The sequence below is a fragment of the Alnus glutinosa genome, chromosome 6 (genome assembly GCF_958979055.1).
Source record: "Alnus glutinosa chromosome 6, dhAlnGlut1.1, whole genome shotgun sequence".
NCBI classification, from domain to species: Eukaryota; Viridiplantae; Streptophyta; class Magnoliopsida; order Fagales; family Betulaceae; genus Alnus; species Alnus glutinosa.
Genome location: NC_084891.1, coordinates 28,519,742 through 28,591,094, shown reverse-complemented (window position 1 = coordinate 28,591,094; position 71,353 = coordinate 28,519,742). Strand labels below are relative to the sequence as shown.

At 36.4% G+C, this 71,353-nt stretch overlaps 6 protein-coding genes across 11 annotated transcripts in view; 3 read left to right on the top strand and 3 right to left on the bottom strand.

Annotated features, from left to right (window-relative positions):
- Nucleotides 1-3,747, bottom strand: part of LOC133870533 (serine/threonine-protein kinase STY46-like) — an 11,385-nt gene extending 7,638 nt beyond the window's left edge. For 2 of the 4 annotated variants that reach the window (XM_062307694.1, XM_062307695.1), the window contains exons 1-5: nucleotides 3,261-3,746; nucleotides 2,921-3,035; nucleotides 2,297-2,394; nucleotides 1,780-1,896; nucleotides 983-1,037 (exon numbers count right to left, since the gene is read on the bottom strand). In XM_062307694.1, the coding sequence (XP_062163678.1) occupies nucleotides 983-1,037; nucleotides 1,780-1,896; nucleotides 2,297-2,394; nucleotides 2,921-3,035; nucleotides 3,261-3,448 (573 nt within the window). In that variant the 5' untranslated portion in view covers nucleotides 3,449-3,746. Of the gene's footprint in view, nucleotides 1-982; nucleotides 1,038-1,779; nucleotides 1,897-2,296; nucleotides 2,395-2,920; nucleotides 3,036-3,260 lie in introns of all 4 variants that reach the window. The other 2 variants (XM_062307696.1, XM_062307697.1) reach the window with 2 other exon arrangements.
- Nucleotides 3,748-17,856: 14,109 nt separating this feature from the next.
- Nucleotides 17,857-19,309, top strand: LOC133871397 (ornithine decarboxylase-like). Its single transcript, XM_062308851.1, has one exon. It carries the CDS (start codon nucleotides 17,914-17,916, stop codon nucleotides 19,156-19,158), a length of 1,245 nt encoding a protein of 414 aa, XP_062164835.1. The 5' UTR covers nucleotides 17,857-17,913; the 3' UTR covers nucleotides 19,159-19,309.
- A 9,017-nt stretch (nucleotides 19,310-28,326) lies between these two features.
- LOC133870904 (uncharacterized) lies at nucleotides 28,327-29,832 on the top strand. Its single transcript, XM_062308177.1, has 4 exons — nucleotides 28,327-28,690; nucleotides 28,777-28,862; nucleotides 28,975-29,232; nucleotides 29,444-29,832. Exons 1-4 carry the CDS (start codon nucleotides 28,576-28,578, stop codon nucleotides 29,615-29,617), a joined length of 633 nt encoding a protein of 210 aa, XP_062164161.1. The 5' UTR covers nucleotides 28,327-28,575; the 3' UTR covers nucleotides 29,618-29,832.
- A 2,112-nt stretch (nucleotides 29,833-31,944) lies between these two features.
- Nucleotides 31,945-32,709, top strand: LOC133871419 (plastocyanin-like). The gene has a single exon (XM_062308875.1). The coding sequence runs from the start codon at nucleotides 32,076-32,078 to the stop codon at nucleotides 32,574-32,576; it is 501 nt and encodes a 166-aa protein (XP_062164859.1). The 5' UTR covers nucleotides 31,945-32,075; the 3' UTR covers nucleotides 32,577-32,709.
- Nucleotides 32,710-33,227: 518 nt separating this feature from the next.
- Nucleotides 33,228-39,529, bottom strand: LOC133871417 (phospholipase D delta-like). The gene is made up of 10 exons (XM_062308871.1): nucleotides 38,261-39,529; nucleotides 38,047-38,163; nucleotides 37,500-37,694; nucleotides 36,847-37,128; nucleotides 36,682-36,750; nucleotides 36,377-36,524; nucleotides 35,776-35,924; nucleotides 34,614-34,784; nucleotides 34,133-34,333; nucleotides 33,228-33,775 (listed from the first exon to the last, which is right to left on the bottom strand). Exons 1-10 carry the CDS (start codon nucleotides 39,185-39,187, stop codon nucleotides 33,482-33,484), a joined length of 2,553 nt encoding a protein of 850 aa, XP_062164855.1. The 5' UTR covers nucleotides 39,188-39,529; the 3' UTR covers nucleotides 33,228-33,481.
- Nucleotides 39,530-46,350: 6,821 nt separating this feature from the next.
- Nucleotides 46,351-57,082, bottom strand: LOC133871418 (uncharacterized). Of its 3 annotated transcripts, none has more exons than XM_062308874.1 (14): nucleotides 56,831-57,082; nucleotides 52,238-52,349; nucleotides 50,866-50,978; nucleotides 49,761-49,883; nucleotides 49,453-49,664; nucleotides 49,270-49,345; nucleotides 48,663-48,749; nucleotides 48,444-48,524; nucleotides 48,265-48,297; nucleotides 48,051-48,104; nucleotides 47,929-47,970; nucleotides 47,548-47,626; nucleotides 47,404-47,474; nucleotides 46,351-46,823 (listed from the first exon to the last, which is right to left on the bottom strand). In XM_062308874.1, exons 1-14 carry the CDS (start codon nucleotides 56,993-56,995, stop codon nucleotides 46,734-46,736), a joined length of 1,338 nt encoding a protein of 445 aa, XP_062164858.1. In that variant the 5' UTR covers nucleotides 56,996-57,082; the 3' UTR covers nucleotides 46,351-46,733. The 3 variants fall into 3 exon arrangements, with proteins under 3 accessions (XP_062164858.1, XP_062164856.1, XP_062164857.1); XM_062308872.1 differs by lacking the exon at nucleotides 56,831-57,082 and adding an exon at nucleotides 53,426-53,737; XM_062308873.1 differs by lacking the exon at nucleotides 56,831-57,082 and adding an exon at nucleotides 53,435-53,737.
- Between the last annotated feature and the right edge of the window lie 14,271 nt (nucleotides 57,083-71,353).

Genomic DNA, 71,353 nt, shown 5'->3' with positions numbered 1-71,353 from the left:
TTATCATAACTAATAGACAGATGAGACACAAAGGCCGCAATCCAAAGGTACAAAGTATGGAAGAAAGAGTAAATAATATCCTCCAAGGATCTCTCCAAATCCTCAAAGCTCTTATTATTCATCTCCCTCCAAATAGTCCAAAAAATGCAAGTGGGCACCATTTTCCACACCGCAGCACTCCTAAGCCTTCCAACAGACCACCAACACGCAAACAAATTGATAACCCGTCTAGGCATAACCCAAGACATCCCGAAGAGGTTAAAGAGAACACTCCACAAAGCAGAAGCCGCATCACAATGAAGAAGAAGATGGTCCACATATTCTCCATCTCTCTTACACATGCAACATCTATCTATAACTATAACACGTTGTTTCTTGAGATTATCCAAAGTAAGAATTTTGCCTAAAGCTGCCAACCATGCGAAAAAAAAAAAAAAAAACTGCCCTAAAAGGGACCTGGGTCTGCCACACGCTCTTCCAAGGAAAGCGACTCCCTTCAAAACACAAAGACCAGAAGAATGACTTAACCTTGAAAATACCTCTTTTGGGAACCCACCAAAGCTTATCTTCACTACCTCTTCTCATTGTAACTGAATGCAAGAATTGTAGGAAATACGCAAAAACACCCACCTCCTAATCATGCGCCTCTCTAGTAAAGCTCATGTTCCACTGAATAGAACCGCCTAGGAGCTCCACATTAGCAGCTTCAAACACAAATCTCTCTTGTGCAATATATTTATCACCTTGTTCTCAAATTTTAATCTCATAAATGTCAAGAATATTCACACACCACATATGATACAGCACACATCTAAAGAAATAATGCTAAAATAAGAATTCGAGCTATCCTGGATATCTTTCTGATGCTGAAAACAGTGGACATTGGAAGGTATACAACACAGATGATTCCAAGAAATGGTTCAAGACATTTAAAGTTCAACATGCTCCCTATGAGAGAGAGATAGAGAGAGAGGTCAGCTACCTGACTGAAAAGCTTGGGCTTGTCGTTTGTTGAAATTGTAATTTCATGCATTGCCCTACAAATTTCGGAAAGTATTACAACGTTAATTAACTAAACCTATAAAAGCTTCCAGCAATCTATGAATTTTTTTTGTTTATGGTAAAAATATTTTGAACATCTCAACATCCACAAAGAAAGCAAGAAACATTAAGTTGAATATAGATGAGAGAAAAATCATAAGAAATTCATACATACAAAATAGAATGTATAAATAATAGGATACATATTGTAATGTCTAAGAAAGGTCCAAGGATATATAACTGTTCAAAGCAAAGTCACAAACCAGTATGAGTTAAATGTGTAGTTTTCCCCAACCAGGAGAGAATATTCTGATGAAGCCACGGATCTCAACTTCTTCTGGTAGGAGAAAACTTACGTACTAGAAAGACTTATTCCTCCTCAAACTTTACCGTCGGGATCCTGAAAATTTCAATGGTATGATTGGAAATTTTCCCAACTCTTCTCATTTACTTTTCCAGAAGAGACTTCATACCTATTGCATGGAACCAGAAATTATTCTTTTCTTGAACTATCTAGTATAATAAAACCTATAAAATCCTGCCAAACCTAATGCACCCATGTCAGTATTACAACTCATATCTATAAAGTATCCACGTCAAAATTGCTTATCAAATTTTCAACACTAATTTGAAAGACAAAAATATATGAACAGTACAATAATTGGCCACAAAATATCATGTTAAGGACAATTAGAGAAAAATCTCACAATCAGGAGAAAACCTTTTACAATTCTTTACCGGGAACAAAGACGAATATCAGTCGTGCCATTTTGCGTATCTTGAACATGCAAGTGGTTGACTTCAAGATTTGGTTCGACATCAGTTGACGAACCAAAGGCAGGTGGTGGATGAGCACTGAAAAAGTCCGAGTTAGAATACACAATGATGCAGTCTATCAAAATATTATTCATCAAAAGCTACCTACCACAATACAAAATTATGCTTAAATAGACTAGGGATTAAACCCTAACCCTAGTGACACTGAAATAATATAAAGCCCAACTAAATTAACACAACCCAAAGTCTGAAAAATAAAATAATATAAAACTGAAAAAATAAAAAATAACATAACAATAAATGTGACATAATCAAAGTGCCAAAAGTAAAATCTCCAGCTCTCAAGGCTGGTCATCCTCCGATATTAGGTCCAAACACACGTATAATCACTGGCTTGTATCCAGTGTCCCCATCACACGAGTTTTTAAAGAACTGATAATCCTCATTAAAGAAATAGAAGGAGGTCAATTAACCATACCACTTTTCGCTGGAATGATCAGAACATTGAGCATCCTCTTTTCTTTGAGAGTTCGAATGAAAAGAATAACTACAATTGCCACCAGTAGAAAAACGAACCTGCATGTGTTAAGATGCATTGGCCAATCACAAGTGATTTAAAAACAAAAAAGTTATAGAAAAATGAAATTATAATAAAATTGCGTCCAGTTTTTTGCATGGTCAAAATGTCAATCACCTCAAGAGACCTATAGAAAACCAACCATTTCCAGAAATGCGCCCAATTATAAATCAACCCGGTAGTCAAACTTCATAGTATAAATGGAAATAATGAATTATATAACAGAAGGTTAAATCATCGCTTATTCCAAAAAGCTTAAACTTATAGTAAATGGTGAATTTAATCATTCAATTAATATTCTAGCGTTGCTCTTCATGTGTGGGTCAAACTCTCTTAGACCCAAAAATTTGACTGAAATAGAGTCGGTCAAATCACCATTTATCCCAAAAGTTAAGCTTATAGCAAAAAATGGTAAATTTAATTAATATTTGAACAAAGAAAGAGGAAAATTCAGAAGAAAAATGCATAGAGCAAATAATTCTTGATGCTGCTAATGATCCAAGCACAGTTTCTCGTATAAATTACCTCCACGACTCGGACTTCAATTGCATATCTGGTGGCAGGGTCGCGTGCCATATGCAATAATCTTTTGTGCGTAAGAACGTCTTGTGCCCTCTCGGAATTCACATCCAATGCATACCTATTATTAGAAAATTAGACCCATAAACACCAGCTCTGATTGTAAGTACTCCAAAACATCAACACCGTTGATAATTGATATGGAGGTCCATTCTTGAAAGCCACAATTAAGTTCTCACACATAAAAAAAAGAAGAAGTTAATCACCAGTTGTGAAAATGGTGAATTTTGATAATTCAGCTAATGATCTAACAAAACAAAAAATAGTAAAGTCAGGGTTGGGGAACCTAGCAGGGAGGCGATTAAAATGCGCCCAAAGCTCATCCTCAAAACCAGGAAGACTGGTCTCTGCGAAGCTCAACTCTCTGAGACGATGAAGAACTTGATTGTACACATCGAGCTTCTGCCTCTGCTGCCGACTAAGAGTCGGCGCGAAATCCACGGCTCTGCTACTGCAGCTGTCTGTATCTTCCATGATCACCGCCAAAACGACGAGCCGTTCGAAACTTTGAACAGGGAAAACGAGTGGCACCGCTCAAAGGCGCGGTTCCAACGCGAAGCGAGGAGAAGGAAACGACGGAGAGAATTTAGAGAGAAAAGGCAAGAATGGCTTTTGGAAATTGGAAGTGTTTGACTTGTTCCTCGCTCGCTTTTGGCTCTCTCAGTCTCAGACCTCACTCTCTGCCTCTTCCGTTGTTTCTTGAACCGTGTGATTTGGTTGCTTAAATAAAAGAGCAATAAGCCATTAATTGGCACAATCTGGCTCCTCCAATGACATCGATTCCTGCGAAGCTCCCTCGCTTTGCTTGTATCACCACCGCCTTTTAGATTTAAAAAGGTCAATAATCACAAGTACAAATAATGCCTACTTTTCATTGAAAATGACAAATAAAGTCTAAGATATTAATGTGGATAATGTCTTCACACCAACCAATTTTACTTCTAAATTTTCTTTAACAATCAAGTCTCAACAGCTACGTGACCGGTCACTCACAAGAAGGAAGAATATATATATATACAGTCGAAAGAAATTCACTTATAATATAATCTTTCATTATTTTTGAAATAAAATATTCAAATTTTAAGAAATAATAATTTAAGGTATTCATCTTTTAATTCTTTTCAATTTTAACATTTCGTTAAAATTTTTCATTAAATCCTATCAAAATTCTCAAAATACCCATTTTTAAAAAAAAATAATAATAATTACAAGAATTTAGGTGTTGATAAGAATTTAACGGAATTTATAAAAATACTCATGCATAAATCTTTGAAAAAAGTTACAATTTTTTTTTTAAAAAAAAAAAAAACGGGTATTTTAAGAATTTTGATAGGATTTAACGAAAAATTCTAACGGATTATTGAAATTGAAAAAAATTGAAAGATGAATATCCTAAATTTATATTTTTTTAAAGTTTGGATACCTTATTTAAAAAATGATGAAAAATCAAAGGTTATAACAAGTTTTTCCTATGTAGTTTCAACCAATATAGATATAGCCGTGGATAAAGCATTTTTTATTTTTAAGGGAAAATGTAATAATTGCGTTCAAACGGGGAGGTTATAACCGCTTTAAAACCGCTAACCGCTTATAACCGCTAACCGCTTTTAAAAGCGGTTATAAATAACCGCTAACCGCTTATATATATATATATATTAAAAAAAAAAAAAAAAAAAACTGACCTGAGAGCCTAGAGGTAGAGGGGCGTCGTTTTGGGCATTGCTGAATGCCCAAAACGACGCCGTTTTGGTAATATATATAAACCATATTTTCTGAGGTTTAGGTTTCCATTTTCCATTCCCATTTCATTTTTGTTGTCGCCGACGCCGTCTCTCTCGTCTTTGCCCTCTCGTCTCTCTCGTCTCTGCCCTCTCGTCTCCACCGCCGCTCGTCTCCGCTTCCGGTCGTCTCCGCCGCCACTAAACTGTAAGTTTCTCCACCGGTTCGTGTAAAATTGGATTTCTCTCGTTTTTTTTTTTTTTTGAAGAGGTTATTGGGTGCATATTTGTGGATTGCCAATATTTTCTCTTTAGATCTGTTTTTCTCTCAGTTTTGGTAGATAGTCCTTTTTCCTTTTGTAGTGAATATATTCGTAGATTTAATTTAATGATTAAAAAAAAAAAAAAACTGTATATAGATATATTAGAGGTTATTGTATTCTGATTTGGGTATTTCTTGGATATATTCTTGGATTTTGATTTGGAGGAGTCTACTTCTTTTATTGTGGGTGGAATTAAGGCTAAGCAAGAGCTTTCTCTTCCGTGGATGATAAGGCTTTGAGTTTTGCAAACACTCCAAGTCATCTGTTTGAGTTTCTGTCCTAATTCACAGATTCAAACATGTGCCACGACAACTCCGGAGCTTTTAGTATCCAATGTGATCTGCATGTCCTTTCGTTGTAAATAGTGACTGTAAATCCCAAGATTTATAAATTTTATAGTGGAAATAATATACTAATTTTGTTGTTTTTCTGTATTTTTGTGTACTATTATTGTTGGGTTTGGCTGAACTAGAGTTGAAATTTGAGCGATCTTATATTTCCAGTCATTACTCGAGCTCGCAATTTCACATTTCAATTTCTTTCTTTTAAAATGATATATAGTTTATTTTTATAAAAAAGATACATAGGTATTTTTGAAAGTGATATAGAGAAGTCAAATGAGTTGGCTTTTATTGGTGTTAAGGAGATTTTTTTTCTTTTTAAAGTGATATGCTCGAGTTTTTGATGAGAAATTGGAGATGGACAAACACCAATCTAGATTCTGTAATTCTATGTTAATACACTGCTGAATGTAATTAAAATAAAATAAAAGGCCCAAAAAGTATTAAAATTTTTTCTTGAAAAATCTGTACAAAAAATGGCCCAAAAAATATGTACAAAAAAAAGGCCCAAAAAATCTGTACAAAAAATAGCCCAAAACAGGTGTAAACCTGGCCCAAAACAGGTGTAAAAATAGCCCAAAACCGGTCTAAACCCGGCCCAAAACCGGAATTCGAAAGCGGTTTCAAACCGCCGGTTATAACCGCCTCCGCCAAGGCGGTTAGCGGTTTTAGCCAATAACCGCTTGTACACCCCTAAGTAGCAGGCAGCGACTGAGCCAGAGGACGACGACGAGCAAGGCTGGGGGGGCGCATGTCGACTAGAGGGTGATGGAACAGCGCAGATCTAGCTTCAAAGATTGATACAAACTGAGGCACGGCCAAATCTCTCCGTTAGCGACACGAGCGGCGGGCTCTCCTCTTCCGAAACTTCTTTGGAGTGTTTTCCTACCAAGAACAAAGAAAACTAAAAGAAACTAGAAAACTACACAAACTTCCATAGTTCAAACGGACTAGGAAGACTAAAATCACCAACGGAACAAGTCCAGGGGACTCAAAACTCCACAGTACTAGTGACTAGGAGACTCTAGCTTCTACTGGAACAACCCAGGGAGGAACCAAAACCTCTTTTAGCCCTAAAAGGGCTAAGGGAAGAAGCAACAACCGGGAGGAAGGAGGTTTGGAACCTCCCTCCCCCGGCCAACGACACCACTGTTAGGGAGAGAAGGTTATGGAGAAAAGGAGAAGCATTTTGGGAGTTGTTTCTTATTTTATTTTTGATTGATTTGATATAAGTGTGATAATTATTTTCTGAGTGTTTTAAAGAGTATTTTGTGTGTGCAGTTTATGTATTGTTGTTTGAAAAAACTAAACAAAAGAATAAAAACAAAAAGTTTAACAAACGGAACATAACTCTATGCTCTAACTTGTCTTTACATATTACAATTACTCGCTAGTAAATAGATTTTTTAACTGCATAGATCATTACATGTGTACATTGAATTCTGAGAAATACTATTTTGTATTTTGTTTTATATATATATATATATTCATCTAACGTGACATGTTTAATCACCCCTTAAAATAATATTTTTTTTTTAAAAAAAAACTAAAAAATTATGTTTAACTATAAAAACAACATAAAAACAATGTAAAATAATAATACATTGACTAACAATGATCATATATTTTCAAATTAGGAGAGCCATAAATAACATCCAACAATAAATTTAAATTACCGACAAAAGTTTAATCATAAATATTATCATTCAAATTCAACTACAAATATTGTGAAGTTTTGGCCAACGTACTACAGCCATCAAAGTTCAATCATATATGTTATTACAATCAAGTTAATTCGTATCTTACTACGTATCAATGATCCACAAATTCTAAGCTCCATGATTTTTCAAAAAGTTGTCCAACCAAAACTTTTTAAGCTTAGCATTTTTTGCCAAAAATGCTCTTGCAACATTCTCATCTCTCATCAAGTGGTCAAATGCAAATGCAAGCATAAACTCGTCATATCCTTCCACCTTCATTACTTCTTCATAAAGAGTATCTGCATCGACTCCCTTATTGAGAGATTTAAGTACTAATGCAATCTCTTTCAACTGTTCAGATATCAAACTATAAGTATCTTCACTGTCAGTACGGCTCCTTTTCCTGTGTGACCTTTGGGCTGAAGCATAATCGAAAGAAACATCTATATCAGCAAAAGAATACTATCCATATAAATCCATCTTTCATACTCTCAATTAACATGAGGTTCCTTACATAATAATCTCCTAGATCTAATATCTTCTAAGATTATAGCCCCAAGAGCAAGGATAGATGTGACTGCAACCACAATTGTTGGAAGAATTTTTTCTTCCATCTACAAACAACACATAAATGGAGCCAATCCTAAGTGAGATAAGGAATAAGAAAGCAAAAGTTAACATCAGATTTCGCGAACCAAACATAAACTGTGTTAGATTCCATCCAAATAAAGGGTACAAAAATCCCCTTCTATTGGCAGAGAATGTAAAGATTATTACATGAAAGAATACACTCAAGATATTAAGTCATTAGGGCCAAAATTTGTTGTTTTGAAGGCCTTACCTTCCAAAATATAGGGCACAAGTCCAGTTCCCATCATTATGTAACAAATATCCGTTTCCTTTATCTCACGAAAAGAGGACATTACATACATCCAAAGGGTCAGTGACAAATTTTACTGATGGGCTTCCTAAACTAGCAAAGGGGAAAAAATCGAACACCATCGTATAAACTTTTTAGTTCACAAACTCAAGCTTCAGAAAATTTAACAAAAGGGAATTTTACACCAAACTTCAGGGAATAAAATGCAATAATTAAATCTGCAAAACTAGCACTAAGGAAGCAGTACAATCAAGTGAAACTTTCCAACATTCGGTGCCCTTCAAGAAAAATCTAAATAAACTGCCAATGCTAATACTAACCCACCCAAATCTTTTAACAAAGAACTTTCCCTAGCATCCAACATTACATAGTCTCAAATTTCTGCACAATACCACAGAACTTTCCCTAGCATCCAATATTACACGGTCTCTGTAATAACCCCGACCCCCTTTCGAGGGTAGAATAGTCTTTACCACCTATGAGAATTTTTATTTCTTTATATTAATTCATATTTCTTGATATTAAATAACCACTCCTATATTTTATTAAAACACCTACTTTTAAATTTAATAAATTTATATCAATTTAAGTTCCACTTTTATATTTTATATTTATATTAAAATATGAGGATCAGATTTTATATTAAAAATATTAGATATCTGATTTATTATTATTAAAATACTTATTTTAGTATATATAAAACTCTATCCGCCAAAGAATGAAACCTTATTCTTATAAATAAATATTTGAGCCATCGCTCTCTTCTCCCGTCTCAGAAGAGTTTTCAAGCCTCCTCTCCCTTGCACAATTTTCGGCTCTGTGGACAAGGTACCATCTTACCTCCTATTTCTTCTCCTTAGTTCTCTTTTTCTGGTGAAACCGTAGCATTCATTTGTTGATATAACCATTGTTTATTGTATTTTGTCTTGTTGTATATCATGTCAGCATAACAATCAAGAAAAAGGATTGCTATTTTTTCTTTTAGACTCCTTCCTCTCAAAACGTGTGCCTCATGTTCAATATATATATATATATTTTCTTCTCTTTTCTAACCATGAGATGCAGCATCAATTGTCCTTTTTCTCTCTCCTTTGTCTTTCTCCAAATACCAACGTCACATGCCTTATTGTATTGTCTTCATTTTCTTTTGTTTTTTTTTTTCCCCTATTCTTTCCTTTTTCTAATACCACCGAGAGGTATATAGATATATATATATGTATATATTTTTTTTTTCTTCTCTTTGTCTTGGCCGAACTCAATTCAGAATTGATGGATTATGAAATCCTCTCACTTTTCAATTCAGCCAGGCTATTTTGGGGAAATCATAAATTGTTGTTTATTTTCTTTTGTTTCTTTTCTTTTTACTTTGATGTATAGATTTGGGTTTGCCCTAAATTCTTCCACAAAAAGATATATAGTCCTAAAAATTCTATTTTTGGTACAAAGTAGTTTAATGTAAACATTCAAACCTTCTTGTAAATTCCTAAAAAATCATGGATCATTTTTATAAATTACTTTATTTAAGGGTACAGTTTGTGATATCGGAATTTATTAAACTCTATAATTATAAAATAAAAAATTTCTGATGACAATTACCTTTATGGAGTCGTATTTCTAATGTCAATAAAAGAAAACGTGTTAGTACTTATTTAATGATTTAATTATTATTCGAATAATTAATGCTGTTAAACATACCTAGAGAATCCATTCTCAGTAGGTTAGCAAGACAAATCCTAGTGGTGTTAGTGTGTAGTTTAGTGACTAGCACGAGGTATTGATTTATTTAAACCTGTACCAGGTGACTAGTTAGCAGTCGAGATAGTCCAACGACTTATTGCAATCAGAGAGGTAAGGGATCCTCTACCCATTTTCAAATTGTTTTATGTCATATTATTTTATCCTTTTTTTTTTAAAACATATTTGCAATTAAATGTTCTTGTTCTATATTTCAAATTATATTGATGCATGAATGACTGTTTTAAAAATAGTTTTGAGATGAAAATTGTCGGTATAAATGTTAATCTTGAAATCACTGTTTTAAAAGAAGCTTTGGTTATAAATGATTTTCTAGTTATTCGTAAATTGTGTAGTTGGTTCCCGAGACGGGAAGTTATAGCTTTTTGAAATTAATGAGAAAATGAGAGTAAAAACCCTCCCACACATTGCCTCAAGAGTTATCAAAGGAATAAGAATAATTTGTGAGAATGAGATTTTTATAAATGAGGCACATGTGTGGAAGAGACTATTATTTTGGCCCCAGAGATATTCACAGAGATTTACAGAGTTTAAGCTTGGTAACGTTGCTTGGATGGAAGCGCAACCGCTCAAGGACTTTGAGAAAGCGGATCCATCCCTATGTCATGCTAAGTGCACTTCAATTAATTAGCTGACGGGGCAGGGCCTGTGGCCACAGTTTACCTGCCTGAGGTCGCAGTAGACCGCGCAACCCTAGTACACAGGGCGTAATAGTGTACATGGGCCCTACATATGAGAAATTTATTTATCAACCAATAATTTTATATGTTAAGTAAAATGCCGAATTTTTATTTGTATTATAGAAATTTAGATTTCAAGTGTATTTTAATAATTGTTTTAAAGAAAATGAAGTTAACTCAACCGTTTTATGGTTGAGGGTTACCTTACTGAGCATTTCTCGCTCACCCCTTATTTTGTTTTGTTTTCAGGATATGATCAGAGAGACCTAGGCGGCCAGGATGGGATCTAGGCTAGCAGTAGGATATTATTTTTCTGTTACCTTAATAAGTGCACTTGCACAATAAATCCAGTTCCTTTGCATTTCAATTATTGTATTAAACATTATTACTCTTTTTAAAATAATCGTTTCCGCATTTATTGAAGCTCTGAGTTTTAAAATTAATTTCTAGTAATTTACTTAATTCAACATATTAGCTAGGTTACCTAGTAGACCTTATGAATCTTTGCGGTTTGGTGTTTGAAAATGGACGAACCTAACCCTTAGCGGTTTGGGAGCGTTACAGTCTCAAACTGTGAATTACCGTATTCAGAGGCTGAAGTCATAGATAGAGATGAGGCAACTTGTTAAGAGACATTTTGACAAACACTTTGAGTGCATATATTTATGCAGACTCAAAAGCAGAGCCAAACCAACCAAGAAGTTAATTTTGATAGGAAATATGCAGCAGAAGAGAGCTGAGTGCCTTATATTTTAAAATTTCAAGGTGCATAGTATTAAACAAAATTCTGCATCAATTAAAAAAGGAAATGAAGTTGGGAACACCCAAATCAGGCGACAGCAGAAAAACAACTAAGCAGGCAGGCTCTTGCTCTCATGTAATCCCTAAAGCATTTTCATAAAAAACTGCAAAGTCCCACAATAGACACAGAGAGGTCATTTTCTTCTCATAGAACATCCTATTAATCGGCCACAGAAACAAGACGAAATCCACCGATGAATAGATAGGAAGGATCTATTTTTGCAAGTATGGATCTCAAAAATAGATGCTTCGTACCTGTTTTTTGGACGATCCAACAAATCCAACAGAGAGAGAGAGAGAGAGAGAGAGAGAGAGAGAGAGAGAGAGAGAGGAGCTGTGAAGGTGTACTGGTCTGTGTGAAGGAGAAGACAAGAGAGTCTGTGGATTTACTAAGTTTTTTTTTTTTTTTTTTTTTGTCGAATAGAAATTATTTTTAGGTCGGTTATTATTTTCGTTTTCACCAAATATATATTTTTTAAAGAAATATTTTACGCAGAAAAGAATATTAAAATCATAAAATATAAGAAAAATAAGCATAGTGGTAAATATGGTAGATTTAAAAAAAGTGAGAAAATTACTTATTTGATTATTAAGGCTTGCAATTGTACTAAAAAAACTGAGTCATGGGAGATGCATGTCCTGCTCCCCATCAAAATCGCTGCATCCAAAGGAGAAACGTGTACAAAATGTGCTTCCTAGGAAAGAATAAGATATAATTAGGAAGCTTGCAAAATCAAAGAATTTTACATACATGAACATGTAGTGGTAGCAAAAATCTGCAAGAATTAAACCATTCACAATTTTGGAGAGGACTTTGAGATAATAATAAAAAAAAATCTAACCTAACTTAAAGGTCATAAACTTACCAAATTCAAAATTACCTTGTTTTAGTGAATTTAATTAAATATATGTTATATATTATATATAAAGGGAAGGCGGATGCAGATGCAGTTATTGATCATATCCTTACCCTAAAACTGCTATCTGTATTTTGTATTCGTATACGGGAATAGTAATTTTTACTAACCGTATCCGTATCCACACATGTGAATAGTAAATACAAGCCGTTATTATCTTCTCGCATTTTCATTCCTAATACAGAGAGCCCAATGGATGATCGGGATCCTTATTATCGATGGTCTCATGGCCTTCAGTTTTTCCTCCCTTTTTTGCAAGATTATCAAAGGAGGGCAGCATTTTGGCCAGATGTGCATCTTGGCATACTTAAATCTGGGACGGATGCTGGGAAATCAATACAATATCCTAAAACATATTTCATTACACGTTATCCATTCCATATCACAATTAGGGCTGAGCATGGGGCGGGGGGGGGGGGGGGGCGGGGATGGGGATTTTTTGAACCCGCCCCGCAGAGGTGCGGGTTCCCCAAAGTGAACCCGCACCCCGCACAAAATCCCCTCCACCCGCACGGGGCGGGTGTAGGTGGGGCGGGGATCCCCGCGGGTTTTGACCCATTGACCCATTAACTATCTTTCATTCCGATTACAAGCAAGAAATGACTATAAAGACATATCTTCTTAATTATAGCATTAATAATAACACATCAACATATGGATCTGGGGCTTCAAGTAGTGGGATCAATTGTGTGAATCCAACTTTCAATTTCAAAGAGATATACTGATGAATCACCACCACCAAAAGAAAAAGAACCAAAGAAAGAAAGAAACAAGAAGAAGAAGAAAAAGCCAGAGTGCTCTACCCGAAATGCCGTACCTTTTGGAAGAAATGACCAGGTAGATAACTTGTCCTCTATACCAGCAATTATAGGATCCATGTATTGTGCTCAGCAGAAATATCAGTTAATTGATATGGAAAAGTAAGGAATCGTGTATAAGTCCTAAAACGCAACAGAAAAGAACTAAAGAAAGCACAAAGATGTAGACTCACAACCAAAAACTAAAGTCAATAGCAAGGTCTTAGACTGCATTTTGCCCTAAAGTGATTCCGTCAAGTTCTAGCAGTGGGCAGTAAGGGCCAAGGGGGGGGCTGCGGCGCAAGGTCGGGAGTAAGGAGTTAGAGAAGAGAGGTTAGAAGTTAGGGACTTAGGGTTAGGTTAGAAGTGTGTTTTTGTTTCTGCCGCTTTCTTCCTTTTTCTTTTTTTTTTTTTTTAAATATGCGGGGCGGGGGCGGGGCGGGGCGGGGACCCGAGAAAATTCAAGGGTCCCCCCCGCAACCCGCCCCGCACCGCGCGGGGGGGGGCCAAAAACAACCCCAAAACCCGCCCCATGGGTGTGGATTTTGGGCTCTGCGGGGAGGGTTGGGGCGGTTTCTGCGGGGCGGGGCGGGTTTCTGCGGGTTTTGCTCAGTCCTAATCACAATTGTCTTAATACATTACTTTACAACACAAATATCCCAATTTCTTAAACTCATTGAATTCATACCCACATTCTCATTAATATCACATGCCTCAAAGAGACCATTGATTTCCTTTGTAAATGAAATTTTGCAACTTATTGAAACACTTTCTCAACTCCTCATGATCTATTGCACCATTTGAATCCTCGTATGCAACCAAAAGAAACACACACATCTAAGTAGCTATTGTTAGAGACAATCAAATCATACAATCTCATATATTCTCATACCATATCCATTCACAATTATATAGAGAATATATTATCTAACAACTATATCACTAAAAAAAAAAAAATTCATGTGTATCATGTGATCACGCATGCATGATTAGAACACTAAACACATTATTCTTAGCAGTCATAAGGGAAAAAAAAAAATGAAGTAGATGTTTTTGTGTATGTTTTCCAAAATAACCAATTAAGCATCGATCTTTTGGATGATAGGATCCAAGGCTTACCAAATTACATGCAACCCTAAAATAGATTTGAGGAATGCTAGGCTTACAAAATATTTTACAATTTTTTTTTTTTGGCAAGCCTAGCATTCCACAATAAATTTTAAGTTCAAAACAATAGAAGATAAATATATAAATTTCTGTAAAAATAAAAAATAAATAAATCCACAGTAAAAGTGTAAAACTCAGCTAAATCCCTCACCCTAAAAGAGTTATTTTATTAGCTGCATCAATCAGCCTTTTAACTTAATTATCTATACAAACAACAGTTCTTGGAAAGACATTGATGCATAAGTGCATGGCCTTTTTTATTTTATTTTATACAATATAGTAACATTTAATTTTATGGTAATGAATTTTGTGTTGCAATATATGTTCAACAAACAACAATCATTTATTTACAATGCATTGAATGCAATTAAAAAAAATAAAAAAATGAGGAAATACAGTACAAAAGGCTCCTACAATGCTACAATTAAAATGGGAAAAATACGTAACCAATACCATATCTAACACCACAGTCTCGTATTGAGAAGAGATAAATAGTCCACATACAGTAAGTGGTTTATAAGAGATAATCATAAGTGCTAAGTTCTACATTGCCTAATTAATTAGTAGGTAAAATTGGACTTTATAAGGAATTATAAAAAAGTTCCAAATTGATTAGTCATTTCAAGGTAATAATACAGATGTGACTAACGCTTTTTACTAAGTTATTTTACACTATATATAGCTTATACAACCAATATGGTATAGGCTTGAAGTAGGGGTGTGGGTCTGTAACAATAATGAAGAACCGAAGCGTAACCAGGTACGTAACAGACCAAACGGTTAAAAAGCTTGTTTGGAGACACCATAAACAATTAATAATGGTTTCAAACAGTAAAGATGAATAAGGAGGATTATAATTAACAGTTTTAACTCCCCAGACACACTATTAACGAAAAAGAACTAAGAAAATTAAAAGAAAAACAAAAAAAAAAAATCAACATAAAACCTTCCTGGACACTTTTCTTCTATCCCTTTATAAGATTTTCTTATATTTCAATATTATATTCCCAAATATTGTTTGAATTTATTTTTACAGGCAGATCGATTCAATAAATAAATAACAATAATAAAAATAAAAATAAATCTTCCCAAAATATGCTATTCCCAACATTTTACACTTCCGCTGGCTACTGCCTCATGGAGCTAAAAAGATGCCCAACCAAAAATGCCATCATCCACCTCAAATGTATTCCGGCCTTATTCCAATCTCAACAACTAAAGAAGACCAGTAAGAATTAATCTTCTTGGGGCCACAAAATGGATCTTCCCATTCAGCAAAGCTCCAACTCGATCAATTCAAATTCTCTCTCTCTCTCTCACTTTTCTTCATAATTTTTATAAATATATATATATTTTATTGTTATGCATGTTTAAAGTAAAAAAAACATTGTTTGAAACTCTTTCAGAAATCATATTATAAACGCATGCAACCTGACTTTAAAACGTGAGAATTTAATGTTTAATTCTACTAACTTTTACGACCTGACTTAAGAACTTAAGGATTTAATATGTTTGATTCTACTATCTTATAGTAATATGAATTTACTCTTGCTTCAAAATAAAGTTTTTAGCAAAGCATACTTGTTAAATTACCAATTATATATTCTGATAGTTTAAGATTATAAGAAATTATTGACTTAATCATTTATCATTTAGTTAAAATTTTAACGCTCACTTTTAATGAAATAATATTTTTATTGAAATGTAGATTCAATATATGTAACATTTTAATTGAAATAAAAGGTAAATGAGATAAAGTTCGAACTCAAGATTTTTGCTCTAATACCTTATTTTAAAAGTTAAAGCTAATAAAAAAATTGATTTAATTATTTAATTAATATTATATTAATACCGTTAGTATGCATGTATCAATATAAACATGCATAACTTTTCTCAAAAAAAAAAAAAAAAAACATGCATAACTATTAGCAAACTAACATGGTTTTCTTGAAAAGGGAACTTAAAGGGAAGTCGTATGTAACAAGTATGCATTCTTTTCAAACTGGCAGACATTGACCAATTATGTTTGAGAATTAATGAACAAATTCTAGAATGGAGGCCAGCTTTACTAACGTTCCATATATTCAATAAAGACGATTAATATCTACATGCATGGACGAAATTTTCTTTTACTATATGTATAAATGGTAATGTTATGTATCATATTTTAAATGATCCTTTGATGTCACAGTCCTAATGACAACTATTTAATCAATTATTGTTAAGAAAATTCACAACTCGGTAAGATTGTCATGTCGATATTATAGGATAATTAGGTGGAGTCTTCATTTATGCTTTGTCCCCCACATAAAAAAAATCCTAAATCACTCTTTCTAGACAAGGTGATCAAAAATAAGAGGAAAAAGTAATCTTAAAAATCACACGTGTCACTCATTAAATTAATAATATCACATCAACATAATAATATAATGATAAGATAAAAATATAATTTTTAGCATTATTTCTGTCTATCTTAAACGAATAAAAGAAAAGATAAAGGGGCACTAGAACGTACCATTTTCCACATCTTTCGTCTACGTTCAATTCTTTAAAGATCCAATATGTGACTTTGCCTCCTGATCAAAAAGCTTCCAAACGGTCCAATGAATTATTCAAAGCCACGATTGACATGAGACATGACGACATCAAAAGATTAAAAAAAATACAAAAAAAAGAAAAAGAAAGAAAGTTTGTCTAGGCGATTGAAAAGAATAAAACCTTAAACCATTTGGGTTCAGAATGGTATAGGTATCTCACGCATCCTCCACGGCGAATTTGGATACTCTCCATGGAATATGACTCATATGAGATAAAGAATCAAGAGGTGTTTTTTTTCTTCTTCCTTTTTGCACGTAGGCTCAGCGGCTCGTCCCCATTCGCCGCTCACGCGTAGTTTCCGCGCTTAGAATCAATTCGAACATACGCTTCAACTTGGAATTTGGATCCTCTACATTTCAACTTGGGCCACCAGAGTTTTTCACTCTTTCTAATCTCACATTCCACGTTATTAAACTCTCTCATATGAACAGGACATGCTTTTATTATACGCTATTAATGTCATATATATATATATATATATATATATATATATATATATATATATATATATATATATATATATATATCACATTTTTATTTTATTATAATTTTATTTTTTATTAATACGAAAATGTCAATTATTATTATTATTATTTTTTTTTTTATCAACAATCCTTAATTAAAAAGAAAATTAAATATTGATTGATATTGCTACATCATCAACAAATATTACACTGCTACAATGTGATTTATAATATGGAAAATGTTAGATTTACAACACCAACATAACAAAAGCACAACACCTCCTCACATGAGGGTGAAACTCAGTGTGTAGGACTCACCCTCATGTGAAGGGGTGTTGTGCACTTGTTATGATGGTGTAATGCAGGAATCAAATCCCTTATAACATTATTCTTATCCGACTAATACTATACTCACTACACAATTAGTTTACGATTCTTTTACCAGTGTTAGCATGTGATTAAAGTAAATAAATGTCTACTCTTGAGAGTCTCAATAAATTACAAATAAAAGAATTATACGTCAAATGCAGGTCTAACATTTTTCTATTTATCCTACTCTCTAATACAAAGCTTAATTACTGATAAATTAAATCCCACTAATAAACTAACTTTGTGCAGATTCTATTGGGCTCAAAAGGCGACTCAATTATAGAGCTCCTTTCCCCTTTTGTCCACCAAATGGCCAGTGGTGGAGGACCCTTCTTCTCTACCTATATATTCCCTCCAAGTCTAAGATACATTCTCTCAAACTCCCAAACCCAAATCTTTTCCTTTTTCTTCTTTTACCGTATTTAAGCCATGGGTTCCAGCCCAAAGAACCTCCAGGCTATAATGGGTGCGCCTGGGGTGCGGGGTAAGAGGGTCACGACCCTATCAAAAGCTGGCTTGATCGACTTCATGCAGTCCATCGTTTTCAGCAAGCAAGATTCCAGAGAACCCTTTTACTTGCTTGATTTAGGTGCGGTCGCAGGTCTCGTGGACAGGTGGACCCGGGCCCTCCCAATGGTCCGGCCCTACTACGCCGTCAAGTGCAACCCCAACCCGGCTTTCCTCGGCACCATGGCGGCGCTCGGTTCGGGTTTTGACTGCGCAAGTCGGGCAGAAATTGAGTCCGTTCTTGCTCTCGGTGTTTCTCCAGATCGGATCATCTTCGCGAACCCTTGTAAAGCCGAGTCTCACATCAGGTACGGGGCAACCGTTGGCGTGAACCTGACGACTTTTGATTCGAGTGACGAGATCGAAAAGATCCGGAAGTGGCACCCGAAATGTGCTTTGCTGATTCGGATCAAAGCTCCGGATGACGGTGGAGCGCGCTGCCCGTTGGGTCCCAAGTACGGCGCCCTTCCCGAAGAAGTCGCGCCGCTCCTCCAAGCCGCTCAGTCCGCGGGGCTCGCCGTCGCCGGCGTCTCCTTCCATATCGGAAGTGGGGCCACGAATTCGCGCGCGTACCAACGAGCCATAGCAGCGGCTAAAACGGCCTTCGAGACGGCGACTCGGCTTGGCATGCCTCGAATGCGCGTGCTGAACATCGGGGGTGGATTCATGGCTGACCCGCAGTTCAACGAAGCGGCTTCAGCCGTGAAAGCCGCTCTAAAATCGTATTTCGGCAACGAACCGGGACTAACCGTCATGGGCGAGCCGGGCCGGTTCTTCGCCGAGTCGGCTTTCACGCTAGCCACGAACATTATCGGGAAGCGTGTACGGGGCGAGCTTAGGGAGTACTGGATCAACGACGGGATATACGGGTCCATGAACTGCATTCTGTACGACCATGCAACCGTCACATGCACGCCTCTCGCGTGCACATCCAACCGTGCGAACCCCACGTGCAAGGGCGCCAGGACATACAGATCAACGGTTTTTGGGCCCACGTGCGATGCGCTTGATACGGTTTTAACGGGACACCAGCTACCGGAACTGCAGGTCAATGACTGGCTGGTGTTCCCCAGTATGGGTGCGTACACGGCGGCTGCCGGGTCCAACTTCAATGGGTTTAGTACGTCCGCCATTTTGACTCACCTCGTGTACTCGAATCCAAGCTAGCAGCTTTCTTTTCTCGTGATTAGAAAAATAGTTGTCTTAATTTTATGTAGTATTAATATTAATAAATGGAAAGAAATCTAGCTAACTTTTTAATATGTCCTTCTCAACACAAATTTTGTGAGAATTATATTTACTACTTGTTTTTAATGAGAATAGCTTATAAAAAAAAAAATCAAATTATATATTTTGTTTGAAAACGAGTAATTCTAGACCTACATTTGATCTACAATTCTTTTACAATTTATCAATACGTGTCAGTATGTCATTAGAGTCAATGGCTTTTGAAGTAAAAGATTATATATAGTACACTAAACATAACATATTTGAAGTAAAAATATTTAAATTAAAACAGAGAAAATAGACTTAGATATCAGTCATGCAAATCCTATGACATGCGGAAGAGAGTTCAAGCTCAATAGACTTATTTTTGTATAAACATCATGGGGCGGACGAAGGTAAGAAATATATATTTTTTATAGGATGAGCTCCAAAAATTAATTATTTTCCCCAAAAAGAAAGTTTTTTATTTTATAGTTTTGTACTTCCATATCAAAATTTATGATTTCACCCCAAGCTACACCTATTCGTTCCTTACATCAAATTGAAATATTTAATAAAAAATAAACAATAAGATTCTTGTGTGATAATCTTGTTAATAATTAAGCTTTGTGCATTGATGTCTACGATGAATTCATTGACTTGATCTGAAATCGGAAATATAATATAGAAACTCTTAAGGAGCTTCCATTGTAAGTTGTAACCTTTCCTTAGTATTGGGTGTCATTGTTTTCAGATTCTCCATGCATAATTATTAGATCCTGTAACATGGAAAGCCAGACATTCCATCCCCTCGAGGACCAACCACAAAGACCACAACTTTCCAAGACGACCAATCACAAATAGCATATGAAATTGAATATTCATTCTCTTTTGTTTTTCTTTTGGGGAAAAGTTGGGGTGGTTTGACTTGTTTTTTTATTTTTTTTTTCTATTTTTTAAGTTATCCTCCGATAGTATATGCGATGCACGCACTTCTAACAATTGTGTCCTGTTACATTATAAATGAAAGAGTAATGTCAGGGCTATAAAAACTTTTACAAAGAGAACTTCATAAATTGACGTAGCATTATACTTAAAGATTAAAATACCATTTTAGCAAAATACCCTTCCAGTCATGAACGGATCACTCTAGTATTTTAGTAGCGTCGTCGTCTCGGACAGAATGACCGAATCCTGAACGTATGTCCGGGATCCGGCCCACCCTCGGCTAGAACGGCCGAATCCCGCTTGTCTGTCCAAGATCTGGACTACCCCCGGCCAGAACGGCTGGATCCCTGCCGTCTGTCTGGGATCCAGTCCATCCTCGGCCAGAACGACCGGATCTCGGCTGGCTGGCCGAGATCTGGCCCTTCCCCTAAAAGATTTTGAACTTCAATTATTTTCATTGATGTATAGAAGGGTATAAATAGAGGACTAGATTACATGTAATCCTATCTAAAGTTTGAATTACAAACCTATCTAAAGTTTGAATTACAAAAACAGAATTCTAATCTATCTAAATTCAAATTCAAAAATACAGAATCTTATCTCTAGATGTTATCCATTAGTTAGAGATTATTTGAATGAGTCTTCAACTGAAGCTGGACGTGATAATGAATCTGGACATGATGACTCTGCACGTGTATTAGATGAGCTGGCAAAGATATCGTTTACAGCCCCCCGCAAGCTGATGGGGACGGAACAAACCATAAACTTGTTACGGAGAAATTGAAATCGGGCTGAACTCAGACCCTTAGTGAAGATGTTTGCAATTTGATCGTGTGTGCTAATGTATTTGATGGAGATATCGCCATTGAGCACCTTCTCACGAATGAAGTGGTAGTCGACTTCGATGTGCTTCGTCCTAGCATGATAAACGGGGTTAGAAGCAAGTGCAAGAGCCCCAATATTATCACACCAAAGGCGTGGAGTAGCAAATAATGGAATACCAAGATCTTTAAATAATATTCGCAACCAAAAGAGATCAGTGGTGGCAATGGCCATGGCACGATATTTAGCCTCTGTGCTAGAACGTGCAACCACAGATTGTTTCTTGGCAGTCCAAGAAATGAGAGATGATCCCAAAGCTATGCCAATTCCCATTGTGGAGCGACAAATATCCGGATTACCCGCCCAGTCAGAGTCATAGAAAGATTGAAGTGTCAAGGGTCCTTTGGTGTACCATAAGCCGTGGTCAATAGTGCCTTTGAGATAACGTAGAACACGTTTTGCAGCTGTCCAATGGAGAGTAGATGGGTGATGCATGTGTTGACAGTGTTGACATAGCTGGTTGACAGAAAATGCAATATTTGGACGTGTTAAAGTACAATATTGTAAAGCCCCCACTGTTTGGCGATAGGTAGTAATGTTTGTTGGAGACAAAGGATCACCATCAGCAGTGGACATTTTGGAACCAGCAAGGCATGGAGAGGAATATGGCTTTGCACCCAACATATTGGACTTGGATAGAAGATCGGAAATATATTTTGATTGCCTTAGATGTAAGCCTTGAGAAGAACGGACAGCTTGTATTCCCAAAAAGTAATGCAAGTTGCCGAGATCCTTAAGTTTAAAAACCTATTGAAGCTGAGTAATAATAGAGGCAATATGGGATGTAGATGTGCCAATGAATAATATATCATCTACATAAATCAATAAGTAGAGATGCACATTTCCGCAATGAAGTATAAATAAGGAGCTATCAACCGAATAAGATACAAATTCAAGCTCCAATAATGTCTGAGAAAGGCGTGTAAACCAAGCTCGCGGTGCTTGTCTTAGGCCATACAAAGATTTGTGCAACCTGCAAACATGAGAGGGAAATTGAGGATCAATGAATCCTCTAGGTTGTTCCATAAAAACACTTCTTCAAGCAAGTGACCGTGGAGAAAAGCATTCGAGACGTCTAGTTGACGAATATTCCAATTAAATTGCACAGCAAGGGCCAAGAGAACCCGGACTGTGTAAGGCTTCACCACGGGACTGAAAGTTTCTGTAAAGTCCACCCCACTTTCTTGATCAAAGCCCTTAGCAACCAACCTTGCTTTATAACGATCAATAGAGCCATCCTGCTTCTCTTTGATCTTGTAAACCCATTTATTCCGGATGATATTGTGGTTTGAAGGTCGAGGACATAAGGACCAAGTTTGATTTGCAATAAGAGCATCGAATTCATCACCCATTGCAGCTCTCCATTCATGGGATTTGGTTGCCTCAGAGTAGCAAGTAGGTTCTGGCGGAAGAGAAACACTGGAAAGGGCACACAAAGGATGCTTGGTGGAGTAGAATGAAGTGTAATTAGGAAATGAACGAGTTTGCAAATGACCTGTCTTAGATCGGGTGAGCATGGAATGAGTGGAAATAGGAGCTAAAGAAGTGTTGGGAGGTGGGGAAATAATTGGATCAGAGGATTCAACATGTTGGGAAGAATCTTGAGGAGAAGAAACCTAGAGAGCAGGAGACATGTCATGTAAGGAAGTATCACTCGATAGAGGTGAAGATGAGGCGTGTAGTGCTGGAGGTGTATCGGTGTTAACAGGCTGAATCTGGACTGAAGATGAAGATGGAATGTTAGAAAAAATAGGAAAAGAAACAGAAGATACCGAACCTGGAGTGGTAGGAGAGAGGACACCCTTTTTCAGCAGGAAATCTGGATTCGTTAAATACTACATGCCTTGACACATAAACCTTGCGAGAGACCGGATCTAGACAGCGATACCCACGGTGATTATTGCTATAACCCAAGAAAATACATTGCTTACTCCTAAATATTAACTTATGAGTGGAGTATGGACGTAAAAGAGGAAAACAGGAACACCCAAAGGAACGAAACAGGGAGTAATCTGGACTTTTGTTAAAGAGTTTAAAGTAGGGAGAGACATTGTCAATTATTGGAGAAGGAAGACGATTTATGATAAAAACTGATGTAGCAAAAGCATCAACCCAAAATATGGAGGAGAGATGAGATTGTGCAAGTAATGATAATCCCATTTCCATAATATGACGATGTTTACGCTCAGCCACACCATTTTGTTGTGGTGTGTGAGGACAAGAAATGCGGTGAATTATGCCATGAGTGACCAAAAAATTTTTAAATTGAGTTGACATATATTCCCCACCACCATCACATTGAAATTGTTTAATAGAACATGAGAATTGATTTTCCACAAGGATTTTAAATTGCAGAAAAACAGAGAAAACATCGGATTTATGATGAATGGGATACAATCAGGTGAACCTTGAAAAGTCATCAATAAATAAAACATAATAGGAACAACCTCCTAAAGACTTTGTAGAACATGACCAAACATCCGAATGGATGAGATCTAAAGGACACATAGAGACTCGAGGAGAAGATTGAAATGGAAGTCGCTTGCTTTTGCCGAGTTGACAAGGTTCGCAAACACCATTCAATTGTTTGATGCCACTGACCAGAAGAGAAAACTGCTGGAGAACTTGAGACACAATTGGCTGAGAAGCATGACCAAGGCGGGAATGCCACACAGTGGCAGACGTCTTGACACCTAAGAGAGCAGTCGAGGCATGCTGCTTATTGACGGAAAACGATTTCAACTGAATTGGGTAGAGACCTCCTTCACTCTGGCCTTCTAGGAGGGTGAGACTCGTGCGGTTGTCCTTAACAAAATAATGAGAACCATTGAAAATAAAGAAGCAAGCATTATCTTGACAAAATTGATTAATTGAGAGTAGGTTAGCATAAGCTTGAGGACAATGTAAGACTTTAGAGAGATGAAAAGAAGATTGAGGAGTGTGAAAAACCATAGAACCAGTGTTTTGAATGCTCAAACCTGTACCATTTCCCACTGCTACATCTTCAGAACCCAAATACGGCTGTTGTGAGGAGAGCTGCTCCAGGTTTGCAGTAATGTGCTGATTTGCAGCACTGTCAGCATACCACGGGTCATTTGTAGTATCTGAATTGGAGGTGGCAACCATGGCAGACAGCTGGGCAGGAGGATGACGACCTTGAAAGGCATGATCCATCCTATGAAAACAATCCAATGCTTGATGATACAATTTCCCACAGATTTGGCATGGTGGTTTGTCCGATGTTGGAGGAGATGAAGCTGTTGGGCGAAACTTGGGTGAAGAAGTGGCAGATTTGGGACCATTCCACCGTTTTCTAGGAGGTTTGGACCTACGGTGTTGAAGAGGAACAGTCGACTTGGAGGAGAACATGGCAAAATGGTGAGAATCAGCAGTGTTAGCAGCATTTGGCTTTCCAACAGGAGCTTGTAAGAGAGCAATTCATCGTGAAATTCGATGAAGCTAAGTGACTTGTAACGAGAAGCCACCGAAAGAGAAGTAACAACTGGTTGAAGGAGGGATGAAGTCCACCAACCACATAACCGATAAGTGCATCATCAGTAACCGGTTGTCCAACAGCTTCAAGTTGAGCAGAAAATTGCTTGGCTGTTGCAAGATAATCAGTGCAAGACTTGGAACCTTGATGAAGACTCTGAAGTTGGCGCTGAAGATGAGAAATCCGAGTCTTAGAATGAGAGGCAAACCGGCTGGAGAGGGAATCCCAGACTTCCTTAGCACTAGTGACACCAAAGGTGGCAGACAACACTTTTTCAGAGAGAGTTGCATTAATCCAAGAAAGAACAAATTGATCTTTCTTAGTCCAAAGACGAAAATTTGGACTGAGGGTAGCAGTACTTGTCCCTTGATCATCCAGAACGTACTTGGGAGGGCACGGCTCAGAACCATCCATGAAACCCATCAAGTCGTTTGTCTTCAAAATATGAATCATTTGGTTGGACCATGTGATGTAGTTGGGTCCTTCCAATTTGAAGGTCATAAGTTGGCCAATATTAGGCAGAATGAATGAAGAAGGAGAGTCGGCAGAGCTGGATGCCATGGATAAATGAGATAGTAAATGAGCGGAAGAAAACAGTGTGAAAAAGATCGAAAAGAAAAAAGCGTGAGCAATTATGGCTCTGATACCATAAAAGATTTTGAACTTAAATTATTTTCATTGATGTATAGAAGGGTATAAATAGAGGACTAGATTACATGTAATCCTATCTAAAGTTTAAATTACAAAAACAGAATTCTAATCTATCTAAATTCAAATTCAAAAATACAGAATCCTATCTCTAGATGTTATCCATTAGTTAGAGATTATTTGAATGAGTCTTCAACTGAAGCTGGACGTGATAATGAATCTGGACATGATGACTCTGCACGTGTATTAGATGAGCTGGCAGAGATATCGTTTACATCCCCGACCAGAAGCGTGGTTGGGGTCGTGGTCCAATTTGAGATTATCTGGGGTGCTGGGTTTCCGATGGGTCGGGGTGTTGGGTTTTCGGTAGTCGGGGTCGGAATCGGAGTCGTGGTGGCCAGCGTGTTGAGTTTCCGGCGGTGTGATGGTTTTTCGAGGAAGTGAGTTCAACAGGAGATGAAAAGGGTATTTTTGTCTATGTACAAAAAAATTGTTTTACTTATTTTAATACTAACATGATGAGAGGCTCCATGTCAATTTGTAAAGTTCTTTTTGTAAAAGTTTTTGTACCCCTAACATTTCTCTAAATAAAATCATTTCGTCTAGAGAAATGTTAGGGGTACTTAAACTTTTACAAAGAGAGTTTTACTAATTGGCGTGACATGTTATACAAATACAAAAATACCCTTCATCAGTCCTGAGAAAAATGGGCCAGATCCTCTTCCCATCGCCGGATCCAGTTCTCGCCGGCGACCCCGTTCTCTAACCAAAACAGTCGGATCTCGGCTGTTCCCCGGACAGAATGGCCGGATCCTGGCCGGCTAGCGGGGATGGCCGAGATCTGGCCCTTCCTGACCAGACTGGCCGGATTCCGGCCTATTTGGCCGGGGATTAGGTCGTTGAGGTGAGTGGTCCGAAATTTCCGGTGGTATGCTGTGTTTCAGGCGTGGTATATTCACTGATAGATGGAATGGGCATTTTTGTCTTTATGTATTAAAATATTTTTTAACTTATTTTACTATTAAACTGATGTGGAGTCACTTATGAAGTTTCACATCAATTAGTAAAACTCAATTGGTAAAAATTTAAGTACACCTGACATTTTTCTTTCGTCTATAGTAACAAATGAAATAATTGGTTATCTTAAATGAGAAGAGTACGAAACTATTTGTAATATTTTATTTATTTTTAATTTAACAAATTAAGAAGAGGGAATAACTTCTGTTAGGTCGTGGCAGAAAGGAAGGGTATTTTGCCAACTAATAAGAAATCGACAAGTCAGCTAAAACTCAAAAAATGAAATGCTGCTGCCCAAGAAAATGAAATGCTGCTGCCCAACCGGAAGAAATGCCGCTGCCCAACCGGAAGAGCACCATCACCGCCCCAGATCCGCAGCCCCAGGCCGGAAAGCCGCCGCCAGCGGGCCGCGCGGCCACTCCACAGAGGCCGGGAGTGGCCGCGCGGCCTCCCACGGGCTCTGGGGGTGGCCGCGCGGCTACCCCTGGTCCATGGGACGGTCGCGCGGCCATCCCCGGGGTCTGGGGGTGGCCTTCGGGCCAACCCTAGATCCATCTAGGGCTGGCCCGATGGCCACCCCAGGCTCTGCGCTGCCACCCCTGGCCACTGGGGGGTGGCCGCGCGGCTCCCCACGGTCCATGGGGCGGCCGCGCGGCCACCCCCGAGGTCTGGGGTTGGCCCGAACCTGGGGGTGGCCTTCGGGCCACCCCTTCTGTCGGGCGTCACTCACCGTCGGGTTTGGCCTGGCTGTGACGGCATCTTCCGACCCGGACAGTGGCGGTTTCCGACCTGGACGGTGTGGTCCGGCACGGGCGTTGGTGGCGTTTTCCGACTTGGGCGTTGCCGAAAGCGTCCAGACCCACGTCGGAGGAGTTGGGGTTGGCCTGGCTGTGGCGGCGTGTTCCGACCCGGGCGGTGGCAGCGTGGTCCAGTACGGGCGTTGGCGGCGTGGTCTGGCCTGGGCGGTGCCGGCAGCGTTCGGCCTAGGCGGTGCCGGCGGTGTCCGGCCTGGCTGTGGTGGTGCGGGTTTGGGCAGGGGCGTTCTCAGCGTGGTCCAGATTTGGTGTTTCAACAACACTTTAGTTTTTTGAGTTTTTTTGTTTTGAGATGATGTGTCAATATATTATTGGTGGGCAAAAAACCCTTGGTTTTTGCCATAACCTGATAGAAGGGGCTCTCTTAAGAAGAATCATTTAATAGTTGATATTTAGTTTTATTGCATCTAAATATATATATATATAACGACGTGATGAATAGGTTACTACATTCTCTCGATTTTTAAATCTTAAAATTAACTCAATTTGTCTTGTTATTTTCAAATGGATTATTATGTATGTTTCCCATCTAATTTAAGTAACACCCATCAATGCCATGTCTAACATTTTTGAGACGTCAAATTAAAATAATAATTTCATATAACTTATAATTATAATTAAAATATATATATATATATATATTTTAAAAAATATATGTGATTGCCTGGGGTACTGCCACCCCACCACTGTTGGGGGTGGCCGCTCCAACCATGCACCCCCGAACGATGCAAGTGCTCCCTCTCCACTTTTGGGCTTTTTTTTTTTTAAAAAAAAAAAAAAAAGAGTTGATTTTTTTTTTCTTTTAAGTATTTATTTTTAATAAAATAAAAAATTATTATTTTTATTTAATGCGGCAAAAAATGCTAACATAAATGATGGTGATCGACATTATTAAATTGGACGAAAAATATATAAATGACTCAATTAAAAATTGCAAAATTAAAAATTTAAGGATTGATTTATAATGGCGTGTTTGAGAAATGATATTTTGCCGCTCAAAGGCATAATTATTGATTTTTTTAAAAAAAATAAAAAATAAAAAACACAAAACCAGACCCCAACTCATTTACATAATTTTGTAATTTTTTGTTTAATAAATAATAATAAAAAAATTGTGTGTCATGAAATAGTAACATATCATATCTTAGATTAGAAAATTTTTTTCAACCTAATCTCTAAAAATGTTGCCATTTTATAGGAAATTAATACCCTTATTTTATATCTATACTCTCACTTATCCTGATTCGGATTGTAGTCTCTAAATTCAGCTCACCGGGTTGTTCGAAAGCGCTGGAAATGTTGAAATGATCAGGTGGAGAATTGCTACAAAAAAAAATTTATTTTGCATTTTCTGAAAATGGTGGAGGTGAAAAATGGCTAATATCAGTAATATGATGGCTTTAATTAGAAGTTGATACAAATATCACGTCCGGATAAGTGTGTAATTTAACAAAACCTAGAAAAGTCGTTGGTTTTACCGGATGTGAATGATCAACAGCTCTTAGCACCCCTTCGTAAAAAAATCCCCGAACCTCACAAAGCTGTCAATACTCGGCCGAGTCTGCCGTGATCGCCATGGAAACCCTAGGCGCCTCTGCGACCATCCTCTCCTCCTCCTCTCCACCGTCGATCTTCTCCCCAAGGAGATCCGACGCTCCAAGACTCGTCCGCTTCCCCATGTCTTCCAAGAGTAAGCTCTTCCTAAACCCTTTCTCATAGTACATCTAATTTATTCTTCTCTCAATTTTCTGACCGAAACGGTTTGTTTGGATCCAGAGGAAGCTAACGATTCCGATCTCCAATCCGAACCCAAAGACTCCAGCAGCATAGTGCCCCTCTTCAACAATCGCACTATGTCCAAGGTAATTGCTTTATATCCATCGTTTTTTTTTTTTTTTTTTTTTAAAAAAAAAAAAAACATTGATGGTGGGGGATTGGTAAATAAGGGTTTTGTTTTTGGGAAATGAATAATAGGATGAGGCGATGGGATTGGTTTTGAGCGCGGCGTCCGTTGGGGGTTGGACGACCGGGTCGGGTATGGAGGGTCCGTCGGTTCCCGCCGGAGCGGAGGACGGATCGAGTACGGAGAAGATCTCGACCTTCCCGTGGTCCCTCTTCACCAAGTCGCCACGTAGGCGTATGCGCGTCGCCTTCACCTGCAACATTTGTGGCCAGAGAACCACTCGCGCTATCAATCCCCATGCCTACACTGACGGCACTGTGTTTGTGCAGGTAATTCAATTCTCTTTCTAAACCTGTTTGGTTGCTGAGAAAGTCGAGAAAAAGAAAAAAAAAGCTTTTCGTACATATAACAGTTAGTTTTGATATCTCTTCAAGGTTGAATTGGGCTCAGTTGAATGGCTATTTTTCTTTACCTTACCTTTTTTTTTTTGGTTTAAATTATTAGTTGTTTGATTGAAATAAATTTAAAACTTGTTGGCAGTGTTGTGGGTGTAATGTATTTCATAAGCTGGTGGATAATTTGAACCTGTTTCACGAGATGAAGTGTTATGTGAACCCAAGCTTCAATTATCGAGATCCGAAATGGGATGATGTTGGCTTCAAGTACCTTGATATAGATGATGAAGATGATAGAAATGATGTCTTCCAGATATAATGAGGTGATAATGATCCTACGGAGTGGTGTACATTCCTTTCCTTGTTCTTGGCAACTTTCTTTCTGCCACATTTGTAAATGTTTAGTTTTCCTATTGATAACTGTAATTAGTAAGTGCACGTTGGATTCATCAATTGAAATTGATAGAATGTAAAGCATGTAAACAATGTTTGTTAATTTGCATAATTACTCTTAATGTTAATTATTCACTCCAATATGTAGTTTTTGAAGCCGCTGGAAACAGGGTTATCTCTAGATAGCTTTGGAGATTTTGAATTTTGATATGCAGACATAAATTTGTTTGAAAATATGCTATTTTTTTGGTTTTTTTTTTGTCTAATCTTGAAGCTGCAGTTCATTTACTTGTAATTAGAGTGGTGGTTTTGCGTTTGTTGGGCATAGGCTGGGTGTGGAATTTAAATAACCATTTAATAAACAATACAACCTACAAATTAGGAATTTAATTTGAAGAATGACACCATATAAGTCTAAGAATGGTAAGTGCTTTGGGACATATTCCTTCTTGGGAAGCATTCTTCAAGTGTGAAACTATCCAACTAAAAAAGGGGTGTTACGCTAGTCTGACTGGATATTCATACAATGGTTGTTTCTTTGGAAGCATATTTGGTCTGGCTATCTGTATGTGCAGCTTGTAGTTAATCTATCAATTTTCTGCAAATTCATATATTATAGGGTGGAAAGCTATAGATTGATCAGTTATAGTTGATGTCCTGCATGTTTGACTGGAGAAAAAGACTTGAGATGCTGTTCTGATTGATCCTGTATTGTCCATTCTGCTTAATTTTGATTGGAGAGTACAAGAAGAGAAATTTTCTTGATTGAGGAAAAGTAAGGTCCTTTGTGAAAGTTTTTTTCATAGCTATTTGCAGCAATATGGGATCCGAGGATTGCTTGTTGTAGCTTGGTTGAGTGACAAACTAGGAGAGTGATTAATCTGTTTCATGATGGATGTTTAGAAAAATGAATAGGGGCGCATGGTAGATGTGGATTAGTACTTATTAGGCATCTTGGAAGAACTGGAAGTAGATTTTTTGTGGCTTCATCTTGTATATTGTTCAACTAATTGAAAATTGAATCAATTGGGGGGGATTGCAATTTTGTACACATCCTTATTTTGCAGCAATTGCTACAATGGTAATTTGCATATAATTAGAGCTTTCAAAGAATGTTACTAGCAATTGAGAATATCTCTCAATAGTGTTTGCACATGAGGGTGAGATTTACAGGTAAAATTCGCATTCCTGTAGAAGAGAGGGCATTATATTCCCATATTATTTGGTTTTGGGATCGTTTGCTTTTGTGGTCATCTGCTCTTGATAGGCGTTGTTAGCGACAGAAGATGCAGCGATAACACCAGTTTTGTCTTGTAAATAGATTCTTTTTAGCCAAAAAAATCTGCGGCGGGAATGCACATATTAGCCAAAAAATCTGAATGGGAATGCTGCATCTAGATGGGGGCAGAAACATTTGCTACACATATTTTCAAAGCAGTGTAACAAAATTTAGACTTTTCTATCATTCAAATTATGGTACAACTCTTCTTAGACGGGGTTTGCGATTATTTATTGACACAGCTGCATTAGCCAATAGCTAGCTTGAACACATCGTAATTTATTTGTTTCTTTCATGAAAATTGGTTGGCGAAGATTCGGTTTAGCGGCCAAAAAAAAAAAAAAAAATTGTTGGATTAGAGAAGGAATTCTGTCACGGGTACCACAGCTTTTATTTCAAGTCCTTATAAATTGGTATGGCTACTAAAATATGAATTGTTACGTGATAGGTTAGATGGCATTTGGTACTCGCCACGTTTACAAGCTGACATGATAATTTATGTGGCACTTTCCACGTTAGTTATTAAAATGTAAATTGCTACAGTAGTTAGTGCAACACTTATTTTTGTAAGTTTATAAAGAAATGTAATAAAAATTGTAATACTTTAAACATTTTTCTTATCGAAATGGTTTGTTTAGAAGTAGGCCTTAGGCCGAAAATTTTGTGAGGTGAAAGAAGAAAAACAATAACCATGGCTGATTTATCACCTCACATTGAGGGAAATATCCGTGTCAAAGGTGTTCCCAAGTAGACACAATTATACAAATGTAAAGTCTTCCCCAGGATCACAAGGTCAAAGAGACGTAAATAATGGTTGTTCATTTTCCACCTCACATCAGAAAATCTAAGCCGCGTCATTGGATAGCATCCAAGCCAGCCAATAACGACAATCCTCGGTGGATAACGCTTTCCTCCACCCATACATTATCTCATCACATATTCCTCCACAAATTCACACCACACAGACTCAAAACCTCACTTCCTCTCGACTCATCACCCTATAAAGAAACCAGCCCTCCTCTCTTCTTCTGTTGATCCTTTCCAACTCGCAACAAAAACAAGACCAGAAAGAGAGAGAGAGAGAGAGAGATAACAATTCTTATCCATGGCTACTGTCACCTCTGCAGCTGTTGCCATCCCATCATTCACCGGCCTGAAGGCAGCCGGGGCAGCCAAAGTTAGCGCCACTGCTAAGGTTTCAGCCTCTCCAGTCCCAAGGCTTAGCATTAAGGCTTCACTCAAGGATGTGGGTGTTGCTGTTGCGGCCACTGCCGCAAGCGCAATCCTTGCAAGCAATGCCATGGCCATAGAGGTCTTGCTTGGTGGCAGCGACGGGTCATTGGCTTTCGTTCCCAACAGCTTCAGCGTGAGCGCCGGAGAAAAGATAGTGTTCAAGAACAACGCCGGGTTCCCCCACAACATTGTGTTCGACGAGGACGAAGTTCCCGGCGGAGTAGACGTGACGAAGATTTCCATGAGTGAGGAGGACCTCCTCAATGCCCCAGGAGAGACATACGCGGTGACCTTGACTGCAAAAGGAAGCTACACGTTCTACTGTTCCCCTCACCAGGGAGCTGGCATGGTGGGAAAAGTGACCGTTAATTAAGTTAGTTTGTTTGAAAACTCTGTGAGGATCATCTCATATTTCTCTCTTTTACTTTTTTGGAAGGTTGTAGAGCTTAATAATCTATGTTGGGAAGTCACGTAATATAATGTGTGTTTTGAACCTTGTTTTTTCATTTCTTTGATTTGAAATTGTAGATTTGTGGTGCTTATCTAATTTGAGCATTTGCCTGCGTTTGATTTGATATTTGACAACTTAGAATGCAAGTAGATGAAATTATAATATATTTGCCCGGGATCGGGATCCCTACAATTGGAGATCTCCAACAATTGCCTCACTCTGCTATCAATCGGGCATGCAATTGTTAGAGGCCTCCCGATGAAGCCCACCTATCCGAGCAAGAAACCTCTCTGGATTGCAAGATAAGGGCAGGAGAATTGTAGGGAATCCCCATCCATTTGCCCTGTACCGAAGTAGATATGGTATGAATGATAATAAAGATTGTCACTTTGGATTCTAACCAAAATGATTATTTGACTGAAGCAAATATTGTGGATGGCTCCACCTGGGTTTCAACTTCAAGATGCAAGACTCAGAACTTGCGCATAAATTCTAACAAGATACAGATAAATTTGCACAATTCCACTTGATTAAGTTCTGAAAAATTGCTTCATCTGGATTTCTATAACAAAATTCAATAATCTAAGAATCTTTATTACCAAAAAATGATTAACCATATCAGAATAACGAATTGAATGGTACACCAGATTACACATTATACCTTGTACAGTGTTGGTAACTGATTACAAGCTAGCCTAAAGGCCCCTAAACTCAGTTGGAGAAGGCTCCTGTAATCTGTCACTCAAGTACCTCTTTGAACCATTTTTACCCCTCTTTTATGTCAAAATCAAAGCACATTAAATTATGAACACGAAAATTGGTGAACCCTATGTAGTTAGAGCATCAGGAAGGGTGGTGCGGTATCCGAGCACCTTACCGCCAACATCTGGGAAAGTCTCTTGTCCAGGCAAGGGGCCTACCTTTCCATTGGCATCTACCTGAACAGGGTATTTAAGGAGGTGGCCCTGCAATGGTGTAAACTCCTCCGCCGTGTACTTCCTCCAGTTATCTTCAGCAACCTTGTTCACACTATTCACGCAAACGAAATTTTCAGGCTCCTTGAAGCAGTCATCTAACATCCCCAAATGTTCTGTCCACAGAGACATTCTATACCCACATACCTGGAGATGTATCGATCAATTCGGTCAGTTTAGCAATCATGAACTATTTTTTTGTCCAAATCAAAGGCAACCAATGACAAACATTTTCTATGAGAGCGAGTTCTATTCATACTATGAGCATACCATTATATTATGCCCAATATTTTTGGCAATTATATTGTGCCAATGTTATATTGGTCAGTTAGACTGAGTCTTATTTTCCCTAGACTAGCAAATGTATGCATTGAAATGTTGAATGCTCAATTAAACTGACGCATTACATTTTTTGGGTGAAGTCTGGGACATCCACCAAAACTTGCTATTCTTGCAACAGAAAATACAATAAGATACATCCAAGCACTGAAAGAATATACAAACCTGGCCACGCGGATGGCCTTTCTTCTTGCCCCAGGTGTGATGGGGCTGATATGCACCCATGGCTATCTCAGTGTCTCTTGAACCAGCCAAAGATCGTTGATTAATGTTGGCAGACCCTAATATCACATACTCGTCATCTACAATCATTCCCTTGGCGTGTACATAAACCATGAACCGTTGAAACTTTTGTGAAGCAGAAACCTGGAAGTTGGTCATGCGAAAACTCAATTTCACAATTTTTTTGCGTAGTATAGAAAAATATTACCTCCAAGCTCTCTCTCTCTCTCTCTCTCTCTCTCTCTCTCTCTCTCTCTATAGAAAAATATTTTCTTTGTGTGTGTACAAAGAAAAAGTGCACTTTGGATAAGTTGGTGGGTTCAGTAGAACACCTTCGCAAAATTTAGGTTCTAATAATATTTATAGTTATAAATTGATGGTTTTTATTAAAACAATGGAAAATAACTTTCAAGAGTATGATTACCGCATCTCCGTTCTTGGAAGATTGATTAGGTGAACCTGATCCTTCCTTCGGCAGTGCTTCCCTATTACCAAGACAGTAAAAATTTAGGTAATCTTGGGGATGTGAACTCTCAAGATGCATGGATTTCAACTCTTGTGCTATGATTTCATACATCATTTGCATTGTCTGCCCCTGAGAAAAGCGAAAGACCAAGATTACTTATAAAATATGGCATTTAATCATATCAATTAAAATTAATCTTACAAGTAAAATGAGTCACATTTTCTCCCATATAAATAAATAGTTGTGACCACCATACTGTTGTGTGTCTGGTTTTGTGATCGGGTTACTGGTCTATGGGTGGGCAAATCAGCAGGATTGAACCTCCTGGATTTACCTATGGTGAAGGGTGATGGATGGATACGAGGTATTCGAGGTACCTCTGCCTCCTAATTCAACTACAAGAGTTGAGAATTCTGCAGTAAATTGATCGTGTCTTTATTATGAATCAAGACCTCTATATATAGAGATTACAAAGCAGAATAGAAGTTGTGGAATTACATCAAATCCCTTATTCCTAGGAATTCTTTCTATAAAGGAATTCCCTTATTTATCAATACCCTATTCTAGTGGAAATCAGTGTTCCTTATTCCTAGGAAATACTTTCCTTACAAGATGATTTCTTTCCTACCGAAAGTCCTGCTGGAAGAGCACCGACTTTTCCATTCTTAGTCTTCTTTGCCTCAGCCGCCACTTATATCATCTCCCTGAACCCTAGCGAGGTCCTTAGCTATGTGTTCGTTTGCTTCCTGCCCACGCTTCCTACGCCTCACATAGGTCCTTAACACATACCCACTTGATTTAACATATTGGACAAACATGACAAGTTAGATATGCATGAAGAGAAGAGGTAATTATACAAGTGCTTTTCGAAAGCACATCTAGAAATCATGAAGAGATACCATCCTGGACATGATTTGACCATGTTCTTACCCAGGCATATGATCCTGTAATTAAACAAGACTAAATATGATGTATGTTAACCAATAAAAAACAAGGCGGCCCAAGTTCCTTATTGGCATCTCCTTTACCAACCTTTTAATGTTTGTAAATTGCACAATCATTTCTAATAGTTGTTATTAACTTCTTTGTAATTTATTAGTTAAAATATTGCATGCATTACCTGCCAAAAGAGAATTTCTTGCACAGAGGCAGATGAGGGGGCACCCTCGGGCCACATTGGTATGACAATATACACTGCAAATCTCTCCTTTGCTCTTATCTTACTAGCAATTTTTAACGCCAGCTCCATTGGAATTAGATTATCGGCACCTGATCCAACCAAAAAGGGAGACTACTTTGAGGAAATGTTTGATGAATAAGATATAATGGAAACCAGCAGAATGTTCATGACGAGAATTCTTGGGCAAAAGTGATGTAAATAATCACAACAGCTTAAATTTAGCAAGGACAATGTCAGCCAAAATGTTTCTGTAATTCAGGAAGCAGTTATTGCATGTACAATGTGTAAATGGAATACAATTTATGCAATGCAGAATATATAAATTCTGTTATGTAAGCATTGTTATGAAATGCAATGCTAATTCCAAGTACAAAATACAATACAAAACAGTTGTATCTAGTTCCAAGTACAAAATGATATGCTAATTTGAACTTAACAAATACACACAAGAAGTGTTTCCAGCAGAGAAAGTTGACTTTGGGCAATGTAAATTTGTATGACGACGTGTTCAATGTACTAGTTTTGGAGATGGGTCTATAACCTGCTTCTTTGTAAGATGGCCACGCATACGACGATCCAAGAAAATATTGATTCTCAATATATATAAAATGTTGGGCCGATCTGATCGCCTGGATGTATGCTGTTTGAATGCTCATGTCTATAACCAAATTTTTTGCACAAACAAGATTCTGCAACAAAAGCAAACACCCGAGAACTGCTCAATCATAAATACAAAAATATGAAATTCAATTAAGCATGCCACTATAATCATTTTACACTAAAAGCAATGTATCTAGAGTCAATATATTTTGTGAACTTAAGTTTTAACCAAGAAAAATAGTAAACCTTAGCTTCAGCTTCATGAACAGTTTTTGGAAATCCTTTCAAAGACCCTGAATCAATTGAGCGGAAAACCTGTCAAATTCAGAATAAACAGCTAAGACTAAGTAGAACTGAATGAGTGTCATCAAATTATATAAGCTTCACTTTAGGAAGTGCAGACTAGGTAACCTGAACATGCCAATTTTCAGGATCATCTTCGTTGGAAACCCATAATGCAGGGTCACCATTTGGAATTGCTGGGGAAGGACTGAGTATCCACGAGATGCGTTCTATCTTTATCAACGCGTCATCATGCCAATGAGATACCCTTTTGAACTGCAGCCCCAACTCCGACCATTTTGTGGCTTTTCTCCAACGCTGCTCAAAATTAGTGAGCACATCATATGCAGCCGGACCTTCAATTTTGCAATGTAAATCGTGCCATGGTTGCCTTGGACCTTTAGTTCCTGCCTATTATTTAAAAAGAAAGGAAGAAGAAAGATCATTCAATATGCAAGTTACCAAGAACAATTATGCAGCTCCAAGACGTGAAACCACAACTATAAGGTGGCATTTTCTATATCTGTACATACGTAATAAGTTACTCATCAATGGTACAACCAAGTCTAACAGGTGTATGTCAGTAACCAGTACAAGTCAGGAATGATGCAGATATACAGATTTCCAAAAAGTTTGTCTTTATAATTACCGAGAATAAATTCTATGACAATTACCAAAGAGATCCTAAGATGATCAATTCACCAATAATGTAATAGGAAGAACACACAAATTATCCTGTTATTTTTAAAACAAAAAAAGTTTCCAGGGATATAAATACTCACGGGAATTGTTGGATTATGATAATCATCCTTATATACGGTGTCAAGATCACGAAACAGTCGATGCTCTGGTGTATCATAGCGGCCGTCACAAAGGTCAAGACCACCTATAAAAGCAGTTATCTTCCTATTATTTCCGGACGCTTGCGTGTCCACAATCACACATTTCTGATGATGTGTAAAAAGGGTTCCAACAACCTGAAAGGCGGACGCCACAAGATAATAGTTAGCAATTTGTTCAATCATCAAGCTAAAAATTAAAAATCAGGCTTCATTCTGTTCCAACTACCAAGACATGATTTTCATCATTTTTTGAATTTACTTCTAATTTGCAACAAACTGATATAATAAAACAACAAAGACAATGTATTCTTTTGTCCTCATAATTGGCTAAATTTGCAGATATAGACAGAAAATTAAGATGTTTTCCATAAATGATTGTCGATGTTTGCTATTACAATTAGGCAGTTTTTTAAGATTAAAACATTACACAATAACAAAGTAATCATATATAATTGAAACAATTACTAAACCATGGTATAAAGCATGCCTGCTGTTTGAAAATGCTAAGCTTACTGCTGGCATATCGAGGTGAAAGCACACATGAAACGGAAGAGTGCTTGAAAAACTTCCGGGTTTCTTCGTCATGAGTTTGCATCACTCCGGCCTGCATACAAATGTTAAAAGTATTGATTAAATTTACTATATTTTTTTATTTGCTTAAGCTTTTAGATAATTAACGAAAATAAGCGGTTCATACGTACAGTGTTGATAAAGAATTTGCTGTGGGAAGTCTTATCGTCCCAAACCAAGAGCAAAACCCGCACGCCTTCCTGAGACTTGTATTTGAGCAAATCCCCCAAACTCAAATCCCCGCCTCTGGGCAACGGCCTCGTCGGCTCTCTCACCAGCTTCACCTTGTGGAAAATGGACCATCCCACTATGTACACCAAGTGGTGGGCCTCCAAAATCGCGTCGCATATGTCCTCCCAACACGTGCCGTGCTCGAACGCTTTCCCACCCTCCAACGCTATCTCCGGCAGGATCGACTCCGGCACGTGCGCGTCCTGATACAGCTTCACCGACCCCCCTCGCCGAACAGGAAAGTAACAGTTTCGGACTCCTAAATGGTCCGGATCGTCCGCAATGCCGTACTGGTACAAAGGATTCTCCTCGCATTTCGTGAACGTCATCTCCATTCGGACGGCGGCGTCGGGCTTCGGCGGTTTTCCCAACGGGCCGTTTATCGGGAACCAGTCGTTGATCGTCTCGCCGGAAGCAATTCGGTGAGCGGAGACCGAGGCGATTCCAATCAGATCGGCGCCGAAAACGTCGTTGTCCTTCACGGAGAACTCCACGTGGGTGACCGGGTGGGCCAGGGGGATCTTGAAGTGCTCGTTCCAGACCGGGCTCTGAGAGTTGGAAATGACGCGCGTCCGCGCCACAGTGGCTCCGGCGAGGCAGACTGTGACGTAAGGATCGCTGGTAATGATCTTCCCGTGCCTCTGGTGCTGCTGCTGCTGCTGCTTCCTCTTGTCAGAGAACGGTGCGCGGCAGGAGCTGAATGCGACGAAGCATCGGCGGAAGCGCTCCGAGACCAAATCCATGTTCGGCAAGCAACGCGCCTCGATGATTTTCAGATCGAGGTCGCCGTGAAGGTACACCGGCGCGTCTGATTGATCGTCTGCCATGGAAGCTGGCTGAGAGAGAGACTCTAAAGGGCGCCTGATATTGCCACCCAATAGGTAAATGACGGTTGGCGATCACCGGAGGAACCGGTTACATGCAGAACATGATGCTTTCATCTTCTTTTTTCTTCGGTTTCTCCGACGAAGCCAACGGTGAAACCGAAGGCGGCGAGGTGCGAGATAACTGAGGATAGAGAATGAGACGTGGGGAACGGCCAATGGGAAGTGATTCACTGTGATTGTTGTGGCATACTAAACAAAAATTGAAACACGTGGATCGCAGTTAAACTACTCCGGAAAGCGCACTTTACGTAAAAGGGGCTTGTGGGGGATCTCCTGAATCCTGATCCCCCAAAATAAAGGTAGTTGTACTTGTACCTCTACCTCTACCCACCATTACTTTATTGAAGAAATCACTCGCTCATATATATATATATATATAAACTCCTAAAATTTGCAGAAAATTCAAAAAATAATTTCTTAACCATCATATGATCTACTAATTAAAGTAGATCGGTATTGCCCATATAATGAAAGCAGCCAACTGCTTATTGATCTTTGGTCTAACCAACCTTCTATTTTGAGCAAAAAATTATCATAAACCTGTAAAAAGCATGGAAAATATTATTTAGGACTGCCTCAACGTAGATGGTTGAGTTGATTGTGTTGCTTTCTAGTGTAACATTTGAACAGAAATGTAAAATCAAAATATTAGGGCTTAAAAAATATTAAAACAAACTCAAAATACTAAAAATTGACCTAAATTATTTTTAAAATAGGTCATAATAGAGACTCAAACAATGTTCAAAATACTACAAATAGACCCAATACATACCTAACATGTGAATAGCGAATAATAACAGTAATAATTGCGCGGATGCGATTAGTTAAAAACATTGTATGAATGCGTGGATATCTAAAAATGATATCATTATTTTACTGATGCGGTTGCAGATTTTACAAACAACCGTATCCAGTTGCATGTACACTCATTTACTAAAAACAAGCAAATCTTATATAATAATTAAGGAATTTGAGTTAAAAAGTACGTAATAATCTACTCATATGGTAACGTACTAACGTTAATAGGATCAAAAAGTTACAAACATTTTAGCCAATCATTTAATTTGGAAATAATGGTTAATATATAAAGAACAATAGTGCTACATATCATATTTTTTATTTCACAACTATTTCTTAATGTTAATGGGTCAGTCACAATCAACTCTTATTTTTAAATTTTAACAAATATTAATCTAAAAATTAGTTAGAACTGACACACTAGCATAATGAGATAATTGTATGATAAAAATATAGTTCATTCGATAAAGAGAAATGATAAGCATTTAAATGATAGTATTTAGCCCCCTTCAACCCAATGATACGCTAATTTGGAGATGTACAAACAAAGGCATTTTCTCTGTTAAGAATGCTTATTGCATGGAAAAGGACCTGCAATTACTTCAGAAGTAAGAGAGCTCTTGTCCACAAGGGGGCTCATCTATTTGAAAGGTTATTTAATTTGGAGCCTTAAGGTGCCAAATGTTACCAAAATGTTTCTTTGGAAAATATGCAATAATTATGAGAGTTGTGGGGGATAATTTGTTTCATATTTTATGGAGTTGCCCTTCTGCAAGGGATGATGGGGAGTAGGTCCTCGAAAGATACAGAAAGGTTGCGATAGATGGAGTAGCTTCACATGTACTTGTTCTTGAAGAAATGAAGGGGTGCTGTGATTTGGAAGATTTTGAGCTCCTGACAGTAATAGCATGACACATTTGGCTACGAAGGAACTCGTTTGTCCATGGAGGAGTTTTTTCCCACCCTCACCAACTGCTGAGGGAGGCCATGTTAGACGCGCGGGTCAATGCTTTTGGGGTTGGTGGATCGTGAGGCCTAGCTCATCAGTGAATCAGACAACTAGCTAGTTGGCTAGTTTGAAGGCACCCCCAGCAGGAGTTATCAAAATCAACTGCGATGCTGCAGTTGATCATAAGAAGGGGCGTATTGGCTTTGGTATTATTGTTGGGGATAGTGAAGACTTTGTGTAGGCAGCTCGCAACACCGCGTGGGAAATTATCGTGGATCCTAATACGGTGGAGGCAGGAGCTGCTTTACATGTTGTGTTATTAATTTATTAAGGAAGAGGGGTTTTTTTATATCATTTTGGAGGGCGATACTTTCCAAATAGTCAACAGCTTAATTAATCCGAATTTTTCTTTATGTAGTTGATTTGGACACCTTTTAGATGGCATCAAAACAGAATTGCAATCTTTTTGGTCCTCTAGTGTAGTCCATATGAAACGAGAGGGAAATTCAGCAACACATGTTTTAACCAAAGCAGTTGTAACTCATGTCATAAATTTTATTTGGTCGGAAGAAATTTCACCAAACATTTATGATATTGTTTGTAAGGAAATGGTTGTCCCTAGTTTTTAACCTTTCATTTTTTTTTCTTAAGATTATTAATTAGAATTGTGTTTTTGTTATAAATAAATAAATAAATAATAACAATAATAATAATTGCTTTTGTTTTTTTGCTAGATAACAAGAAAACAAACTTAAAAAACATTATCAGACGAAGCCGTAGCTTCTAGCATTACCCTATAAAGAAATGAATCTCGTAGAATATTTTAAAATTTCTAAGAAATCTTTCATGTCAAAATCAACGATAGAGAAAGCATATATTATATATATGATAGAGTCAAAGACTCAAAATCCTAAAATGCGTTCCACGGAGGCAAACTTTATGGCGGGCATTTGGGAGAACATGCGGGGTCAATGGGGTAATGAGGCGGACAACGGAAGATGGAGGTGATCGCTTACCGCAAAGGGCCAGTTGTGAATCACGTGATGGTGGCGTTCTGTACGTTCATAATTATTAAATCCAAAGCAATGGCCTCGTTTAATAACCTCCGTTCCCTCCCCTCTCTTCCGTGGGAATTGTTTTGTTGAGTGAAAAGTTAAAAATAATTGATGTGATATAAAGTATAAAGAATTTATATGAAAAAGTGAAAAAAAAAAAAAAAAAAAAAAAATTGTAATGTAGTGAATTTTTTTATTTACATAATAATAAAAAATTATTGATGTGATATAAAAATTAAAAAATGTTAAGAATATTTTGAAGTTGATATTTTTTGGGAGAGGTGAAAATAGGGGGAGGGGAGAGGGTTATTAAACGGGGCTACTTTCTCCTTGTTGACCTTTTGGTTAGAGTACTCACATCGGATTAGCCATTTTCTCCATTTGGCTAGAATATCTTAACTTTTGCTTAAAATTCACCTCCATCAGCTTATGTAAAGGAAAGCTAAAATGGCGTTGGTTAAGATCTGTGAACAGTCCAACGCCACATGAGGCATTGCACTGTACACAAATCTACTTATATTTTATTGTTTTTTTTTTTTTTTTTTTTTTTTTTTTTTTTACTTTCTTCCGTTCTCTCTCTCTCTCTCTCTCTCTCTAATATTCTTTCTTCTTCTTCTTCTCTGCCCGCGTTCGTCTCTGGATTTTCTTCTCCTGCGGAGGTTGGACTTGGCCTTGTCGTACATGTGAGCGGCAGCTTCGGGATTCCAATGGGGGAGACGCCTCCCCTCCTTCTGCTCAATTGACGACACGATATGCCACACCGCGCGCCACGACGACACGATGGGCCACGAACATCAAGTTCCACTCCTCCACGTTCAATTCCACCGCCGAGGTCGAGCCCATCACCAGCTTCTTCATGTACTTCACCATCTCCCTAGTACTGCTCGGCTTACTCCACTAGCTTCCTTGATCCCTGGTCAGTGAGGAAGCCATTGGAGGCTTTGGAGTGAACACACACAGAGCGAGAGTGAAAGAGAGAGAGAGACAAAGAAAGAGAGAGCAGCGGAAAGGTCAAAGACTCAAAAGGAGAGTCCGGAAATTTCTGTGCAGAACACGTGGGTGAGTGGAGTTCGGAAATTTCTAGAGGTGTAGAACTCGTGGGGCAGAGTGGAGAGAGGTTTTTAACAAAGAAAATAATAATAATAATAATAATAAATAAAAAGAATAAAATTGATTATTTTAATAATATATATATAAATTTAAATAATCGGATGGATGATAGCTTTAAAGGTGATTATCTAAAGATTCTAAACTAGTAAAAAATAGGTTTTGATTATGTAAAATAGATTGAAGTTTATATCATCCGATGGGATGCTCTTAAACACCTTTTGGGTTAAAAAGAGTGGTGTTTGGTTTACCTTCATTTTGCACCTTTTTAAAGAATGGTCCACGGTTTGGTAAATATATTTATGGAGTATTTTATTTTTTTAATAGTAATAAAATGTGATTGATGTAATTTAAAGTATGGAAAAGTTTGTAATTTTTTATATTAGAAAGTGAAAAAATTTTGTTTTATAGTAGTTTTTTTTTTTTTTTTTTGAATAGTAATAAAAAATTATTTATGTGATATAAAAAGTAAAAAAAAAAAATTGATATGTTTTGAATTTGACTTTTTTTTTTTTTTTTTTTAAAGAAAAGTGAAAAAAAGGGGAGAAAAATAAAGTTGTTTGTCAAACGATGAAAACGGTGTTTGGGTCGAGATCTTCAATGCAGGATTCCGAGCAATTGCATATTCCTGTAATTAGACAACAATTATGAGACGTTTTTGATAAAATTCTCCTACTCTAATTGGAATTCATCTGTCTAAATAGGTCCAATACCCGCTCAAGCAATACAATCCCTCGGAAGCCTCTCAGGATTGCAAGGAATTGCACTAATCCAGACAAAAAGATTATAAGGACCCATACATCGAGCTGCAGATCTTGTTTAACCATTGGTAAGCAATATAATAGTTAGCATTGTAAAAAAATTAATATCTCTAAAAATCTAAAAAATATCCTAAACCACTTCCATAATATATTTGTTTGAACCAGTCGACCTTTTTTTTTTTTTTTTTTTTTTACTATTTATTTTCGCCACGTAGCTCCAACTTGTGTCACAAACTTTCCCTCACCAAAAGGAGCAAAGTCAACTCTTCCCATGGTTGTCGAAAAACCAAGCACTACTAATAAAGTAAAATAAGATGGCGTAACCGCGTGGGCCACTTATGAATGCTTGCAGGGCATTTCTTCAGCAAAATAAGATGTTCACCTAACTCTACTTACCATAAAAAAAGAAGAAGAAGAGATTTTCACCTTTCCAAGAAGATTTACAAGCAGTTATATTAGTTCTTCAACAACTTAGTATATTCTATTATATATAATATTATCGACTCCATCTTAACTGATTCATCATGGTCAACTCAAAAAGTCAATAGAAATACAAATTTTTGTGCTCACTCTGTGGCGTATTGGGCCGTAACCAAATTCAACTTTAGCAGCATTCCCATCTATCCTCCTCCTATCCCCTCTATCTCAATTGTCGGCAGTAAAGATCCTCCGTAGGCTTGTTTAGATCTAGATTTAGCTTCATAGTTTAATTAGTTTATATATGTTTTATTTTAGCTTTAGCTTTCGTGTAATTTCATATGTATTTATTAAAAAAATAATAATAATAAAAGAAAAGAAAAATAAAAAGATAACGAAGCGAGAGACTAAACTTAGGTAATGTTAAAAATACTCTAGGAAATCTTCTATATTTTTTTTTTTCTCAACAATCTAGATTAATTCAAAGCTTTTCACGAGAAAGAGACAGTAAAATTAAATTTGAATCATTAAAAAAAACTATAGAATCTCTTCTAATTTGCCTAAACCAAATTCATATTCCAGCCGCTAATTCACCTAATGAGAGCCTAGTCCTCTTGGGAACAAAATTGGCCTGTCCTTCATGGATTGAAATGGGAACCCTTTTGCTTTTTCCTTTTTGACTGGAAGCTTCCAAAAGAACATTGCAGTCAAGGAAAGAGCGCTAATAAAGGTACTACAACTTTTATTAAAAGTTTCTAATAAATTGATTTGACGACTCGCATATCACTGAGCATCCTCATTAGCCTCTTCAAAATTTCACTAAACTTTAGTGAAAAAATCAACCTTTTTGAGTTTAATTATCACTTTTAAAAAGTCTCTTACATTAAACTCTTTAAATATTTCTCTATTTTAATTAAATATTATTTTTTTATTGGTTTTGGATCAACTACTTTAACTGTCTTGGACATCAAAATTGCACCGACAACCAACCAACTCCCTTCATCCAACGTCCAACATGTATTCTTCAACAACCACCCATCTCCCTGTAAAGGGGATCTATAGATCACCAGCCCAGAACCCAAATTTACGGCACATAAATTCAACGAAAAGGTAGAGGAGGGTTGAATAAGCTTCGAAGTGGCTTAGAAAGATCTCAAAGGCTCTCTTTTCAATTGGGTTTTCGAAATTCCGTCTGTGAGAGTTCTCAAAAGTCGCCAATTCAAGTACTCAACCATTGTTTTTTCTGGAATGGGTTGATTTGGGTCTTGCCTTTTGGATCCGTGTTCAGAAATTTGGGAAAGTTTGTACACTTCGTGGTGGAAATCTTGGTATACTGTTTTTATTTTTTTATTCATTTGAGTTTTTGTTGCTGCAAGTTTCAATGGTAGCTCTTCCCAATGAGCTATTCATCAGTTGTGCATTTTCTGCTCATTACAGGCAACAGAAGAAACTGGTACAGAGGAACCCAAGTGGAGTTGTGCCGATCTGGGTCTAGATTAATTCCTGGTTATACAGCACCTAAGTGAAGTTCTGGAAGAAGATCCTAGGAGTGCCGTTAATGGACTCTCGCAGTGCTGTATAGCAGAGAGAGCGAGACAGAGGAGGAGAGACAGACGAAGGAAAAGTGAGATGGGCGGGAAGTAAAAATGAAATAATATTTTAACGAATAGCGTGAGAAAATCTGGGGTTAAATTTGGTGAGAGATTCTGACAAAAATTAGTTTAGAGAAATTTTAGTGAGCTCAATGCATAAGGTTTTTTGAGAAGTTTCTCCAATATTTAGTGAAAAATTCAAACTAAAGAGGCCAATGAGGATGCTCTTATCATGTCAACTAATACACAACTAAATTTACTTATCAAATTTTGTTGCTTAATTAATTTTCTTCACTCATATAACACACATGTGGACTGACACAAGGTAAAAAAGTAACCCACAAGGTATAGAGCTCTTACCTATATAGCATATGCGAAAGTCACGGACCAATTGCAAAAACACACAAAGACATGGCAATATACAGATGGGGGCAGAAAATTTTCACTACCATATAGCTGTAGGTTTAGCCATGCAATGCATTGCTCGATGTTTGTTGGAACTAGGAAGTGTCAAAAACATGTTGCACGTCCTGATGTCCTAAAAATAATATTAACAGACAAGGGCTTTGAAGTTTTTACCATTGATGTGCTTTTCAAAAATAGGCTCCGGCGTGCTGTTTCTCACCTCCCAATGCGAACTGCAAGCAAATGGCTTGGAATAATTCACAGCTGCTCATAATTGCCAGGGCAAGATGACTGTTGCAACTTGAAAGTTCTATATTTGTCCCCAAAATGTGTATATACAAACGAAAGGTCTTAGAAAATTAGGGGAATGCTTCCAGTTGGGAACGCTCACAACGTTGAAAATTAGGCCACCGCATGGTTGCAATTGCTGCCTCTGTGACTTGATATCGGAGGAGCCGCCCTTATCGTCAAACTTTGAATAAAGGCTATCATCTATACATAAAAGAATTCTCTTAGAATTTAGAAATCAAGTCCGCAAGCAAAATAAGCACAAAATTTGAAACAATAAGTATACAGATCACGTATAGAAATATTTAAATAAATAAGCAAAATAAAAAGGTAAGGAGCTTAAAATTGACGATTTTTTAGTTCATTTATATGGAAATGAAATCGGATTTCGTATAGCAGTTTGGAGTTAAATCCGGGGTGCTTTCATGCCCTTCTACTAATATTTTGATTCATCTGAATCATAGTCCATCTACCACCTTAAGCATCATTTTATGATTCATTTTCTTTTGTCCCATAAAAAAGAGTTAAGGCAGTTTGGACTGATAAGTGGTCACATCTAACCAACATATTGCAGTCTACACATTCACGCATAGATTCGTTCATTAGACCACCACATATAGCGGCGATATGGCAATCCATGTATGGGTGTAAAATCATAAATCTCAATTGATTAGACTAGCAAATGCAAAAAGAATGAACTGCTAGTCTTTGCTGTCAAAGACAACAAAGCACTCTGATAAGTAAACCCTAATATGCATCTTCATCATAATGTAAAATCTCTTACCGAGGCAAATCCGATGCACATAATACTGAATCCAGGGAAATTCAAGGGTGCCCGATCAGAGAGGAATAAAGCTGTAAGAACAATTTAATCTTGTCAGTTTTAATAATCGTTTGGGTATAAAGACTAAATTAAATTTCCAATCACCTGTTAGAGGAGAGAAAGCTAAGGGAGAAACAACATTGGCAAAGGAACATATGCCCGAAATGCACCCTTGAGCCATTCCCTAAAACAGAAGGGAACAAAAAGAAAAGAAAAGAAAAAGATTAGTCAGATGTAAAAAGCAGAATCAGTGCCAAAAAGAATTCATCTGCTGTAAACAAGATACTAATTAGAGTGCATACAGAGTGCAGAATTTTATTTTCAACTTTTTTTTTCTTCTAGTCAAATTTTTTATTGAGATCAAAATAGGTGTTAACATCTTGACGTCAGCATACAGTCAAACTGATGCCAATCAACCAAAATATTGGATTGCCCAGAAAAAAAGAAAAAAGAAAAAAAATGGGAGTAACTCTTCAATAAACTTACCTGTTCGCAGGACCCAACTTGTTTAGAAACGATGCTCCTCATCTGCAAATTTTAAGATAGTTTATTTAACAGACCATATCCAAGTAAATGTTATAGATTGGAAATAGAAAATGAAGACTCACACATGGATGTGAGAAAACAAACAATATGGAGAACATAGCAGCGACATAGGGGACCTATCAGCATTCAAAATGTCAGTCATACTACAACACAACCAAAGTCAGCTAAAGCATGTACCACATATAGTTTTAAAAAAATTAATTAATCTTCGAACAGATGATAGAACGCGTAAAAAGGAAGAAACTTGTATTGGCCACTGAAGTTGCAAAGAAGTACCCAGAAGGACCACGCAATGCTGTAAAGAAACATCTGCATTCAAGGCCATACATTGTTAAATGAGAACTTGATATGCATGCTATGTGTGAGTAGGAGACAATCAACTAACGACAGAAGTACTTATTGCTCAAGTCATTTTGGCATGTAAGGGAATTATGACAGAGACGCAAGGTGCTTACATGTGCACATCCAAAAAAGAGCCCTACTGAAAGCAGCTTCTCCTCTCCAAAAGCAGGAACCAATTTAGGCATGATAAGCAGCTGCATAATTGCTTTGATTTTTAGATTATTTTCATTTTGGCCATGCTTCAACTTTTCGATGGGAATAAAAGGAATTAAGGCTATGTTGGAAACAAAAGGAATGCAAATGACAATTAAACAAACCAATCTCTGACACACCTGTGATATTGTCCCTGCAATCCCAGAAATGACCATTAAGTCAGCAAACTGATCCTTGTTAAAGTGAAACCTGGCCTTTAAGTAATACTGCAAAAGAAATAATATCTTTAAGCTTGCAAATTTCAAGCAATAAGCTCAACAAACTAGTAACTTATACATACTGAAAGCACTGCAAAATGAAATGCAAACAAAATGACAGAACTTGAATTGGCTATTTCTAATACAATAAACTACCAAAAGTCCACTAGTTTAGAGCCACTATAACCTGCATAACTATACGAAAGTGTTGTGTCACAAATTATTCCAAAAACTTAAATTAATAAAAAAAATAGTGAATTTAATCATTTAATTAAACTTTGTCACTCCCCCTCACATATGGGCTTCAACTTTCTCTCTACAAGTGGGGCCAAGATGTGAAATATTTACTAAAATGGGGAGCAAAATTATGGAGTTAGGTTTTATGTCTAAGGTTTTGCTTCGATACCATGTTAAATCATCAGTTATCCAAAAACTTAAGTCGATAAAAAATGTTAAATTTAATAATTTAATTAATACTCTATTAAAATGAAATGTGCTTGTAATTCACAGAACTAGAGAAGTAAAGTACCATCATAGATGCATGAAGGCCAACATCTGCAAGATTGCTGAAAAACGCAACAATTGCAGCTTGGGAAAATGTTGAGCTGCAAATTAACTAAATATAATTACTTCAAAAGGCAACAGTGTATTAGGTAATTTATTTTCTAGGCATAATACTGTCTTTCTTTCCAAAAAATTAAAATTCGCGTACCTAGCCTTCAGCAAGCAGACCATATCCTCCAAAGAAGGCATTCTTTTGAATAGCTGCGTACTGTTACCATTCCTAGTTGATTCTCCATCTGGTTTAGTGATATACAGTTTCTCCTCTGAGATTATTGGAACGGAAAGACCGTCCTTTACAATCGAATCAGGGAGGAAAACCCTCGTGTACACCGCTGCAACGACCGCCACCGACGCCGCAACCTAACGACAAGTCGTCTAATATATTTTTAAGGACCTTTCGTATAAATTACACGATCTATTTTTTAAGTTATTCATTCATAGAGAAAGAAAGAGAACCTGGAAAGTAGAGGACGTGGAGAGAAAACGAGTGGATAGGGTTCCGCAGACGAATGCAGAGGATCCGATCCCCGACAGAACTCCGAACGCCGATGCTCGTTGCCACTCCGGAACATTATCTGCCTGCAAACAAAATTCAAAACGACTTCGTATTTGATATTTGAAGCTACACAAGACAATGTGGAGGGAAAATGAAAGCAACCGTTAAATTAGGCAACAAAAAATATAGGCAGGGACGGGCCAGAACGGGCCTTTTTATATTTGTTGGGCCTTTAAAAGATGTATATGGGTCTATCATAATCAAAATTGAGCTTCGGATCCAAATAAGAGCAAGTGATTGGCGTGGGGTTGTATACATACACATGTCAAATATTGTAAAAAAATTATAGTTGAGTTGTAATATGTAGCAGTATTCAAATTTCAAATTGTAAAATATGATAATTATTAAAGCAAGTAAATATCATATTGGTAATTTTTATTTTTATTTTAAATAAGTACAATGGAAAAAAGAAAGAAAAAAACAAAACTAGGAAACTTCATAGGAGGAGGGAGAATCTTTTCCAATACAGGAAGGAAAAGAACTAGATAAAAGGGAAATGATTGGAATGCAACCAGAATAAATTATGGTTGCGGTCCAATTTTTAACATGATGAGCACAAAAGTTTGCACTTCAGTTAACTTTACTAGATGTCCAGCTAGTAATTAGAGGGAGTATGAAATGGATAACAGAAATAATGGAAGCAATTCGAGTAGCTAAAAGAGCTGCAAGAGCCTCGCCATAAAGGGGAGAACAAGGAGAACTGATTAGAGAGATAAACTCTAAAATCCCTGCAGACTGCAACTTTAGCAGAAAAATTCTCTCTAATTTTAGTTTCATAATTGATCTTAAAATAAGAAGACGAAGGAAATTGCCATACTTCAGATCGAAGAAATGGCCAGTTTTTGATAATGCATATTGGTAAAATTGATAGATCCATATCAAGATATATAATCTCCATTTCATCATATCCCAATATTTTGCCAACCAAAAAGAAAGTGATTATGAGTCGAAGTTGAAGTACTTGTGGGGCTGATTGAGAAACAATTGAGATCGAGAAATATTTACCACATAAGCGAGGGCGAGGCAGTGAACGCTTCCTTCACAAACCATTGCAGTGAGTGTCTTGAGGACGTAGTATAGATAGAAGAAATTCCTCTCCCTGCTGTACGCCAATACGCCTGTAACCAAATTCTATCATTTTAATTCAAATATTCTCCCAGATTTGGATTAAAGTAAGATTCAGCATTAATGGTCGTCGTTTTAGTTGCAGACCCGGCCCCGAAGTCATTTGTGGAATAAATTAAGAGTAATGCTAAAAAATTATTTATATATTTCATTATTATCCTATTATGATGAATTGCCAGTGTCACTCAATTTAAACTGTCTCGTCTATATAATACCTACTACGTTTACTATATATATTTATTATTTTTTCAAGAAAAAGAATTATACTTTAAATGGGTCCGCCGTCAGCTGTATTGCTTTAGAAATAACAAGTTAGCATCTGTCTGACTGCAACCTTATTGCTCCCGTTAATTGGATAATCCAACTGGAAAATACCAAAATATAAAGATAGGACTATAAACTTTATTCTTCTATTCCTTTTTTTCAAAGAGTAAAGTGCTTCTTCTTCTTTTTTCTTTTGACTTCATCGTCTTATAAAAGCTTAAAATGTTCGAATTTAGTTTTAGCAGATTTTACATCTCAAATGGTGGTGTCCTGGCCGGCCTTAGTATAATTTTGAAATTAATGTGTCAATAATTATAGTAATTTATCCTTTCGAGAATGATTGGCTATTGGCCTGGGGACTACTCGATCAGTACTTATACCAATCGATTACAAAGGAAATCAAATAGAACCTCTTATATATGCTTTTTCGAATTTTGTGTTTTAGACCTAAGTTTTTAATTTGGCCAATTTAATACGTGAGTTAACAAAAACTTTAAATCTAAAAAACATCTAGGCATTTTTCGATCTCTCAAATAAATAACCTAATACCCTGAAAAGACTATTATATCATTATCTATAGTTAAAAACTTAAAACAATAGTCTTTTACACTATTTTTATTATTTATTTAAGGAAAAAAGAAATGGTTACATGTTTTAGATTTAAAATATATTTGTAAATTCAGATATTAAATAGGCTAAATTGAAAAGTCAAGTCTAAAGCGTGAAATTTAAAAAAGCACAAAAGATCGAGTTTTAGAATATTTTCCCTAAAATTCAGCAGCTTACCTCACTTTACTTTCGACTTAATTAATATAGACTTACAAATTAAAAAAAGAGAATTTTTTTTTTTTTTTTTTTTTGGGGGTGGGGGGGTCTCCCCAGCCTCCCCTCGTTTTTTTCCGCGTCGTTGTGATTGGGTTTCAGGCAGCAAAACAAATCCCAGTCCATTTATGGGAGGACAAGATAAAAGTAGGTAATGCATACATACCCAGGGGAATAATGGTGAGAGTCATTGGGACTGCAAGCAAAGCTTTCCGACCATACTTGTCAGAGAGATTTCCAACCATAGGCATCGTCACCAGTGTTCCGAGCCCTATGATCTGCATAAATCACACGTGTTTGCTTTCGTTATAAACAAGTGTTGATCCTCCATTAATGCTTGTTGGTAAGGTTTCCTACTCTAGGACAAGCACAAGGAACCCTATAAGAGTGGCATGCTACTTAATTGCATACGAAATAACTATTATTCATGCACAACCCTAATCACCACAAACAATTAAATAAGTCAGAATCGACAATGATAGAATTTTTTTTTTTTTTTTAAAAGGTAAAGAGAATGCATACATACATGATACATTATACTACTAGCTCGGCCAATAAACTTGTGTTGTGGGCGAAAAAGAATTAGGATCGATCCTACTAGCTAGTAGAGTGTAGAGTGTTCGAATTTTATTTAGCTACAAAAGAAGGGGAGAAAGGGTTGTAGGATTCAAATTTTTAGCAATTTGATGCTTGAATTGTAATAAATGTGAGAAGGTTTATATGGAGCCTATTTATCCGAGCAGAGACGAGCTGTCTGAGAACTGTTCAGATAGATAGATCCATAAGAACTCTTTTACATTTTTTTGAATTATAAGCAATTCAAACAACAAAATTATTGAAAATCTCTATCTCAAATTATGGAACTTATTTGTTCCAAACAACATAAGGTTTGGAGCCCATTTATTTGAAATAAGTGAACCCACAACTTAACTTATTTCCGTCGATGCAATTCAAACACCTCAATTGTAAAATCCCAATTTTTGGTTTTTAGGATTTTAGGCATAGAAGGCCAATGACATCCTGTGATTTGTTGGATATGGGGGGAAAAAAAAATCAGACGAATAGCAAGTGAGATGATAAAGATAATCCGGGTTTAGTGGAAAGAGAAGTATGCGCACGAAACGCATTTTCAGTTCGTGGGTCCTCGAATACGGCATTCCCCGCTGAACTGATAGGAAATATCTCTACATGAGAGAGAGAGAGAGAGAGGGAGAGAGAGAGATTATCATAAGGAATGCCTTCTTCTTTTTGTTTTTGTTTATTGGTTTTTTCAATTTCTTTTTCCTTGCGACAGAGGACAATATTGATAAAGAAAGATGCAATACTGGAAAAACTGGAGCAAGAAAGGGTATACAGAAAATACCGCCTGTTGAAATCCGGTGAGATAAATGGCTAGTGAGCACTTGTCTTTTCCGGGACAAATCGCCGACATGGTAACATCAGTGATAGCTGGGATCACCATGAACATGGAGAAGTTATAGAGAAACACTGTCACGAAGAGGTAGTGGTTCAACCCTGACAGCTCTTCCATGATCCCTCTCCCTCTCCCTCTCCCTCGAAACTTTTGAACAAAAATCAAAAGAAATTTGAAAGGACAACCGAGTGATGGCCACTGGCCAGCCACCCTCTGAAGGCTGAAGCTACGAGTGACATTAAAGAAAGTGTTGAGACTTAATTAAGTGCGTCCTTTACTATATATAACTTACCGAAAAACGGCAGACATTACATATATAACCCTAGAAAAGGTGTTGAGTTTAAAACTTTAATTTGGACTATACGTGTCATCTAAGTTTGCTTGTGTACGCATGTTTCAGTTTAATTGGTTACCGTAAAATTGATCGAGTGACATCATGAGATTGATACTGTGGCAGAAGCAATTGAAATATTAAAAAATGAGTTGCATATTTGCGTACGCATATTTTATACAATTTATATAGGGTGTGTACAAATATTATTTTTCATTAAAAAATAAAGAACAGAGAAATTGGAAGAAAGGAGAATGATAAATTTTTTTTTTTTTTTTTTAAAAAAATGAAACATGTAATTGGTAAGTGACCAGTGCTCAACTGTAGCAGCACAACAATTTTTATCTAAAATAGTTAGTCGGATGTGGGTGATTTTTGACCCAAATTTACATTTTAACTAGCTAAAATAATTACCTTTGTCTAACTGTGTGTGAATGTTCTGACTGGCTTGGTTTTAAAACTTGTGGCTTAAAAAAATATCAAATTAAGCGTTTGATAATATTTGTTATTTGAAAAAATAGTATTTTAAACTATTTTTAAAATTGTGCATTTTAAAACTGCACCCATTCTTGGTTGCGTGAAAATATGAATTTTTTCAAGCTTTTAAGCTGCAACTTTTTATTTTTTTTTTAAACCCACTGCCAAATAAAATATTTTCTACAATCTTTTTTAAAAAATACACCAAACTCGCTTAGGGAATAAGCTTTGATCCCCCTTTGATCAGCCAAAACCAAGAATTCGACCAAATTCCGTACGGTAGGGTCCAATTAGCGAATTCTTTAGCAAGTGGCCAATGTATCCTAGGCATTACCCAAAGCTAAAAGCACCTTTTTCAGTGTTTCTGTGCGTTTTTCACAATAGATGATACTCAGATCCGTGTGAATCTAACAATGAAGCTCTCCCTGGCCTCATCACTGCCGGCAAAATTCTTCTATCCATGGAAAATAAAATTAAATTGGGTTTCGGTGATCAGCCTCTACTCTAGAGTTAAAACTCAATTATGTAAAGATAGTAAGAGAAAATAAAATAAAAATAAAAAACCAATTATTATTATAAATTTTTTTTCTTCTACTTCATTTGTTTTTCTATTTTCTGTGCTTGTGAGAAGCCGACCAAAAGAGATGAGCAAAATAAAAATGGTTTGGGTGCATTTTTGTTAGGGTGGCCAAACAACCTAAAGGGGTGGATTGGCCACTCCACCACCTGCTCCTAATTCTCATCATGAGTTTAGAGGTGACTGCAACCAGCCCTGTGTGGTCGCAGCCTGCCATCTTTGGGTGGCCAGGAGAATTGCACCCCAAAGACCCAAACCACTTTTCAATTTTTTTTCATGCCAGCGGTATACATTGCATCGAATCTAAATATGTGGTTCAAAACTTGCTTCGATGGGTGAATTTCATCGTAACCCTTTCTCAATTGTCTGTTTGAATTGCCGCTCAATTGTGTGTTCGAATTGAGACATGTTACATGCACATCACTTGTATATCTTTTGTACATCATTTTTTTTAAATTTACCATTAGATTTATAGAACCCACATGTAAATTCTTGTGGGTTCTATAAATTTAATGGTTGATTCAAAAAAGCGATGTACAAAAAATGTACAAGTGATATGTAAAAGTCATTTCTCGTTCGAATTTGCCAAAAGTTTTCGGGAGATGACTTGTCTTCTAAACTATTAAGTAAATAAATAATAATTGATTAGCACCTAAATATATAACTTTTCACCACCTTACCTAAATGATAAGGTGATCCCTCACTTTAATTTATTTTTAAAAAATAAAAAAATTAAGAAAATAGTGAGAGACTATTTTATCGCATAGACAAAGTGGTAAAAAATTGTATATTCTAATAAATAGACCTCGATTTAATCCATAGGGGTGGGAACCGTACGTGGGCGCCACAGTGGTCAGTGGGCCAAAGTTGTAGATGCCGTTTTCTTATCGTGACCAGGTCGGTAACGGTCGACAAAAGACAACTTGGATTTTTGTGAAAAAAAAGGATGGACGTACATTACACAAACCGCAGTTTACATTTCACCACAAAAAAAGGTAGTAAATTAAAGTTAAACAGAGACTGTGGGTCAGCCGCGCGAGTTGGAAGTTTGTGTAAATGCTTAGAAACGAAGGAGCCGAGAAGGAAACCTCGTGAAGCTGAAGAGAAGTTTCGTTAAATGAGAGAGAGAGAGAGAGAGAGAGAGAGAGAAATGAAGTTGATTGATTTGATGATGATTAGGATTAGATTTTATACATTTAGTTGTGTTTATGTTATTGCATAATAAATATATTCTTACATTATTCAAAATTTTAAACAACGAAATACTAAGTACAAATGCAACAAAATAAAACATTTGTCATAAAAATAGATTTGCGAAGCCTATTTCTAGTGACAAAAGTTCAGAAATTTGATCAAGGAAAATGATTAAGATTATATTTTATATATTAAATAGTATTTATGTTGCCACATAATGAATATATTTTTACATCACAATGTACAGAATTAACAAATGCAACAAAAAAAAAATATTTACTCTAAAATGGATTCGAGACGTCAAGAACCCTATTTCTAGTAATGCATGAAGTTTAGAAATTTGATTAAGGGAAATCAAAATTTATTTTGAGACTTTTTTAAAATAACTTGAATTTAAAGGTTTTGAAGTGGAGTCACTACTAAGACAATCTCAAAAATATCCTTTAATTTTTTTTTTTTTCAAATTTTTGTTAAAAAATATTCCAACCCAGTTTAAATTAAGGAAAACTTTATCCATTGATTAATGAACTCACAAAACACAATATTGTCTAGGGCCTCTTACTTTCAATGGAAGAAATTAAAACAGAATAGAATTAAGCAACCTATCGTAATAAAATTGCCAGAGAACATGTATAATAATGTAAAGAAGCATGCATTTGGCTACTGATCTGGTATATATATATCTAGAATAAGTTAACAAGGTAGTGGGAATGAAAAGGCTAGTAAATAGTAATTAAATAAATGAAGCTTGGGTAAAAGAACTTACCGCTTGCTGAAATCCAGTCAGGTAAATGGCGAGTGAGCATTCATCTCTTCCGGGACAAAGTGCGGACATTGTTACGTCGGTGATGGCTGGAATCACCATGAATGTAGAGAAGTTATGTAGAAAGATTGTCATGAAGAGGTGGCTCAACCCTGAGAACTTTTCCATCTCTCTCTCTCTCTCTCGGCTAAAGCTAAAGAGCCAAGCTTCGGAATATAGCAAGAAGAAACACTCAAAGCAGGAAAGGAGGTGGATTTAAAAAGAAACAGTGCAGTTCGTATTAATTGCATGTCAATTGCGCTAATGTAGGGGTGCTCGCAGTACGGTGACACTGTGACAGTACAAGTTGATTTAGGAAATGAATGACCAACAACAACCCAGACGATCTTGTAATGAGGCGGTCGGCCTCTGGCCCACCGAAAGTCGATTCGGTAATTTCTCCGCAATATACAGGTTCGTGATATCGGGGACTGTCACTCTAGCCGCAAAAGTGAAGAAAGCACGAAGGTCAAGGTCCAAGGATGCGTAGCTTGTAGTTCATGCAAGGATAAAGCCTCAAAGTTACATTTTGGGCCCATTTTAACGCGTGTAGGACTTAATTACGCTTTAAGGCGTGCAAGCTTGATCTACGCCGACTTGGGTAGGTTATTTGAAAGGGCTACTTTACCCGGCCCAATAATTTGAAACTGGGTTCGGCCCGTAGATATAGAACATTGTTGGGCACATCGAGTAATTGGGCTACACCCTTTGATTTTTTATTTTTTATTTTATTTTTTTTAATTTTAATGTAAATTTTTTACTCCAACCCAATTTATTATGTTTGGTGTCATTTTTTTACACATTTTTTGTCCATCTCTTTTATAAATCCGTCATTAGATATGACAGAAATGGCTAATGAATAGGTGACATTGACAATCTCAAAAATTTTGACGGGATAAATTATAAATTTTTAAACATTAGAGCCAAAATCGAAAAAAAGGTGTAACTTGGAAGGTTAAATGTATTTTTCCCAAGGTTTTATAAGCTGTGTTTTATAGAAAATATTTTAAGGACTACATAATAGTCCAACTAATGATGGTTTCATGAAAATAATTATTTTTTTAAAAAATGAGGTAATTTTTTTATACAAACTCATATCTTCTCATTATCCCCCAAATGTAACATAGCTTTTAAAATTATCATTGAATCAAAATTTAATTTATTATATACTATTAAATGCTTTAAAGGTGTTTCACATGTTAAAATGTTCTAAAAATGAGTACGTATGACTTATGACCATCTATGAAAGAGGAGTTCCAAACAAAGAAAATGTCCATTTAATGAAAGTTTTTGTAACATTCTAGACCGTTAGAGCTAGATTTGTCTATTTACTTATTTAGAGACGCAAAGATTCATAAGGTCTGCCAGATAATTTAACTAACATGCTGAATTATTAAAGTAAAAGAAAATAGTTTTAAGGGTTAGATACCTTTTTGGAACCTGTGGTTTGAAAATTTTGTTTTTTGGTACCTGATTAGTTTTATTTTTCTTCATAGATGGTACCTAGGTTTTGAAAAAAGACGAAACTGGTACTTCCATTTATTTTTTCGTCCAATATTTAAAGGTCTGCCACATGTTAACCAATGAGGGTTGACACGTGGTACAATATAAAAAAAAATAATAATAAAACTTTAAAAATAAAAACATTAAAAACCTTTAAAAAAATTAAAAGAAGAAAAAGAAAAATGAGTGGCTGAGATGACTTTAGTAAGAGGCCATAATGTTAAGGCTCTTAATAAGAGAGAACTTAATTTGCATTCGCATATTCCTTTTGTATGTTATGACTTTAGTAAACGCCTTAAGGCATGTATAGAAAACTGTTATGAATATCCAAATTATGTTATGAAAATTTAAACGTACTTGATTTTATGCTTCCGTAAAAGATTTTATCATGTCATGCTTCATAGTAGTGTACGGGTGAAAATGCGGCGGTGGTTGCGGTTGCTAGCAAATTCGGCAAACATAAACATAAACATAAAATATATATGAAATTCAAAACATAAATCAAGTCTAAATGTAACACATTCAAAATTGGAGTGGATGTTGGTGGCAACGGATATATGGCACACCATGAATCCAAATATATATTGTATATATATAAATTAAATGACATAAAAAGAAGAGAGAGGGAGGGAGGGAGGGAGGGAGAGAGGGAACTACATAAGAGATCTAGCTAGAATTGGTGCTCAAGGTTACCAGCTAACGAATGCATTTCACTACGCATCCTTCAAGGCATCTTTTGTAGCATTTAGAATCGATGGTCATGACACTATGAGAAACAAATTCTAGGCATTCTACGCCGCAATCTTCAACGCAGTTTGCGTAGCATATAATATGTAGCTTCGCAAACATTGATGAAGAATCTGGAAGAGCTGAAGGGATGAGGTGCTGATCAGGGAGAACATTGGCTTCCACTGCAGCTCGCACAAACATTGTTAACACTATCATCATCACCACAACTCTTGTCATTGTTGTCAAACCATTTCCAACCATATCTTTGAACTTCCCCTCGATTGAAAGTTGAATACCAAACCAGACTTTGAATCTGATCATACTTACATAGTGTCAAGCTAGATTGATTCATTAATTACTATAAATCAATAGCTATTTAGGAGTCAGTAGGAGTATCCGAAAGATCACAATTTATGATTCGAAAAGACGGATATAAAAGTCGTATTAGATTACTAAAATGCAACCAACACACTATAAATATTAAAAAAACAAGATATATATATATATATCGTCTATGTTTTGCTTGGAAGTAGTAGAAAGGTTGTATGATCCGCACCTAATTAACAAGTACAATAAAATATTTTTTTAAAAGTAATAAAATATTTATTCTTCTTAATTTCAAAGCGTTTAAGAAGATTCAACATATAAAATATATATAATATATAAGGGTATGCGAATTGAATGCGGTTAATAACCACATTTACATACTCTAAAATCATTATTTTTATTTGCATACACGAATAATAATTTTTGCTAACCGCAAGTCTGTTGGAAGTGAAATGGTGGGTGATTTCTGAGATTTTATTGTATTTTTCTTAGGTGATGTGATGTGCTTTTGCGCAAATCACTTTTTGATGGTTGGGGTTTCGGATTTTGAAGAGATGGAAGAGATAAAATCAATTGTACTGTTTTTGTTTTCTCTGAGGAACGTAAAATTTACTGTATATCTAGATTTTTCTCGCATGGTTGTTAGTGGTCGGTTGTGGATGAACAGTTCCCCCAATTTCCATTAATTTTAAACTTGAAAAGATTAATGATTTTTAGCTTAATTGGTAACTCCTGTAAGAATCGAATAGACATTATTCTTGGCCGGAACAGCTAGCTCCTCCTTCTATGATAATTTTAGATTTGTAGCAGCTATATTCAAAGACAACATTAGTTTAGATATACGAGACACTTAATGATCTTTTTGGGTATTGAATTTTTTAAAAGAGTAATGATTCACTACCACTTAAATATACAACTTTTCACCACCTTGTCTATGTGGCAATGTGATCCCCCACTTTAATTTATTTTTAAAAAATAAAAAAACTAAAAAAGTAGTGGGGGACCACCTTGCCACATAGGCAAGGTGGTAAAAAGTTGTATATTTAGGTGGTATTGAATCATTATTCTTTTTAAAATTAGAATTCAATTCTTATTTAATGTGCGAATTTCGAAGTTTAACAATATGAGATAAAATTTATTTTTTTTAAAAAAAATATGATTTGTTTTTTAAAAAAGTAGAGAAGAATCAGAATTCAACTCTATTCCCAAACAGACCATTAAACTAATAAATTATATTAACGTATGATTAATACATGAAAGATTTAGGAGAAGCATCCAAATTGAATTGGAAGAATTTCATATAACCCAAATCTATAAAGATAGTAACCAGTAAGAATATGTGAGAATAATATGTTTATTTTAATAATATTAAAGTACGTGCTTCTTATATGTTTAAAACTTGCATAAAAATTTTATATATCGGGTGAGAAGAAATTTTTTCAGCCCAACTTTTGAAAAAATAAACTCAAGCTGAAAAATAAATACGTATCAACCTTTGATAACCTCGTAAGAGTACTATGTTTCTAGCTTTCGGTAATTAACTATAAGATACTAGCGAGAAAAATCCGATAAGGTTAATCTAACTGATAAAAAAAAAAGAAAAAAAAAAGAAGAAGATAAGGTTAATCTAATCGCCTCAGTATTTTAGATTAAAGTAGCTATGTAAGAGTAAAGGTCTTTTTAGGTTTGTGATTTTAAATTGTACGATTTGAAAAAGTGATTTTTAAAAACCCAGTTAAGCGTTTGACAAAATCGCAGTTTGACCTTTAAAATCGCATAATAACCTTTTAAAATAGTGCGTTTCTAAAAAAGCACTACATTGCCTGCGATTTGAAAAAGCAGTTTTTTGAATTTTTCAATCGCAATTTTTTAAAAACGCAATTCCCAAACGTTTCATTTTCTACGATTTGGTTTAAAATTGCATTTTTTGCCTATGAAATTGCAATCTCAAACGTACCCTAAATGAAAGATTACAACATAAAAGTTATATGAAAGATCACAATGGTTGGAAAAGACGGATATAAAAGTCATATTAAAACTTAAATGTTAGAGGTATCAAATCTTTTACTAAGAGATGGGTACCAAGATGATGTTGAACTTATTCATTAGTACCCGCAGCTTTTCTTTTTATTAATTGTTTGACCATCTCCAATGAATAAACTCAACATCATCTTAATACCTATCTCTTTGAAAAAAAAATTGATACTCTAGCATTTCTCAACTAGAAATATTAAAAAAGGAGATACAAATCGTCAATGTTTTGCTTGGGAGTAGTAGAAATTTTATATGATCCACACCTAATTGAAAGAACAGTAAACTGATTCTACTGAATTTTGATGAGATGTCCAATCCCAGCCTACAAATATGATATCTACGAATTAAGATGAACATTACTATTGGATAGTTATTGGGGTACCTAAATAATCCCTTTAGGTAGTGGGTCTCAGGCATGAGATAAAGCTAGTAAGGCCCATATGATGGGTGACACTAAAAGCAATTTAGGCGCAACAACTCGGTACACAATGAATCTAAGAAGAATTAGGATCCTCTCCAATTAAGAAGAATTGGAGAGGAACCGATCATTTATACATAAGAGCATTTTTGTATTTTCACATCTATAAGAAGATGCGCCTTCTTAGCAATTCTTTGAGAATTAATTTGATTCCTTAACATGAAATTCACATAAAGCTCTCCATATGATGGGTGACACTAAAAGCAACCCAGGCACAACAACTTGGTACACTACGAGTCTAAGGAGCGCCTTCTTGCCAATTCTTTGAGAATTAGTTTGCTTCCTTAACATGAGATTCACAGAATTTGGTATAAGAGCATTCACAGTAAGCTCTCTAAAAGTAATGTTTAGCCAAATTTTGGCTAAAATTCATAAAAACCCTCCTTCATTAGAGCACTTGTAGTGAGCTCGTCAAAATTTCAGCAAATTTTGACTAAAAATACCACTTTTGTTATTTTAGCTACTTAGTTTTTAAGAGCTCTAAATATCAAACTCACCAAATATTCTCTACTTCAAAATAAATATTATTTTTTATTACCTTTTCAACTAACCTGCCTTTTCCGGATTGTTCCAGAATTCAAACCTCCCTATTCTTTCTCTTCTCTTCTCTCACGCACACTTCTATTATTTTCTTCTTTCTCTAATCCGATTCCTCTTCCTTCTTCGCTCTCCACACCGAGAGACAGTGCGATAGTGAACGAGAGAGAGAGATTGAGATCAAGGGAGAGACCACACCGGGAGAGATCAGACCCGAGAGATCGGGAGATAGAACCGGAGAAGATCCGACCGTCCAGAGGTGCCGATTTCCGGTGGGTTCCATGGATTGTCACCGGAGGAGCATGAGGCACGACGATCGGTGGCCTGTGGAATGATTTCCGGCGAAATCGCTCTGCAACCCGTGACCAATCGGAGCACATTTGTTAGGAGACCTGAGACTTAAGAGACCCAGCCTGATCGTGGAGGACCCGTAGCAATCTGACGAACCCAGAGACCCACGTCCATGGGTCGTCGGCCAAAACCCATCTCCGGTGGACGTGAGGTGATTTTCCGGTGAAAATCGTGGCAATTTCAGTGGGTTTCCGATGGGTGTTTTCCGGTAAGTTGAGAGATAACTTTTGGTGAATTTTTCTGTGATTAAACAGAAAATTCTTGATGTAATTTCTTGTGTTTTTTTATATGGATTATTATTGATTAATTTGGGCTATTATTGATTAATGGGTTTTAATGAACCATGTGTATTTTTGGTGTTGATCTCCCCTGTGATTTCTGGTTGTGTCTCCCCTGTGATTTCCGGTTGTGTTTTCCCTGTGATGATATTTTTGGTGTTGTCTTCTGCTCATCAACAACCTTCCCCGCGAAAATGAAATAAACAAATGCGAAAAAACAACAGACGATCGACTTTGCCCTCGTTTGATGAGACGAGCGTTTCTGACAATCGTCTATTTTACTGTAGAGGAGACGAGCTCGTTGGAGACAAGATTTTGAGTAAAATCGTCTGATTTTGGTGAATTCGTCTATTTGACGACTTCGTTAGGAATGCTCTTAGTTCTCTATTCTAATGTTTGTCAAATTTGCACTTTATATTTGGAGAAACAATCTTCATCTCTATCTCATTTTCCCACATTTTTATATTAATTCCCCCCTTCCTCATCACACCCTCATTCCTCACCAACTTAAATATACCAAATCAATAAAAGAAATTATATTTTTTTTAAAGTAGATAAATTATTTAGAGAGTTTGATTAGTGGTACTCTTGAAAAGTGGCTAGTTAAAATAGTAAAAATAGATTTTTTTAGCTAAAATTTGGCTAAACTATAAGAAGCTCACTGGGAAGCGGCTTTTCAGTTGGCTAACTTTTGATTAAACTTTTATCTCATGTAGTGAGCAATGATTCACGAGTGTTCACAAAAATGACCGACAAAGATTGGGTTGGAATAATTTTTTCTAACTGAATATATAAAATTGTTGTGTCTCTTAATAAGTGAATTAGCTCATTTTTTTTAATAGTATATGAGAAACACGTATTTTTTTTTTTTTTCATAGCATTAAAGCATGTGTTATCACATAGTTCTTTTTTCTAAGAAACCAAAAGGTCTTATTATTTAGAAGATGATATACAATCTCATATCCAAGGGAGCTAGAAACCATGATCAGTCCGACTCTTTATACAACAATATAATTGAATAGGTGTTGATGCAGATTTTGGTCCGGTGACGTGGCATCATCAGAGCAGTCCCTTCGTCCATACGTTGACCTGCAAGACAGCAAAGACCCGCTGGGAGTTGGCAGGCGAAGCCTCCTCCGATAATCAAATCAGTCAAGTGTCTATAGAAAAGAAGAGAGGGAGAGCCCAAGAGGATAATAGATCCTGGGGTAAAATAGTTCAGATACTCCCTTTTATGACCCTGTATGCTATATGCCCATTTTGTCCCTGCCAAGCACGGGGCTCCATGTAGACATTTGATATCCTCTCTGACTTGATTTGACTGGTCTAATAAATATATATTCAGATACTCCCTTTTATGACCCTGTATGCTATATGCCCATTTTGTCCCTGCCAAGCACGGGGCTCCATGTAGACATTTGATATCCTCTCTGACTTGATTTGACTGGTCTAATAAATATATATTGAAGGCTGAAGCATCTGGCCAAGGCTCAAGGTCCGAGGACCAATCCGGAGTCCAGAATCCGAGATCCAACTCGAGGGGCTAATCTGGCCCCACTTTAAATAGGGGATAAATATCTCCCCAACAATAGGTTTGGACATTGCACAATGCTTGTTGACATATGCTTTGACATACTTGGCATGCCTTTTCAATATTCTTGTTTTCCTGATTGGTAGGATCGAATTAAACAACATAAAATACGTAAGAATATACAAATCTAAGGTTTGAGGTGCCTACATAATTTATAAGAAACATCATTCAACATAGTTTATAGTTTTTGGTGATACGGTGACCACACATGTCAAACTTCTGATGTCGGACACCTGCAAGAAGGCCAAGGGTTAGAGTGACACACTGATGATGACGGCATAATCACATCTGATGCTAAAGTTAGTAATAGTGAATTTGAGAAGATCGAATGAACAAAGTGTAAGTAAGAGAGTGGGGCAAAAGAATATACCTATACGTAAGTACTAACGAAACACATTGAGGTAGATTATCATTCATGAAAATGTTTTTAACAAAGATCTGTTGCTAGATACATTTCTACCTATAATCAATTTATGTAAGAAAAGCCGTGCAAGCTGTTAATCAACCAGTACTGAAGAGACGTTGATTCCAACTAAGGAAACACCAGATGCAATATCCTACTGTGAAGAGGCGTTGACACCAACTAAGGAAACTATCAGTGAGGCAAGAAAATCGTGCCATGCATATCCTAGAGCTGTGAAGAGCCGTTGCTGCCAACCAAAAAGGAAGCCATCCACGATTGCAAGGAAATCGTGGACAATCAGCTAAGGAAACAGAGACAGCCTTGCAAAGGAAATCTTGGACAACAAAAAGGAAACTACTAACCTGTAGACATGTGGGTGGACAATTGGCATCCTACTGGAGTTCTAATTGAGCAATATGGATTCCGGGCTGTTTATGATGCTCAAAGTAGGTTGGAAGGTAAACTCTCAAAACTTTCAACTGTTCTGATCAATGGTGATTGGTGCTGGCGCCCGGCCTGCTCGTCAAATGCCCTTGTGGAAATCCAGACTCCAGAGTAGGCTCCCGGAGATCCAAATAGGTAACTGTGATAAGCCTGTTTGGTCTGCATCCAGAAAAGGCAATTATGTGAGTTCTAATACTTGGGATGCTAGCTCTCAGAAGAAGGAAAACAGAGGTTGATTGGTCATTGGTGGCAGCTCGTCTGGTTTCCTTATGCTATCCGCCTATCCCCAACCAAGCTTTTGTCTTATGGTTGGCTATGTCACTGGAGATCGATTGTCCAAGTGGGGGTATAAGGGTGATGTTATTGAAAGCCGAGACCACATTTTATTTTAAGTCTGGTTTCTGCTTCCCGTATCTAGAAGGCAGGCATGCAACGCTGCAGTATGGCTTCCCGTCCTTCCTGGCAGGATGTGATTGGTGTGATAGGAGTTGGAAGTCGAAGCCCATGGTTGATGTCTTGTCCAGGCTAGTTTTGAGTTCTACGGTCTATAACCTTTGGCATACAAGAAATGAAATCAAACACAATGGCCATCCAAAAACAGAGGAGCAAGCGGTCCAGAATCTTGGGTAGGGGCAGGTTTAAGAAATCTCGGGATAATTTCTTTCAATGCAAAAACTGGAATATCCCTGAGGGCTGAGGATGTATTGACTTGATGTTATTTCGTTATTGTTTTAGTTTCCTTTTCTCTGGTTTGAGGAGTCTGTAGACTGTGGTGGGCCTTGTTAGTTTGTAGGCCTGGAATGCAGGTTTTTTTTCTGCTGTATTTCAGCTAGTTTGCTGATTTGTTTGTTTGTTTCAGTTGTTGAATGAAAAGGTTCTTACTTATTCAGTAAAAAAATAAAAAATAAGAAGAAGAAAAAGAAGAAGGCTCCTCAAGCTTTACAAGGAAACACATCAAATAAGAAATATCTCTCGTATAAAGGCAATTGGGTTGTAATTAAAGCTTTATTTCTTACTGTAAAATCAGAGTACTCTTTGTGTATATAACCTCGCGTACCTCTCTGTAAAACTCAAGCAATAAAACTTTCTCTTCACAATTCAAATATTATCTTAACTGTTAACAAGGGAAAATATATATATATATATATAACATAAAATTATATAAAAGATAGAAAAGAAGAGAGAGAGAACAACATCATTCAACATAGATATTAGTATTGAAGCACTGGACAGAGTTTTAGTCGTGGTGATGCAGGATAACAACCTCCTCTATTTTCGGTGCAAGCAAAAATAAGGAATTAAAATAACAAAAATATTTATGTTCGGGTCTCAGACAATGGAAGTGCAAAAGGAAATAATTTACACCTAAATTTATCCTATACAGCAAGGGAAATCTCATAAGATATATATATATTATATAAAAGACAGACAAGAATAGAGAGAGAGAGAGAGAGAGAGAGAGAGAGAGATCAGGGCAGGGAAGTACAGAACAGATTTAGAGATAGTGGTCAAGGTTAATCAGTGCATGCATTTTGTTGCACATCCTCGAACGCATTTTGAGTGGCATTTAGCAACGATGATTCTGGCTTTTTGTACTAAATATGGAGCATAATATGCGAGGCAATGTATGCCGCAATCTTCAACGCAGTCTGCGTAGCATATAAGATGTAGCTTCGCAAACATTGATGAAGAGTCTGGAAGAGCTGAAGGGATGAGGTGCTGAGGGAGAACATTGGCTTCCACCGCAGCTCGCACAAACATTGTTAACACCATCATCATCACCACAACTCTTCTCAAACCATTTCCATCCATATCGTTGAACTTCCCCTCGATTTAAAGTTGAATACCAAACCAAACTTTGAATCTGATCATACTTAAATAGTGTCAAGATTGATTAAAGAATTACTATAAATCAATAGCTATTTAAGAGTAATGGCTTTTTGGCCGAACGAAGTGGTTTTTTAGTTGACTTACTTTTGGTTGAGCTATTTAGTGACCGACTTTTGCTTGAACTTTTATCCAATGTCCTGAGTGATGACTCAGGATTGTTCACAAAAATAACGGACAAATTTTTTGACCAAATTGGGTTGGAATAATTTTTTCTAAATCAATATATAAAATTTGTATGTGTCGGTTAAGAAGTTAACTCACTTAAACTTTTTAATAGTATATGATAAGCATATATATTTTTTTTTTTAATGAGGAATATTAGAGTTCTTTCTAGTGTTTTTCTGGTGTTCATCTGGAAGAAATTAAATGAAATAAAAAAGTTACATCTATGTCCTTTCATCTGGATGAAATGAATGCAATTTTTTTATAGTATTAAAGCACGTGTTCTCACATGCTCAAGAGACACGAAAATTTTATATAGATTGGGTTGAAAAAAATTCATCCGTCCCAAATTGAAGAAATTTTTTATCCAAAAATAAATACTTATATATCAACCTTTACTCACCTCATAAAGAGCAATCTCAATGGCTTATGCATTTTTATATGCAAAATAGCTAACTAAAACCTACTTTATCTATTTTAACTAATGGGTTTCAAAAAGTATCATACATCTGATTATCTATTATTTCACTATATCATTTAAATATTCTTTTTTAATTCTTTATTTATTTTAATTCTTAGATATTTTTTCAACTATAAGTCCATTTAATGATAAATATAGATTTTGTCATATAGATATACTTTGAAATACAATTTCTTAGATTTAGAGATATATTAGAATATTATTATGGCGTAAATGAGTTTTTGTAAGAAAGAGGGTGGAGAGGGAGAGAGAGTAAAAGAAAGATAAACAAATAAAAAAAAAAGTTTACTATTCATGCACGCATCACAAGTGCATTTTGCATTTGATTTGCATAATCAGATGAAGTGACTTTTTAATGAATTGATTAACTATTTTAGCCTAAATGTAAAAATGACTAAGCCATTGAAAATGGTGCGATATTTCAAGCTTTCGGTAATTAACTATAGGATACTAATTAACTAGGAACAAGTGGTGAGGTAAATCTATTCTACCTAGCTATTCAAGTGTATATGAAGAATGGTACGCAAAGACTGATAAAAAAGCTGATTAGATTACTTAAATGCAACCGACACACTAAAAACAATAAAAAACAAATCAGACACAAATCGTCAATATTATGTTTGGGAGTAGTAGAAGGCCTTACAAAAAAAGATTAAGGCTTAGTGTTGGTTGATTAGTGCCGTTTTTGGGTAAAAAAATAAACTTTCATTTTACATCGTTTGAATAGTATTGGTTGAAAAATGGTGCTAATCATAAGGTTTGGACTCCATATTAATATCGTTTATTGTTTAAACAACTGTAATTAAGGGCATTTGTGTTCAAACGAAACTATTCGTTTTGTATCGTTTCATTGCTTAAACGACATTAATCTAAAATAAAATCACTTAGAACCCTTGAACCATAGATAAGGCTGGGAGCGCTGCTAAACCGGCAGTCACTCCTTTAGTTTTTCTTCTTTTTTTTAAAAAACAAAAAGTTTTTTAGTTTTATATATTTATATTTTTAATATCATTTATTAAGAATGACACGTGTTATTATTTCATTAGTGCTGACATGGCAATTAATGGAATCCATCAAATGTTTTAACGGAATTTTACTCAAGTGACTAAATTGTGTTTTTGGTATATTCTAGGGATGTCTGAATTCATTTTGAAACGACATGAAGCAATTTGTATTTTAGGTCAACCACAACAATTGATTTTGCATTTTTTTTCCTTATTTAAGTTCAAACAACACACTAGAAATATTAAAAAACATGGTACAAATAGTCATGGCTTATTTGTTAAAGGTTTTTTTGGGTGAGTTTTGTTTTTGAAGAATAATAAGAAATGATTAATGTGATGTAAAATATAAATAATTTGTATGAAAAAATGAAAAAAGTTTTGTTGTGTAGTTGGTATTTTTGTTTGAAAAATAATGAAAAGTGATTGATTTGATAAAATAAAATAAAAAAAAAAAAAAAAAGTTAAAATGTTTTGAAGTTAAATATTTTTTTAAAAAAATAAAGATGAAGGCAAAAACCTTTGCCAAACAAGCCCTGATGTATTGGTTGGGAGGAATAGAATAAATAGATAAAAATATGATATATATGAATATGAACATGAACATTTGATAAGCAATGCTATATATCAGCCTTTTTTATTATTTTAAAATTGATGTGACTTTTAAAATTATTATTATATTAAAATTTAATAGTGATTCATTTAAAATTCAATAATAATTTTAAGAGTTAGATCAATATTAAGAGATAAAAATATGATATATAGCATTACTCATCATATTTGAGGGATAAAAGGAAAATACTATTCTTCTTATAATTTATTCGAGAAATGCTACATGTACTTAAATTTTTACAAATTGAGCTTTACTAACTTAGGTGAAGCTTATTCATTGGATATGATCAAAACAATCAATAAAAAGAAATGTTACGAATATCAATGAATAAGCTCCACATCATTTAAGCCCCGTTTGATTTGCAGAATAGACCCCTGGAATGGAATGGCTATTCTTATGGAATAGCCATTCATTTGTTTGGTAGGGGTCTATTCCATGGAATAACTATTCTCATTGGAATAGCTATTCCTTGGGGTAAAGAATATAATTTCCAAAAAAAAAAAAATTATTTTTTATTTTCTTTCAAACCTTTTGTTTTTTTTTTTAAAAAAAAAAAAAAGAAAAAAGAAAAACTAAAACCCCAAAGTGGCTGGCCGACCACCCCCTGGCATTCGGGGGGGTGGTGCCCGCGGCCACCCCCGAGTGGCCTCTAGTTCAACGGTGGGTGGCCGGCCACCCACCAATTTATTTCAATTTTTATTTATTTATTTATTTTTTAGTTTTTTTAGTTTTATTTTTAAAATAATAATAATAATAATAATAATAATAATGTAGGGTTTTTTTAGTAATTTTATTTGATTTCCGATTAAAATGTGTGAGTTATTACCAAATAAAAGAATATGAATAATCATTCCATTTCGCCACCTTTTATTCCCAAAAATAACTATTCATTTTTCCTAATGAAATGACCATTCCGCGAACCAAACGATGCTTTAATTTCTGAGGGATAGCTCAATCGGCTGGGGACTACGCCTCGTGAAGTGGAGGTTGCTATTTTGAATCCCCCCTCCCCCCTCCACATTATCTTAGTAAAACTCATTTTATAAAAATTTAAGTACATATAGTATTTCACAATTTATTCCTTATGTAGTTCGTTTCCGTTTGGCGTTTGGGGTGCAATCAAATAGAAGAGTTCCAGTATGGCAGTATGTGCGCTGCTTGGCAAACCCGGGTCATAGGCTGAGGTTGGGAATGCTGCTGGGACAATAAGCCTTTGGTTGGACCAATAAGGGTGCGTTTGGGATTGCGATTTCGTAGAGAAAAAATACGATTTTAAATTAAATCGCAGAAAGTAAATCGTTTGGAAACTGCGTTTTTAAAAAATTGCGATTTGAAAACGCAGAAAAGTGCTTATTCAAATCGCAGGCAATGAGGTGCTTTTTTGAAAACGTAGTATTTTAAAAGGCTAAACTGCGATTTTAAAGGCCAAACGCTTAATTGCGTTTTTAAAAATCAATTTTTTAAATCGCACATTTTAAAATCGCTATTTTTAAATCGCACTTTTTGAAATCGCAAACCCAAACGGACCCTAAGTCTTTCTCCATTCTGGGTACGTACTCCAGTATCGAACTTGGCCTTTGGTTAGAGGTATGGTCATGGACTTGGCCTCCCCCAATTTCTTCAAACTTAAGACTTGTTTGGTTTGTAGAATAAACTCTTAAAATT

Bases quoted from the DNA above. Each gene is read 5' to 3' on its own strand.
- LOC133871419 (XM_062308875.1), top strand. From the start codon at position 32,076: ATGGCTACTGTCACCTCTGCAGCTGTTGCCATCCCATCATTCACCGGC.
- LOC133870904 (XM_062308177.1), top strand. From the start codon at position 28,576: ATGGAAACCCTAGGCGCCTCTGCGACCATCCTCTCCTCCTCCTCTCCA. The intron at 28,691-28,776 runs GTAAGCTCTTCC...GTTTGGATCCAG, and splicing joins CTTCCCCATGTCTTCCAAGA to AGGAAGCTAACGATTCCGAT. The intron at 29,233-29,443 runs GTAATTCAATTC...ACTTGTTGGCAG, and splicing joins ACGGCACTGTGTTTGTGCAG to TGTTGTGGGTGTAATGTATT.
- LOC133871417 (XM_062308871.1), bottom strand. From the start codon at position 39,187: ATGGCAGACGATCAATCAGACGCGCCGGTGTACCTTCACGGCGACCTC. The intron at 37,695-38,046 runs GCATGCTTTATA...TCCGCCTTTCAG, and splicing joins TTAGCATTTTCAAACAGCAG to GTTGTTGGAACCCTTTTTAC. The intron at 36,751-36,846 runs GTTACCTAGTCT...TGAATTTGACAG, and splicing joins CTGAAAATTGGCATGTTCAG to GTTTTCCGCTCAATTGATTC.
- LOC133871418 (XM_062308872.1), bottom strand. From the start codon at position 53,602: ATGGAAGAGCTGTCAGGGTTGAACCACTACCTCTTCGTGACAGTGTTT. The intron at 49,665-49,760 runs GTTCTCTTTCTT...ACTTGTCGTTAG, and splicing joins CCACGTCCTCTACTTTCCAG to GTTGCGGCGTCGGTGGCGGT. The intron at 46,824-47,403 runs GTAAGAGATTTT...TTTTATGTATAG, and splicing joins TGTGCATCGGATTTGCCTCG to ATGATAGCCTTTATTCAAAG.
- LOC133871397 (XM_062308851.1), top strand. From the start codon at position 17,914: ATGGGTTCCAGCCCAAAGAACCTCCAGGCTATAATGGGTGCGCCTGGG.